The 60,948-nt window shown below is 48.2% G+C and overlaps 2 protein-coding genes across 2 annotated transcripts; one reads left to right on the top strand and one right to left on the bottom strand.

The window, feature by feature from the left end:
- Positions 1-17,320: 17,320 nt before the first annotated feature.
- LOC8028249 lies at positions 17,321-25,133 on the top strand. Its single transcript, XM_002410708.4, has 3 exons — positions 17,321-17,466; positions 20,538-20,757; positions 24,171-25,133. The coding sequence occupies exons 1-3, from the start codon at positions 17,409-17,411 to the stop codon at positions 24,337-24,339; spliced, it is 447 nt and encodes a 148-aa protein (XP_002410753.3). The 5' UTR covers positions 17,321-17,408; the 3' UTR covers positions 24,340-25,133.
- Positions 25,134-39,069: 13,936 nt separating this feature from the next.
- Positions 39,070-45,481, bottom strand: LOC121046886. The gene is made up of 3 exons (XM_040501584.1): positions 45,427-45,481; positions 43,105-43,394; positions 39,070-39,186 (listed from the first exon to the last, which is right to left on the bottom strand). Exons 1-3 carry the CDS (start codon positions 45,479-45,481, stop codon positions 39,070-39,072), a joined length of 462 nt encoding a protein of 153 aa, XP_040357518.1.
- Between the last annotated feature and the right edge of the window lie 15,467 nt (positions 45,482-60,948).

Raw genomic sequence — 60,948 nt, 5'->3', positions numbered from 1 at the left:
CATGCAGATTGGAGTTGGCGGCAGATCACGGCCTCTTCCCGCGTTTGGCACCGATGTGGAGGGGTGTGTCACGATCTTTCTCGAACGTGGACGAAGGGGGCCGAAGCACCCGCCGAGAAGAGACGACACGCAGCCTGGTTGTGAGGGTGGACGATGTCTGACCGGAGCGCGTGCGCTCAACGGTGTTTATTGATGGGGTGATCAATGTTGCCCGCCGAGCCAGGCGGCCGCAGACGGGCGTACTGGAGGGGGGCGCTACCAACTTGTCACACTCCTCCCCCCCAGTTTGTTTGTTATTAAACAAAACTAAACACAATGCGCACGGCCGACACCATCTCGGCGTCTGGTCGTGCAAAGTCCCGACCTGTCGATGGAGAAGATCACCCCGGCGAGTACCGGTCAGGTGGCCTTCGCTGCCGCGTACTCCGCCTGGGCCCTGGAGTCGACGGGCCAGGTGTGGCAACGCCGGGCGCTGCCTGTACAGGTTGCGCTCCACCCAGTGGAGCCGCAGGGACTGGATTTGGGTGTGGCATCGGTCCAACTGGTGCCACAGGACTGGCGACACTTGTCGCCTCCGGGGTGGGTGGCGCTCCGCTGGCCACGACTGGTGCTGTTGGGCCCCCTGCAGGCTGGTCCTCCGAAGCGACGGCCGAGGGTGGAAGCCAGGTCCCGAGGCGAGGCCTGACATGGTCGGCGTGCCGGTGCCAGGTGGTCCCGTCGGGCATGCGGACGAGCAGCGACGAGGCGCTCGCTGGTGAAACCACATGTCCGGCAGACCAGGGTGGGCCAGGACGGAAGTTCCTGGCGTACACCGACGCTCCCGGCTCCGGCAAAGGCCCGGGACGGCACCTTCGGTCAGCAGCCAGCTTCTGCTTCAGCTGCTTCAGGAGCGCCGTGGACCGGAGGTCTGGATGCAAGACGTCCAAGGGTGTCTTGACCATCCGGCCCAGCAGAAGCTCGCAGGGGGCACGGCCAGTGACCTCATGGGGTGTGGTCCGGTACTGAAACAGTACCCGGGCCACCTGCGTCCGGAAATCCCCGGGCTGGCTCCTCTTGAGCTTGTCCTTGAGTGTCTGTACCACCCGCTCTGCTGCACCATTGGAAGCGGGGTGGTACGGCGGAACCAGCATCCGGCGGATTCCATTCCTCTGCAGCCAGTCCAGGTACTCGGCGCTGGCGAAAGCGGGACCATTATCAGACACGATAATGTCCGGCAATCCCTGCGCCGCAAAGACCTGCCGCAGAGCCGCAATGGTCGCGCTTGCCGAGGGACTGGTGACTGGCAGTGCCTCCACCCACTTGGAGAAGGCGTCCACTACCACCAGGAAGTAGTGGCCCTTGAAGGGTCCCGCATAGTCCACGTGCAAGCGGGACCACGGCCTCTGTGGGAACGGCCAGGGGGTGATTTCCACGTGGCGCGAGGCTCGCTGGTTCTCCTGGCAGACCTGGCAGCTTTGCACCTGGTGCACGATGTCCTGGTCCAGGCCAGGCCACCAAACGTGCGACCGTGCCACCATCTTGGTCTTTTCGATGCCAGGATGCCCCGCGTGCAGCAGCTGCAGCACCTTGGCCCGCAGACTTTGTGGAATCACCACCCTGGAACCCCACAGGAGGCAGCCTTGCTCCAAGCTCAGCTCGGCGGTCTTGTGGCTGTACGCCTGGTGACGCAGCTCCTTCCCTCGGGAAACCGCCTTGACCACCTGGGACAGCACCGGGTCCCGGCTGGTCGCCTGCGCCACCGCAGTCCTGGTAAGCACCCCCGGGTAGGCCCGCTCCAGCAGGAACACGTCAGCTGGCTCTGGAACGGCAGCAGGCACCTCCGGCAGGGGCAGGCGGCTCAGGGCGTCTGCAGGTCCCAGGTCCTTCCCAGGGCGGTAGACCAGCTTGTACCTGTAGGCTGCCAGCGTCAAGGCCCAGCGTACCACACGAGGCGATGCTTGCACTGGGACCGCCTTGTCAGGTCCCAGCAGCCCCAGCAGCGGCTTGTGGTCCGTGACTGCCTCAAACTGCCGGCCCCACAGGTACTGATGGAAGCGCTGGACCCCGAAGAGGAGGGCCAAGCCTTCCTTGTCGAGCTGGCTGTAGCGTTGCTCCGCCGCATGTAGTCGACGAGAAGCAAACGCCACAGGGCGTTCCTGACCATCCTGACCCCGGTGCGACAGGACGGCTCCTACCCCGTACGGCGACGCATCCACGGTGAGGACTACAGGCTTGGCCGGATCGAAGTGCGCCAGCACTGGAGCCTTAACAACGAGCTCCTTGCTGCGCTGGAAGGCCAAGTCCTGCTCCTTCTTCCAGGCCCACTGCTGCCCGTCACGAAGCAGGCGATGCAGCGGCTCCAGATGCGTCGACAGGTTGGGCAGGAACCTCCTGTAGAAGTTGATGAGGCCGAGGTAGCTCTGAAGCTCCTTCTTGCTCTTGGGCTTCGGCGCCTTGAGCACGGCCTCAATCTTGCGAGGTGCCGGGGCCAGGCCAGCCTGGGAGATGATGTGTCCCAGGTACTCCACGCTGGGGGTCAGGAACACGCACTTGTCCAGCCTCAGCTTGAGACCGGCGTCCTGTAGTAGTGCCAGGACTTTGCGCAGGTTCTGCAGGTGGTCCCCGTCGTCGGTACCGGTAACCAGGATGTCGTCCAAGTACACCGCCACGTGCCTCATGCCCCTGAAGAGGTTGTCCATCTCTCTCTGGAAGATGGCTGGGGCTGAGGTCACGCCGAACGGTAGGCGCGTGTACTGGAAGAGTCCCATGGTTGTCGAAATGGTGACATACTTCCGGGCGGCATCCTGGAGCACCAGCTGCTGGTAGGCATCTCGAAGGTCGAGCTTGGAGAACTTCTGTCCCCCGGACAGAGCCGACCAGAGATCTTCTACCCGAGGCAGCGGGTACTTTTCGACGGTAGCGACGGGGTTGATGGTGACCTTGAAGTCCCCGCAGATCCTGACGCGGCCGTCTCGCTTGAGGACTGGGACAATTGGTGCAGCCCACTCGGAAGTCTTGACGGGCACCAGGATACCCTCTCGCTGCAGCCGTTGCAGCTCCTGGGTGGCCCCGTCCTTCAGGGCAAACGGCAGCGGACGCGGCTTGAAGAATCGAGGCCGGGTTCCCTCGGGTATGTGGATGCCGACCGTCGTGCCGGCGAAGGTGCCCACCCCCGGCTGGAACAGGGACTGGAAGTCGGTCAGGAGGCTCGGGACGTCTTGCACCACGTGCAGCGCAGCTTCTTGGTACTCCGGCAGCCGAACACCCAGCGAGTGAATCCAGTTTCGGCCCAGCAGCGTCGGCGACGACCCCTTGGTTAAGTAAAGGGGAAGGATTGCCTCCCTGTCGCCAAGGCGAACGCTGACTTGGGCCCGACCCTGGACCTGGGAAAGCTGCCCGGAGTAGCTGCGCAGCATGACGTCTGACGCCTCGATGGACACGCCGGGGAAGGTCCGCTTGAACAGCTTCCCGGGCATGACCGACACGCTGGCCCCTGTGTCCAGCTCCATGGTGATGGGGTGGCCGCAGATTTCGACGGACACCAAGTAAGGTGGCACGGACGATGGAGGCTTACTCGTCTGCCACACGTCGAAATTCTGCGGGTCCTCGGCCACGACGTGGACCCTGGCTGAAGACGGACCCGGGCCTGGTGCCGCTCGTCCCCGCCGCGTTCTCTTGCGACGGCCACCCTGGCCGCGGGCTTGACTGGAACCCGGGCTTGAACCAGGCTGCTGCTGCTGCTGCTGGCCGCCGCTCGTCCTCCCCCCTCGGCAGACACGTGCGAGGTGCCCAGTTCTCCCGCACGTGAAACATTGTGCGTGGACGAACTGGCACTGTGAGGGGGAGTGGGCAGCACCGCAGCGGCTGCAGGCACCGCTCCTTGTCGCCATCTTGTTCACCGCCGCTTCCGTCGACGGTGAGCCGGCCGCACGCGCTATCTCGCTGGCGTCTTTCGCTGCTGCTTCCATCGCCAGCGCTGCCTTCACCGCGTCGTCCAGCGAGGGGTCGGGGAGCTCCAGGAGTCGCGTCTGCATGGCAGGGTTGTTGATGCCGCAGACGAACCGGTCCCGGAGTAGCGAGTCCAACTGGTCGCCGAAGGCGCAGGTGCTCGCTAACCCTCGTAGCGCAGCGACGAACTGCCCGAGGGTCTCCCGTCCTGGCGGCTCCGGTTGTTGAAGCGGAACAGCTCCATAAGCGTGGACGGCGCCGGGCTGAAGTGCGAGCGCAGCGTGGCGAGCAGCTCACCCAGCGATTTGACGTGCGGCGTGGCCGGCTTGAGGAGGTCGAGCAGGAGGCTGAAGACGCGGGTCCCGCAGCTGGCCAGGAAGATGTCCCGTTGTTTCGCCTCGGGCGTGTCGTTCGCCCGGAAGAACACGTGGACCTGTTCTTCGTAGACCGGCCAGGCGGACCCATCTCCCTCGAACGGCTCGAGCCTCCCGTACAGCGGCATGGCGACAGGAGCGGGGGGCGGTGTTGCGACTCTCTCGGCGGCGTGGGCCGAACCGTGCACGTTGGTGGCCTCCAGTGCCACGGTTCCTCGTCGCCAGTGTCACGATCTTTCTCGAACGTGGACGAAGGGGGCCGAAGCACCCGCCGAGAAGAGACGACACGCAGCCTGGTTGTGAGGGTGGACGATGTCTGACCGGAGCGCGTGCGCTCAACGGTGTTTATTGATGTGGTGATCAATGTTGCCCGCCGAGCCAGGCGGCCGCAGACGGGCGGACTGGAGGGGGGCGCTACCAACTTGTCACACGTTGGTGAGTGAGGATTTCAGAGTATTGGTTGGGTACGGGAATAGATTTGAGAACTCCTTTGATATTTTCTGTGTGTGGCACCCGGTGTGTACAGGCTCTGGCTACGACATGGGCTTGGCGACTTCGATCTGCAAATTCGCCGTCAGGAGTCCAGATGAGCTTCGTTTCTGGAAGCGGGGTCTTCTCGCTTGTCGGGAGGGCACCTCCACAAGAGGTACGTCTCCTGTGGACACAACACGCGTTTCCCCTGTAGAGGAACACATACAGGAGCTGTCCCTCCCGTGGAGGAGAGGCACTTATTCCTCCTCCGCAAGTTTTATTCAACCATGTACCCTGCTCGTTGCTCACATTGCACGGAGTACCCTTCCCAATAACACGTCACGTGAGCATGCAAATTTCACCCATCCCTTTCCCACCCTCCCCTCTGCTTCCCCAGAGACCTGGGAAGCTGCGTTGCACAGCTCGCCCCCGGACGACCAACGTCATCTTGTTGAGCAGGCCTAGGCAGCAGCCGCCAGCGCTGGAGCCCTGTATTAGAGGCCCCACCCATCTTCGAATATTTTAATATTAAAATAAAAGTTTACACCATCCACGAGACGACAGCCGGTGCAAAAATGGCTAGAGCTAGCAGACAACTTCGGGGTCTCCATATGTCCTTTTCTGGGTTACTTCAGTGACGACGAGGATTAATTGTCTGAATGCGGGCGCGCTGAAGGACGAGGGAGTCGAGATGGGTTCCCGACTGCCTGAGTTCAAAGAAACGACGAGCAGCTGGAGCAGGTATCGTGTCCGCCTGGAAGCCTTCTTTGGGGGACATGGCGTCACGGACCCTGTGAAACGTCGGGTGCTCCTGGTGCGCTCACTGAGCGACAATGTCGTGCGAATCCTGCAAGGGCACTGTCAGCCGGAGGCCATCAACAGCCTAACTTACGAGGTTGTCGTGAGTCACCTCGAGGTGTGCTGCAACCCCCAAGCCAACAAGATTTCAGCAAACTACTCGTTTTTTACACGTACTCAAGAGGAAAAGCAGAAAATTCGGGACTTTTTTCAGAACTGCGGCGTCTTGCCAAGGATGGCAATTTCGGTGAGCCCTTTAACCGGATGTTGCGAGACCGAATCGAATGTGGCCTCCGGGGTGGTGACGCACGGTGGTTCTTGCTTACGCGTAAGACGTTGAGCCTGGAAGAGGCGGAAGAATTTGAAATTTCGTTCGGGACTGCCGGCGAAAGCGTCCAGGCGATGCGGAAAACAGCTTCGCAAGACGGGGCGGGTGGCACGTGCACATCTCGTCCGAACTCGTGGGAGGAATCAGGGGCCTACCAAACCAGGCAACAGCGCAGCAGGTACACGTGCCTCTTGCTGGAGTTGTGACGCCCATCACTCAGCGAACGAATGTCGGCACCGCAGAACCGTGTGCCTTAAATGGGGAAAGAAGGGCCACCTGGCGAGAACGTGCAAGTCCGGTCGCACCAACCAGCAGGGAGCATACACGCTGGATGATTCTGACGAGGAAGCGAGCGGGGAAGAAATGCTTTCAGCCCTGGTTGCAAAAGGTTCAATCAACAGAGACGTGGTTCAACCGATGGAAGAGGGTTTGCTTTTAAGAATGTCGCAAGCTACGAATGCTTATGAATACTGATTCACCAGTGAGCGTGATACCCATGAGCGTCTTTAAAAAGCACGCAAATGGTAGCCCGCACTGGAGAAGACTCTACTTCGCCTTTCGTGCTTCTTCGGGCCATTACCGGTTGTTGGCAGAATTGCCATGAAGGTACATCACGGTCAAGCACTGGTGAATATCGCGCTGGACATCGTGGACTGTCAAGCACCTCTACTGTGGAGCCGGGGCCCAATTCCGGCATTTCACAGTGCTGGTGTGTCTCTTCCATAGATGTGGGATTAGGGCTCAATGTTAACATTGTCCACGCCGAAGCTTCAGTTCCAAGACTTATGGAAGACTTTGCAGACATCTTCGAGGAAAATAGGGGCTGCTGCAAAGGACCACCTGTTAATTTGTACAAAAAAGAAGACGCAATGCCCCGCTTCTGTAAGGCTCGACTGGTGTCATACGCACTTCGAAAGAAAGTGTCGGTGGAAATTAATCACCTGATAAAGGAGGGAGTGATCTCTCCGAATCTCACTGCGAAGTAGGCCACACCGGCCGTGCCGGTGAAGGGTAAAAACGATGACATAAGCCAGTGTGGCTATATGACACACTTGGAGCGCTATCCGGTGACACACGTTAAGCGCTATCCTTTGCCGAAGATTGACGATATCTTTGCGTTGCTCCACGGAGGAGAGGTCTTCAGCGCATTGGATTTACGCAACGCGTGCAATCAGCTTCCTTTCGACGAGGAGGCTTGGAAAAAGGCAGTGCTGAACACACATCAGGGCCTTTACTACTACAATCAACTGGCCTTCGGCATCCCGTCCACCCCAGCGCTGTTTCAACGACGCATCGAATCGCTCCAGCAAAGAATGCCTCGTGTCAACGTTTACTTGGACAATATCATTGCTGCCGAAAAGGAGGATGACACCTCGATGCTCCGACAGGTGTTTCAGCGACTCTGGGACAATGGACTCAAGCTCAACCAAGGCAAGTGTCGGTTCCGAGAGAAACGAGTGTCATTTCTGGGACATAAAATTGACGCGAAGGGCCTTCATCCTCAGCGGGGCAATTTCGAGGTGGTGACAGGAGCGCCAAGGCCAAAATCTGTGTCAGCTAAGATCCTTTCTGGGGCAAGTGACCTGTTACGCGAAGTTTCTTTTGTAACCTTTCAACTACGTTGGTTCAAATTGTATCGACTGCTGATCAAGGGAACGCAATGGCAGTGGCGGGTGGAACAGGAAAGAGCCTTCCTGGAGACGAAACGTGCCATGACAGAGGCCAAATTCCTGGTTCGTTACGACCATCGGAAACCGTTGCGACTAGAGTGTGACGCGTCATCCGAAGGTCTGGGTGCCGTCTTGCCGAATCGCTGCTACGGAAAGGACTACCCGATAGAGTTCCGTTTAAGGATACTGTCACCGGCTGAACGCAACTACTCCCAACTAGAAAAAGAGGGACTGGCGTTGGTGTCTGGAGCGACGAAGTTTCGAGATTATTCTTTCGGTAATCGCTTCACATTGGTGACAGACCACAAACTTTTGACGGCGCTGTTTCATCCGGGGAAAGCTATCCCTCAAATGGCGGCAGCCCAAGTCCAGGGGTGGGCGCTGCTCCTTGCGGCATACCAGTACCACATCGAGTATTGAAAAAAGACAGCACAACTGTGAAGGCCGACGCTCTAAGTCGCTTGCCGTTGCCGGGGTCCACAGTGCCGGGTCTGATGTTGACAACACTAGAGAGAACATTGAGTATGTGTTGTATACACGCGGTTTGGATGACAGGTCTTTGTCGGCACAGCAGATGGTAATCCTAACTAAGGACGACAAAAAACTTCAGCAAGTGACGACAATGATTCAGGGTAAGTGGCCGCCAAGGTTACGTACGGAGCAGCTACTAGTGCAGTATTTTTTACGCCGGGGTGAACTTTCGGTGAGCCATAATCTGATTTACTGAGGCCATCGCCTTGTTTTGCCAGGAGCTGCGCTGTCTCGGCAATGTCAAGTTTTGCTCGAACAGTCTTTTGGTACCCAGGATCAGACATGGGCACTAAGAAATTGGTGCAAAACTGCCCGCACTGCGTGCAGTGTATGCTTAAGCCTGGGCGCAGGTTTCTTCGAAATGGCGCGAGACCAACAAACGCTGGTGCCGTCTGCACATGAATTTCGCCGGTCCACTGGAAGGGCGCATGGTTTTAGAGCGCAGCTCTTATGGTGAATCCCACTCGTAGATCCGGAGTGCTTTCCGAAATCCGCGAGGGAGGCGAAATTCCGCTCCGTGGGACGCGCTCCGAATCGACGAGGGGGGGAGATAAACTTGCATTTTTGGAGGGACCTCCCCCACACCCCTCCCCACCGCCGTTCAAAATGGCTGCTGCTCGAACTTGACAAGCCCACCAACGCCTCAGCCGACTGATCTTTCCGACGACCAGTGACGACTGTGAATGCTTAGCCGCAGAAATAACACGCGACACAGGCCGGGCGAAATTATACGCACCACGACGCCCATGTCACAAATCACGAATACGTCCGCGTTCGGCACCGTCACATACCTTTCGGCCGCATTGAAGCGGCGGGGCACGGACAGCGATTGCCCCCTCGGTGTTCTGCTTTCTGGTGCGACTTTAATAAACACAGAGGTAACAAACCATCAGTTGCGCGGTCGTTGCCTAATCACCTCTTACTTTATTCCACGGGGAAAACGCAGGCGGATTGCCGTGTAAAAAGGTAATCAATCATTGACTGCAGAATGTACAGGCCTAACCTTGCGTCTGCCTCCGGCTCTTCTGTCGTTCTTCCTCTCACGATCACAGATGTCAGCGCTTGCGATTTACCACGCTCCACAGTCCCGGCTTTGTATCCCTGATCTACGCGAGGTAGAAGCGTTCGAGCCGTCACAATCCCGCGTAAACAACCGACGCACCCACACAGATCCAACTCGACGGCCCGACCGGCCCGCCGACCTCTCCAACCTCGCCGCGCATGCGCACTGCCGATTTAGGCGGAAATCACGTGGGCCGCTCTGTCAACTTCCGGAGAGATCTGTGAAATCCCGCATAGCAAGTTCGCCGGGTTTGATGGCGCTGGCAGAGATCTACGAGCGGAAGATGACCAGCTCGAGCCAGATCTGCGAGCGGAATATGCGCGCTCCAAATGGAGCGCTTTTGGAGCGCTCGAGATCTGCGAGCTGAATTCACGATTAGGCACGCGTTTCGAGGTTGAGCGGCGTTGGCGTCGGCGTAACTGCGTGCGTTGCATTATAAGACGTTTCCCCGCTAAAGTTAGCGGGGAAATTTTTCGTTAAATTTAACGGTAAAATTTTCCGCTAAGGTTAACGAAGAAATTTTTTCGCCAAATTTAGCGGTAAAATTTCCCACTGAATTTAGCGGAAAAATGTCACCATTCACTCTAGCGGGAAATTTTTCCTCTAAGCGGAACAATTTCCCGCTTTAGTTACGAGAAAATTTTTCCGCTAAGTATAGCAGAAAAAATTGTCGGCTAAATTTAGTGAGGAAATTGACGTCACGTGACCTCAACACCACTTCAGTTTCACCGCTAAATTTACGGGGAAAATGACGTCACGACTTTGTTTCACGTCACCCAAGAACAAATGCAGCGACAGGAGGAGAGGAGGAGAAAAGGAGAAGAAAAGAAGGAGGAGGAGGAGGGGAGGGTACGGAGGAAGTGGAGGGACATACCCTCCTCTCCTCCTCCTCAAGAGCTGTGCTCTAGCTTCGCATTAGAGATTTGTAAACGTCTTTCATTTTTCGTATTGAGGCCGTACCCATGAAGACAGCAACAGGTGACACAACAATACACCCTTTTGAAAAGTCCATCAAGCAACATTAGTGGTGGCCATTGCTTGGACACGTAGCGCGTGAGTGGATCCGAGTCCTCGCCGAACGCTGACGCAGCTCTCGTGTCCAATAGACGCTCAGAGTAGGTGAGCAAGCAATGGCGGACAGGCAATGGCGCGGACTTTTGAAAAGAGTCTATTGATATACTCAGGAGAATTTTCGCGCGCTTTGGTTGGCCTCAAACACTGGTATCGAATAACGGTGCTCAATTTTTCAGCGGAGCGATATCACGATTCCTACAGGACAACCATGTGCGCCATCTGACAAAAGCCCCATATCACCCACAGTCGAATGTGCTAGCCGCTAGCGGAACGTGCTGTGCGCAACTTGAAAGGTGGGTTGAAGAAAAACAAGGAAGTCACTCTGCAGAATGGTGTTTCGAAGTTTTAATTTCGATACACTATTGAAGCCCACCAAAGAAGACAAGTGACCGGCAGAGAGGTTGATGGGCTTTCAACCCAGATCGAGGTTGAGTGGTTACTTTCCAGGTGAGTAGGAAGAACAAGAGCACGATAAGATTATCGAACAGACCTCCAGCACCATGGTTGTCGCTTACTCCAGGAATGCGCGTCTGGTCGCGACAGTTTCAGCATAGGGCAAAGGTGGCTACCAGGGACGGTGATATCGACCCAAGGGAAGCGCATGGTCATCCTGGATACACCAGGTGGACAACAGCGGCGTCACTTGGACCAACCGCGTCGACGGGGCGCTACACACGCCCCACGAGAGGCCGAAGGCAAGGTCTGGTCTCCGGGTGAGCAGGAAGAGCAGTCTACATCGGGAGATGGGGCCACTTCCGGTAAGGTGGCTGACTTAGAGTACGGCGACTTGGAGCCAGCTGAGTCGGCTACACACCTAGCTTTGCCCAGGCGTTGGACGCGCAAGCGGAAACCACCGGACCGATTGAGATACTTGATTGTACTTATAGACCTTTCCGAAAAGAGCCTGTGGCCCGTGCCATTTTGAGTGATCATGTGTATGGCGCGTGCTGTGCTCACTTTCCGAAGCTACGGACATGCACGTGCTGGGCCGTGAAGACTGCACGCTGACCTGTGATTTTGTGAACATTGGAAAAGTTTATAAGAGAGAAGAAATGCTGTGTCATCGTAACCGCCGTGTGCACTTGCGCCGGTCCTTGTGACAGGCAGAAAAGGGATACTGTTCATATCACAGCAACACCGCCTAGCGCGCGTCTGCTCGCACGAGTTCACGAGACGATAGCCGGGGCAAAAAGGGCTAGAGCTAGCAGATTCAGCGTTCCAAATTAGCGGCAACTACGGGGCCTCCAGACGACTATTTCTTGCTTACTTTAGTGCTGTCCTTGTTCCTTCTGTTCCTGGTCTCAAGGTTTGTCATTATGAAGCTATCGAAGGATTCCATCTTGACTTACACACAACTTCCGATCGTTTCGCTTGGCTTACTCGTATTTTTTCATAAGTTTCGCCCTACGTCCTTTTGCGTGATGGCAAAAACAAATTAAACTTAGTGAAGAGTTTCTGCTGCAAAACGCTAAACCAAAGCAAAGCATTGCCGTGAAAGTAGTTGGCCTCGTCAGGTGATGCTTGTCGCTACGTTGCCATTGAGCGATCGCAGCGCTCCAATCGATTTTGGTCGCGGGGCTACGATATTTTATTTTCCAGTAGTTAATTTTGTTGCATACGTATCCTATCCACCACCTTCATTATTGGCTTTCTTTTTTTTTTCTTTGGGAGAAGGGGAAAATTGGGCTGGTAAAACAGAGCCACTTTCTTGCTCCTGCCTCCTCCATCACATTTACTAGTACTACACACCTGACTTCCGCCAATGTCTCTTTTGACCCAGTCATCGCGTTCTATACTTCCTCCAAGCCGCGTATGTTGGCCGTGAACCTGCCGCTCCCTGAAGTCGTGTATTGACGCACGAGCAGCTGATCAAGCAATCAGCGCGCCCGTGGCCTCATGGTTATCGTTCTTGCCTCCCACACGAAAAGCCGAGGTTCGATGCCTGGCCGCGGATACACCTCTTTGTTGTTTCTGTAAATGTCGCTTTCTGGTAAATTCGAGAACCCTGTTGGCTTCTTCGAGATCAGACTCTTCTACGCTCCCAACCTTCTGTTCCAGAAGCCCACGCAGGTACATAAGGGGCTCCGCGTGACGGGCCTTAGCCAGTCTCGCCTCGGCGTTCGATCCTGCTGTTTTGCCGCCATCCACTCCCGCGGCGCTAGCCTTTGTCTATTTTGTTTTGGGCACAAGTTCGCCCCATTAAACGTTTAGTTTGCCTCAGTTTTCATCGCCTCATCAGTTGTCATTCGTGACAATAAGCTACAACATGTTTTTTTTAGATAAGTTTTCAATCCCGACTACTGGCTTAGAAAAGATCGTTCGACTGAACTGGCATTGTTAAAACGAAAAAAGCTAATCTGAGGTAATATCAAAATAAATTGTTAACACTTGGTGTATTTATAAATTTCTCAAACGCTTTTGACTCTCTAAACCGTAATACACTACTTCAAAAGTTATATATTTGAAGTATACGCAGTGTTGTACTAAATATGAAAGAATTATCTCCAAGATCGTTATCGATGTGTAGAAATAAATAAATGTTTGCTTGGTCTCAGGCCACTAACAGCAGGTGTACCGCAAGGTAGTGTACAAGGCCCACTTTTTAATTTCTATATAAATGACGTTGTAAGTATTGACGATAAAGCTAAATATGTTCTGTGCAGATGATCCCAGTGTAATCTTTCAGGGAATGATGCCGAACAAATTATGCGCAATGCAAATCAATACTTAATTAGGCTAAACGATTGGACGACATCAAATTCTTTAGAAATTAATGTCAACAAAACAAAAGCCGTTTTGTTTAGGTCAAGAAATACACAGTGTTCACACTACTGTCATCTAGCTTGGTGCTAATAATGGGGGTATAGTGGTACAGTGTGTAAAAGTACAGAGAATAATATTCAATCAATTCGCGAGCTGGGACGACTCCGTTCAACATATATATACGTAATAACCTCTGGTATGACACATAAATATATTGAAGTATATTTCCCACCTAGGTAACGCTTTTAATCTAAAATTATCTTTTCTACACACAATATAACTACTGCTTATTAGTCTGTAGAAGTACAACTTCCACAAATCTCGAGGAAATTCATATCCTGCATATAACGGTTATTCGTATTATGTGCCGTACTACGTGTAATAGTCATACAAAACTACTCTTTATAATATCCTGACCTTCCAAACAATATTATTTGAGACACCTGCTCTATCGAAGTAGTCAGCACGTTTAAAACTTTGGGAGTTGAATTTTCAAAGCAATTGTCATGGATGAACACCTAAACAATGTTATTTCTAGGGTTCCGCATTTTCGGTTTTTATTTTTTCAAAATTCGGCGTAATTTTTTCGGTGTATATTTCAAAATTGAATTTTCATTTCTTTCGGTGTATATTTATGTCCACAAAAGTTTACCGTCGTTTTTCGGTGAATATGAAATAAACACCAATGGACACCGAATCAGATGATTCTTGCAGCTCTGATATTTGTGATCACTTAAAGAATAACAGCACAGATACATTGAGGAAGAAATGGACACGTTTGGCAAATGTGCGCAACTGTAAAAGAAACAAGAAAAAAAAAACAGAAATACAGACAAGTCTGGTATGAAGCCTATGCCCCCAAAACATGGAACTTCACATTCTGTACAACAGGGCCCGTTTGCTTAAAGCGCTAACCGCGGCTAAAGTTAGCCGCAGTGCCTAGGAGAGGGATTTTGAAACCACGTGACTGGGCTCGGTAGGGATGCGGGGAAACATGGCGGCGCCCCGGTGAGTGAGCGCCGCTCGCTTTGGAACTAATATGTCGGTATAGCTGCAATATCGGGCGCGTTTGTCAGCAACGAAGGGTGCAGGAGGCTTTCGCTTTGCCTTACCTCGTTTAAATCGCAAAGCATGAGCAATGAGCTCGCCGCATTTTTTAGATAGTCTTTCAAGTCTGGTCATTCCTAAGCCTAAATGAACGCGATAATTGTCGGCATGGCAACGTCTTTAGAAAGTGCACATTGCCTTGACTCAATCGGCTGGGTATTGATAGCACACAAAAGCAGAGAGCGCCCCAATAGACCTTTTTCTAAATTACCCAAGCATCGAGGTGCATGCTACGAGTGTGGTTATACGCGTTCCACATGCTGGCGTCGTCAGTAGTAACTGTTCTAAAGCAAAAAGTCTAAAACAAACTTTACCTTGCACGCGCCTTTGTCAAAGCCTCATTATGATTATTTACTTCGAATCTTTTATGAGAGAAAGGCCAGCGCGCGCGGATCGTAGAATCATACTTCCAGCGTTCCTCTCGATGCTTGGGTAATTTAGCAAAAGGTCTTTTAAGACGCTGTCTGCTTTTGTGTGCTTTCAATACCCGGCCGATTGAGTCAAGGCAATCAACTTTCCAAAGATGTTGCCATGCCGACAACTATCACTTTCATTTAGGCTTAGGAATGACCAGAATCGAAAGACTATCTAAAAAATGCGGCGAGCTCATTGCTCATGCTTTGCGATTTAAGTGAGGTAAGGCAAAGCGAAAGCTTCCTGCACCATTCGTTGCTGACTAACGCGCCCGATATCGCAGCTACAACGACATATTAATTCCAAAGCGAGCGGCGCTCACTCAAAGGGGCACCGCCACGTTATCCCGTATCCCTACCGAGCCAGTCACGTGATTTCAAAATCCCTCTTCTATAGACCTTTTCTGCAAGTGCGCCGCCATCTTGAATTGTCGTCACTTCCAGTATGGGTGAAAACATTGTTTTGCCTTTGCCACGCAAATAAAAGGCATTTAGGATATATCATATAAGCGTAACCGTTACACTGTCTCGTTTTGCCTCCCCTTTATTTTTTACTATTTGCAGGTTGAAACGTTTTCGTATTTTTTCGTCGCCCATACCGGATATGCCTATTAGGTGGCTGGGGACGAGAGTACACAGAAGAGGTCTGTAGGTACTGCGGCTAACTTTAGCCACGGTTAGCGCTTCGAGCAAACGGACCCAGGATTACGTGATCTTATTATAGCAAACACACATGTACTTTCCCAGGATCTCGTTGATCCGCCCTCTTTCTTTCCTGTCAATATGACCCTGAGCTTTGAGAATAACACTGTACTTTGGCAGTCTGAGGAGGTGGAGCGCTGCCTGAGCCAAAATTGACCAATCAACCATATCTGACCGCGAAAAGAGACACGGTACGACTTTTTGAAGCACGACATATTTCGTGTACTCACTAACTGACTGCAGAGCTTGCATCATGTCAGTCTCCCTTACGACGAGTTTGAAACACGCCCGTACATGGCGAAGTCATGGGGCATCTCGGACTTCACGTCCCGATCGATGATGTGCACATTAAACCAAAACGTCGTGATGGCATTCGTGTATCCCATACATTCGGACACGTTTCAATAGATACTATCGTTTCACTTTTTCGACACGACTCTGCGGTACGACTGGAAGGTCAAAGTGGCCTTTTTGGGTTAAAGCCAAATTCTAGAAAATTGATTCGACGCACTTTCATCAGTTCTTATCGGTTTAAACCAAAACCGCCGAACCTACAAACTGACCATTTTGGTGAAAACTGAATTTCTGAAAATGAATTCGGTGTACTTTTATCGGTTTTTATCGGTTTAAATCGAAAACTCGGAACCCTACACTCTAAAAAAAAGGGTATCACCATACACCCTTTTGTCCCATATAATACACCCCAAAACTTTATTTCGACGTACAGTGCCCTAAAATCGAACAGGCGGCCCCAAAGTTTACGAGGGGCTTGATAACGGTGCGGTATACCTTATTAAATTGCTAAAGTACGTATCAAAGAGCAAAGAAAGAAAACACGGAGCGTTTTCAGTAGGGCCAAGAAAACTCCGATAATCTTTTTCATGTTCAGTAAAACGTACATTAGCTATCTTAATAAGTTGTACCACACGGCTATTAAGCCCCTCGTAAAATTTGGGGCCGCCTGTTCTATTATGGGGCGCTGTACGTCGAATTGAAGTTTTGGGGTGTATTATATGGGACAAGGGGTGTAATAAGACACTCTTTTATTCTGAGAGTGTAGTTATTTTCAAACTCGCTTCGACGACTGGTGTCAAATTGCTCGCATATAACTCATCCTTTTTATCTAATTTGAATTATATCTACTCAGTCTGGGGAACAACTACAAAAACTAGTCTACAAAGAATATTTTTATTACAGAAACGAGTGCTAAGGATTGCGTGTAACTAGTCCTATGATTTTCCTACTGATCAACATTTTTGAATAACGAGAAGTATGAAAATATATTGTCATTAAGGTTATAGACTCAGTATAAAATGTAAACAGGAGCAACACTAGACGCATAGCTCTTTGTTATCATTGGCATCAATCAGAGTAAAAGTTTCAACATAATCCACCTATCACCCAGACTCCTGGGCAGTAGAAACTTCCCTCTCAGAGCATGGCCTTTATGTAGCACTCGTGAACTTCTGAATTATTTTGTTTCGAAATAAACAGTCATAACGTTGTTTTCTGCTCTGTACGTGTATCACTGTATTACTTGATTATTGTTACGTAACTTGCATTACCGCTTTTGAAAGTTTGCATGTATGTTGCGTTAATCTAAGTATTATATAACTTCTTGTATACGTAGTCTTTGCAACTGCTGTGCGAATGTAAGGGGGTTGAGGACCCGCCAAACTGCTTAAACAGATTTTTCCCTCAGCTAATACCATATTTAAATGGCAAATAAAGCTTATTATGACTATTATAAGAAATTAAATATTGTGCCAATTCCAAACCTTCGAGGTGGCCTTAACGCGATCCGCTTTAAAACCTTGCCAAACGACTATCGCCGTAAAATGCAGTATCAGCGTGCATTCTCCGCCATTAATCCGATCAGCGCGTGGTGACAGACGCTATCATCAGCGTGACGCTGTAGCTTCGTACGCGTTTCTTTTTATGCAAGTGCAAAGAGATGTTTGTTTTTTCTATCGCTACGGTAGCTTAGCCTTCGACGCAATAATCAGATATCCATTGATGGTAGACACTTCCGATAAAGCAAACCGACGCACGCGCGTCCGTGTTGGCGTTTCGTGTGCATGTAATGACGCATGCGCAGAACGGCTCCCGCTTCCATCGCTGGTGAGGCCGGTATGCGAGCCACCCGCCACTTACTGTCAGGTTTCGAGCGAAGCCACAACTGCGACGATGTTGTCAGTGCTCCTAGGGTTAGCGGCGATGGCACCGTGCATCATCTGCGGCAGCAGTAAGTATTACCCATTATCAAACTCCCAAGAGCTATGAGTATACAGTAAGCCCACCGGTGCCTATAGTATATACAACATCATGCTACATGATGCGGATAATGGGATAAATACACATTGAGAAAAAAAAATTTTTTTTCCCAAGTTTTGATGGAAATTTTGACTTCAAAACGGTTCGTATTCTGAACGTACCCACCGAACTCGTGTCGTAGGCGTTGAACTGTATCGTCGTTTGATAATGCCAGGATGATAGACGAAGACATCGAGACGTCGTCGTTTGCCAGTGCTCTTAAAATTGTTTTAACGCGAGGGAGACGGAGCTTCAAGGACACACTTTGTGCAGTGCTACGGAGGTCACAGGCGCAACAACGTAGTTCACGAAACGCCGTTTTTGCTTCTGGTAGATTTTGGAACATTCGCCTCTGAGCAGAACGTCGTAAAAGAGACTGATTTAAGCGGAACTGCAAACATCGTTACATGCCCTAGAAAAATTACGGCAATAACACAAATCGATAGATTTGAACTTCCTGAACATCCTATTTGTATACCTATATCCCGTATATTTTGCTTCAATTGAATCATATGAACAACTTCCGTAAAAGTAGCATGAATTTCTGAATATCATTTTATTATGCGATGAATTGGCACTGCTTGCGCAATGTGTTTTTGTTACTTTGCTGCACCATTGTACAGTGGTAATCACACTTGTTTATAACGCGCGAGCGTGCGGCTTTCTCCGGGGAGCGCTAGACTGGTGGCATTCTCGGAAACTAAGCTAGTCACGTGGCGCAACATGGAACGGCCCGCTCGAGGGGTGTCTTGCCCACTATCAGCTGGCGGCGAACGCGGAAGGCTGCTCGCACGCTTTTTACAAGCATCATTGCTCGAACAATAAACAAACTAAAGCTTGAAGGCGTATCAACGATGACGTCACCAAAAAAACAAAATATATCATAAAGCACTTTACTTTTATCGCTTATCAAGCTGATAGAATGGGCTGGACTAGTGCCACTAAATAAGCTACGCTTCAGAGTAACGACACTTGGCCATATTGTGGCTTAAAATCATGGTGGCCAGTTATCTGAAGCTTTATCTGAAATCACAGGAAATGCTTTTCCGCCCTCCACAAATGTTTAAACCGTTCGCGACAGAGCAAAGCAATATTACATTACCTTCCTAACACCAAATCTAATGCTGAGGAAGTCGCACTTTTGAATCATGAAGATCGGCTGTTGCGTCTGTTCGGCATACGAGCCAAAATGGCGGCGCCCACAACAATGTCGGGGAACGGAGTGCCGATACTCTAAGCGCAGCTTATTTAGTGGCTCTAGGCTGGACACCCCTCGAACGGGCCGTCCGATGTTGCGCCACGTGGCTAGCTTAGTTTCTGTGAATGTCCCCAGTCTAGCGCTCCCCGGAGAAAGCCGCATGCTCGCGCGTTATAGACAAGTGTGATTACCACTGTACGTATGTAAACATAATGTGACTATCTTACGCGGCTGTATCCACCCTCTCCCCCGCATAATGCCCATGGCGTTGAGGGGTACCCTACAACTATAAATTGATAAAAAAAACGCAATATATTTGAAGATTGTTTTAGCGTCGAACAAATAGCACGCATATAAAATAAAATGTATAGTTCAAAAGAAAGAGGTGTTTTATTTTTCCCGGAACCTTGCACATGGCTTTCGCTCAAGGAAATGGATTTTCCACAAAGCGTTCCCAGAATCGCATTGAGCGCGCTGCCATTTTCGTCTGCTGGGCTGTGGAGCGCGTTCTGAGCCTAGGCAGTAGCTCTCGTCTGCGGAATGTCACACGCAGCGCATGCGTAGACAGAGCTGAGTGACCCGGTAGTTTCACCCGGGTCGTAACGAGACAACACCTGGAAGATAAGGCCTGCGTCTTCTCCCACCAGATGTCGTCAGCAGTGGATCCACGCAGGGCCGGCTATGCTCGGTGCCACGTGAAATTCCGCCCCCTTTCCAGTTTAGCGGAGTGAACGCTGGAAAGGACGCTATCGCCTCCCCAGTGTTCACTCCGCTAAAGTGGAAAGAGGGGGAAAAGCTTCCACTTCACTTTTCGCCCGTCACCAACGTTACAAGAACAACTCAGTTGGGAAACTGCCATAGAGCCTGCTCTAAAAAGTGGCACAGATCCGTACTCGAGAACCGAGCTAATAGGGAGTTTTAGTAGACCGTGTTTCCCCCTCCGCTAAGCCCCTCCGCTACCCGGAACTCTACAGCCAAGACCATCGGCAGGCAGGCGCAGTGGCGGTTTCTTCGTTGCGGAGGGTTTGCGGAGGAGGAAAGGTCTACTAAAACGCCCTAATGGCGATCGGAGCGCCGCCATTTTTCCCGCGGCGGCCACTCGAGGAACTGCATGTGACTTCTATTCTGGCTTTAATCGGCCATTTTGGCGCCGAAACATATACAGAGGAAGGGGTTTCAAGGGTGCCACCCCAGTCTCCCAAGCGGACGCGCCCCCGAAGTGAGGATACGCCCCAGGTTGAGACGCGCTACCTGAAATCACCGCTGAGACGTGGTTGTATAAAAACCATATTGTGTCGCAAAACCTTGCAAACTAAAGATTTTAGAAAACATAACGCGCCCTTCATTTCGTACTAAACTCCAGTAAAAGTTAACAGTTTTTTCGTTTGTTTTTACTCGAAAACCTGCTTTCTAAAAGCTCAAGGTGACCGCAGTAAAGACAAGATTAAGAGCGGCGCTGTTATCGTCTTTAGCACGGTTTCCGTGGACGCCACCAGCCCAAGTTTTAACCGAGTTTTCCAACTGAGTGTTCTAGTAACGTTGCTCGTCACCGGCTATAGTTTTGTGAGCATCGCTTGCCAGCGCGTCTTGCATCCGTCTGGGAGCGAGCACGACGCTCGCACGTGGCGACGCCGACACAGACGCGTCAAAGCTGCGACACTCTTCGAGTTTTGACGTGTTTGCCACTTGGGGCGGGTTGGCGATCCACTAGCGATGACGTGATGCGCAGGCCTCGTCGTCTAGGGGGTCATAAGCGCTGGAAAAGTGTATTGCCTCAACCCAGTACCTTGCTCGATGTCTCGCAGCCAATCGCTCTGCAGCAGCGAGCCAGGACGTCTCCGCAGGCCGGCCTCGCACCCTGTACGGCAGCTACGAAGAGAAGCTGGTCCAGATGCATGCGTACCACAAGCTCAAGGGCGCCATCAAGGCCGAGGCCCGAGAGTGCCACAGGCGTTCTTTGTGCCAGGTGGCCAGGGTGTTCGGATCGCACAAATCCAGCCACTCTGGTTTACGCCACTTCCTGGAGTAAGTTGACTGTTGATGATGACGAAAACTTGGGACCAGTCGCCGACACGTTATTGACAACAAGCTCGCGTCTTCCCGCACCAGATGTGGACATTGCGAGTGCGCGGAAACCAGAATCGCGTAAAGTGGATGCGGAGTGCATTCACCGCCTTGGCATGACGTCAGGAACTTGGGTTGTTTTGTTTCGCCGGAATTGGGCAGGGAGCGAAAGCAACTACCATTTCGAGCCAATCAGAACGACGGAGGCGAATCACGTCACAGCCCTTATTAAAAGGACAGTCGGTCACAAAAGTCTACGGACCACACGAGCCGTGGCCGAGCTGCAGGGAGCGGAATATGCGCTACCCTGCAGCACGGCGTCTGTTGTCGAGACCCGTAAGGCGCGCTTGCGCCCCCTTTGGTACTTGCCAGCGTGTCAACCCTCCCGCTTCCGGCGACGCCGCCTTGTCCTCACGAATGCGGCACTGGGCGCCGCTTCGGTAGCCGCCGTTGGCCGACGTGCCGCAAGCGCATCTCGATGGCGCGATGAGTGACACATGCCGAGCTCAGCGGCCAAGACAGCTATTCTGCAGTGTTTTTCTTTTGTTCTTGTTTGTATATGTTTAAAGTTTTTTTTTGTAAAAGTAAAAAGGTGGGCAATATGCAATGAAATGACGCTTGATAAATTGATTGCTGTCAATGAGTGATTGATGGAGCAGCCAATGCAGACAAAATTAAAAAGCCTCTTCAACAAGCAAAAAAAAAAAAAAAAAAACGCTGAATATTTTTTTTTTTTTTTTTCTGCTGAGCTGGCACAAACGATATTATGCCGGACGGCGGGAGATAGAGTTGATATTTCGTCTTCTGGCGCTTATTGCTCCTCCGCGCCACCGAGATACAGCTGCGTCACAACGACTAATGGCGGCTATCCAAGCGGTGCCCGAGACAGTTTTCGTGAGAATAGGAGGGCGTCGCCCGGAAACGGGAGACTTGACATGCGTGCGAGTACCGAAGAACGCGCATTGGGGGGGGGGGGGGGGGGGGGGGGGGGGGGGGAGGGGGGGGGGCATTACGGGTCTCGACCACAGACGCGTTGCCGCTTGGTTGCGCGGCAACGCAGCCGTGGTCCATAAACTTTTGTAGCCGACTGTACAGAGGCGAGGGTGTGACCCAAGACAGAGAGGGGAAGGAGGAACTCCCTTTTTACCCGGATCCTCTTTTGTCTCCCAAACGTTGCTTTTGTCCCCCCAGCATATTAGCTCGTCACTCAAAATTCGCACAGAGAGGGCTTTCCTCTCTGTGCGAGGAAAGCCATCAGGAAGGTAGGGCGAGGGAAAGGAAGTCCGGGGAGTAGGAAGCAGACAGAACGCTGGAGGGAGGTGGTCTCCCCTTCTCCTCTCCAGAGTTCCGTTTGCTACTTCCTCCCGAGTTCCTCTTTTTCTCGCCCTCCCTTGAGATGTAACGGGGCTTTCTCCGGCGCACTGATTTGCTCACTGGAAGCGTAGCCTTCACCGTTTGTCAAGTTACGGTGATGTACCAGAACGCAATTCGGAAACAAGCCCACCCGCACCAGGTGAGGGTACGGCTCGTGCGCAGAAACCAGATTGGTGCGAGATGAAGCATCCGCGCTTGCGCAATGCCGACAGCAGCGCCACAGCAGTGGCTCAACCTCAGTGGGTTGGCATTAGCAACCTCGTGCAAATTTTTGACGACGCTCTGCTCAGACAACACCACCTGGAAGAATCAAGGCTGGTGCACTAGAATTTTGACGACGTAATCTCAGTCAGATTGAGCCACGACACCAATTGAACACGAGTTCTACGTCATCGTTCGGCTGGACCTTGTGTCCGATCAAAGCATTGGGTTCGGGTCCATACACTAAGTTGGCGCTATCGGCCTGCGATGATGTTCAATGGAAGATGATGAGGTCGTTCGAAGGTCTAATCTAGGTGGGGTTGGCTCTGCTGTGCCGCTGATTATCGGAGAGTGGGAGCCGGTGATCTCGCAATCGGCCGAAGCTCTGTGCAAGTAGTTCCTCTCACCACCGACATGACGCGCTCGCGTTGTCCAAGGCGCCCTTGCCTTTTCGACGGCTTTGTGCACCACTGTATACGTGGCTTCGAAACTGCACCATGTGGAGCGAGATTGGCTAAACTTCTCCCGGCTTCGATGTTGATGGGCGTCAATTTAACGTTCAACACTGTGGTGTTGAACGTTAAATTCCTTCGATTAACAGCCGTTGTCAGTTTCCCCTCTCTCTCCTGCAGACACACCAGCCGCCATTTAAATGTGCAAGTTTTTTCCGCTCGTAGTAGAGCGAAAATTGATTTAGGATATATAGAGGTGCATGTGTTTGGCTAAGTAATGCAGGATGCGTGAACGTTGTGTACCGATTGACACAAGCCGGGCATTGAACACCTAGATGGACTCTTCGGCAATTTTCCGGCGGATTATAAAACTCAAAATATCTCAATATATCCTTATATTTGTAATCTCTGTGCATAAATAAGGACAAAACCGCTTTCCCAAAAGCCTATCTCGTTGATCCCCAAAATTTCTCGCACAAAGGCTACGTTTACATGGGCTACGTTTACATGGATACGACAGGAGCGGATCGGATCCAGTTAGCCAATCGGATCCACTTCAACCACTACGTTTACATGGATTCGGATCCACCCTAGCGGCACCTCTTGTCGAAGGATCAGAATGCAAACCTTGTGACCTTCAGTTTGTTTCCGAGGTGTCCGGTTTGCCTAGCGGCATGCAAAGCAAAGCTCCCGTAATCCCTCGCTCGAGCACTCGATCCCATCCGCTAGCGTATATATACATGGAAAGTTTCGATTCGGATTGACCATCTCAAACCACCCCGTCCCAGCGGATCGGATCGGATCCGATCAGATCCGAGTTGTTTACATGGACCGATTCGATTGGTTAACTGGATCCGATGCGCTGTAGTCGCATCCATGTAAACGTAGCCATAGATGCGACCGCAGCGCACCGGATCCAGTTAACGAATCGAATCGGTCCATGTAAAAAACTCGGATCGGATCCAATCCGATCCGCTGGAACGGGGTATAGCTTGAGATGGTCAATCCGAGTCGACTCTCCATGTATACGCTAGCGGATCGGATCGAGTGCTCGAGCGAGGGATTACGAGAGCTTTGCTTTGCATGCCGCTAGGCAAACCGGACACCTCGGAAAGAATCTGAAGGTTACGAGGTTTGCGTTGTGATCCTTCGACAAGAGGTGCCGCTATGGCCGATCCGAATCCATGTAAACGTAGTGGTTGAAGTGGATCCGATTCGCTTACTGGATCCGATGCGCTGCTGTCGCATCCATGTAAACGTAGCCAAAGTTCCATATCGACGATTCCGTGGTTAAGGTGTAATGGGCTCTTATTGTACACACGTCCTAATCGCATCTGACATTTGCAGGGCGGTGGCTCAACTGCCGGGTTCTCTGCCAGCCGCGTTTGCCAAGGGCTGGCTCGGACAGGATTGCCAGGTCGCTTACCGGAGTTGCGACGTCGCCAAAGCGTACACCAAGCGCATCATCGCTGCCATGCTCAGCATCGAGCCCCCTCCGCCGGATGCAACGACATAAATCCGCGACGTAACGATCGCTCATTTTACGCTTCACAACTGCCCTTTGGGTTCCTAGTCATAGTGCTTCGGAAAAACTTCAGCCGCTATGTTCGCAGTATCGGGGCACACCTCCTGGGAATGAGGCCGGAACACCGTTGTTTCTACGTCACCTCCCGGAGGCCAGCGTGGACATAGACTGAGTCCTAGCGATAATGCTGACGCAGCAATACGTGTTTAATTTGTGCCCCGTGTGCTGGCCCCCGGTCTGTGACGTAGAAACTTCGGCCCTACGCGGCCTTGCTACTTAGGATGTGTGCACTATATTTTGACGACAGCTCTCGGTATATTCGTATTTATCTACTCGCGTTGCTTGACGGTATTCAGTATACGAAAAAGATGTGCATTCCATCGTCATGACGGAGCCGTTTCAACGCTTACATTCAGTCAACTCTGCTTTTGCGGATCACGGAAACAAATTGACGAGCAGGGGTATTTTTTAGCGTTGAACAAACAAATTGGAACGTTTCCGGTTAGTGGTAAAACTTCCACGCGAACATGTGTTTCAACGAAGTGCGCCATCGAGCAGATTTCATGAAACATTCGTCTATCCTTCGACACGTATAGCGAAGTCCGAATATATCGCGAATGGTGAATCCTAAATAACTTCGACGCACCCTTGTTATTTACCCGTCTTCATCTCTCAGATCACATCAGCAGATCATTAAAACCAGCGATGCCGAGGTTCATACGCATCTGCTCAGTTTTATGTATAGTGTTTTACTCTGACACGAGCAAATAAACGAGTGTCACTTTCGTGTTGTCTCCCTTTGCTGTCACGGTCTAAATACTTGAGAGGCGGTGATGTCTAGCTTGAACTAGAATCTTTGTCACTGTTTACGCTATTCCAGGTTATGGCGCCTCGGGAATTCATTTGGGCCCGTCACCGAAGAAAGGGTTCAAAAAACAAAAACAATAGTCTCTTGACCTCTCTTTACTCCTACACTCGTCCACCCCTAACCTGGCAAAACGATGGAAAATCCGTGCTTCTTGGACCATTCATTCGTCTCTTTCGACACGTGTTCATGATGTCGCCGTTACCCAAAAGCAGAGAGCAAGGTCAGGTGGTAAAAGAGGGGCGCTTGATTGGTAGTGAGTATTCGAAACTCGATTCGTTTCAAACGATAACCGCCTGATTGTTGTGATTATCAGCATTATCAGCGTGCGTTGATGCTATTACTTGTAGTAATGCGGACGAGACGGCGTTTTAGGAGATTTTCGGCGCAACGCGTGAGGGACGTTTAGTAGATCGTACGCTAGAGCTTGGCTTTGCTAGCGGGAGTTCATGCCGTCACTTCTAAAGCATGGATTGAGCAGGCGCCCGCTGGGCACGCTTTCTGCAGCGTGCGGTCTAGTAAAGGCCGGTTCGATGCTCACGTGTCGTCATCTACTTATCGTCTGCCATGAGCAGCAGTGTTGACGATGCGACACAAAGCTGGTGAACGCTCCCGTCAGCAGGCATTTAGCGCGAGGTCAGCGCTTAAAACCCCCTTTATCCTGGGAAAGGAGGCTTCATTCATTGTTGTGGAAATTCTCGAGACGCGTGCCGCGCGCCACTGCTGGGATGAGCATGGCGTCTGAAGTCTAGCTCAGTCAAGGAGGTTGTAAGGGGCAGGAGGTGACGTCCATATTCTCCATACATGGAGGCAAGAGTAACGAAAGTAGGCGTGGCCACGAAATGTCTTATTGTCTCTGCTATCGAGATGATTCATTTCCTGCGTCTTTTTTCTTTTACAAAGTTTTCCATCTTTTACCACAGCCTCGGGTAATTTTCGTTAGGATTAGAACACTGGTAACGAGCGCCGCCATGAAGATATGGGGAAAACATCCGCGTTGCCATGGCATTGCCATGACAACGCGGTTGTTTGCTTATGCATAGTTTCATGGCGGCGTCCATTGAATGGGTGCAGAACAGGTGAGATATGGAGCCCATCACCTTCCTGACCAGTAGGAAGCCGGCGTCTAGTGGACGCCGGACGCTCTCGACACCGCGCCGGGAGCGTCGCCTAGAGCGTGTCGCGATAGCTTGGTGTTGGAAAGCGAGCGTGTCAGTCGTCGTACGCACGAACGCTGGGGATTGCACCGCGGGTTGAGGAAGCCGTACAAGCCCTGCTGCGAGAAGGTGTTGGTTTCCCTCTGCCGTGATAAAAATGCGGGTTCGCATCGAAGCTTCTTTTGGTGCGCCGATTGTATCGAAAGCCAGCCGCGACAGCGAGCAGACGAAGCTGACCGCAGGCAGGGAGCAGACGTAGCCTAAGCCTAAGGAAATGGACCGATCGGCGAGCAGACGATTGGAGCTTGGTTGGATTTACGTTGGATGAGAGCGCGTCGTTGCGCAAGGCAGTTTGGGATTAGGTTCTTTTTCCGGCATCGCTGGGCATGACGTCCATGCCGGGTCCTGCCCTGTTTAAAGGGACTATGAGATGATCTTACTTTTGCCAGATAACTTTTACACTAAACCTTCAATGTTCACTGAATGCCGAACGGGCATCCGTTTTCGTTTCGGTTTATTAACTTCACGAAAAATGATTGAAATATCGACTTTTTCTTTCTCTCCAACTGACCGCACAACAAGCTGCGGCGTAATTTTGAAGGTCGTGATCGCTGATCTTTACGTCTATTTGCTGGATCGCGTTTGACCAGCTCCGCTTATGGACGGGAATGCGGCCACGGTCGGCCATTTTTTTCGGTAGAGTTATATCATCTCTAGCCATCATAGTAATATGGCCGACAGCGCAATGGCGGCAGGCTGCCATAAATAGCTGTGGATCTAGTAGGCTGTATCGTGGGTGATATTTCGTGCTTGATTGAAGATGTTCGACGAAGCAGATTCTTGAAACCTGGTGTGAACGGTAGCCTTATCTTCGAGGACCCGGCGAAAGTTCTATGAAAGCGCAGCACAGGGGGAAACCAGCGCAGCTCGCATCGAAAGCAGACTCTGTGCCGGCGTCTGCTTTCGATGCTTCTTTCGATGCTTCTTTCGATGCTTCTTTCGATGCTTCTTTCGATGCTTCTTTCGATGCTTCTTTCGATGCTTCTTTCGATGCTTCTTTCGATGCTTCTTTCGATGCTTCTTTCGATGCTTCTTTCGGTGCTTCTTTCGATGCTTCTTTCGATGCTTCTTTCGATGCTTCTTTCGATGCTTCTTTCGATGCTTCTTTCGATGCTTCTTTCGATGCTTCTTTCGATGCTTCTTTCGATGCTTCTTTCGATGCTTCTTTCGATGCTTCTTTCGATGCTTCTTTCGATGCTTCTTTCGATGCTTCTTTCGATGCTTCTTTCGATGCTTTTTTCGATGCTTTTTTCGATGCTTTTTTCGATGCTTTTTTCGATGCTTTTTTCGATGCTTTTTTCGATGCGTCTTTCGATGCGTCTTTCGATGCTTCTTTCGATGCTTCTTTCGATGCTTCTTTCGATGCTTCTTTCGATGCTTCTTTCGATGCTTCTTTCGATGCGTGCTGTGCTGCTTTTCCCATCGAGCTTGAGTTTTACCTTAGAGCGGTAAACCGAAACCCACTGCCTGCAGTGGAAATGGCACCCCCCCCCCTCCCGGCTGCCGCCATCTTGCCTGTTTGCCACATTAGTGATCACGTGACGTTACGATGGCTGCGCCCATAGGTGGGCCAGATCAGATTGGCCAGATCATGGTCATGAGACGGGCACTCTGGGGCTGCGTTCCATTCGTACTCGCATGGATCCGAGTTTTTCCGGCGGATGAAGTCACGTGACGAGACAGATGCAGCAATGCTGGACGCGGGTACGTTTTCGAATGCAACGGGTACGAGACCTTCACCCAGGAGTGAGATAAAGTTGCGTTCGATTTACTTGCACCTCCTTCACGAGTGCAGAAAAGTGTAGGGCATGCGACCGGAAGTACACCGCCCTACACTTTTCTACACCGGTGCAGGAGGTGCAGGCAAATCGAACGCAGCTTCTATCTGACTTTTGGGTGAAGGTCTCGTACCCGTTGCGTTCGAAAACCTACCCGCGTCCAGCATTGCTGTATCTGTCTCGTCACGTGACTTGACCCGCCGGAACAGCGGACCCATTCGAGTAAGATTGGAATGCAGCCCCAGAGTGCCCATCTGCTGACCGTGATCTGGCCCACCTCTGGGCGCAGCCATCTTAACGTCACGTGATCACTAATGTGGCAAACAGGCAAGATGACGGCAACCGGGGGGGGGGGGGGGGGGGTGCCATTTTTGGCCGCTGGTTTACCGCTCTAAGTTTACTCGAGCTCGTTGGGATTTCCTCGGTGCTGCGGTTTCGTGAAGCATTGACCGGGTCCCCGAAGATCAGGCTACTGTTCACGCCGGGTTTAAAAAATCAAGCATGAAATATCACCCCCGCTATTTCGATGGCAGCCTGCCACCACCAACGTTACTGGAGCAAGCTCAGTTTCACAGCTCCACCTGCAACGTGGGCTCAGTGGCGGTCACGAGAACTAACAACGCTGCAGTCGAGTCTTGCTTCCGGATTGTCTAGCCCGCCAAGTTTGAATAGCAATACTTGAGCTTGGGCCAGTTGTTGATTCATACTAACGCTTCACAGCGCAAGGAAACAGACGCACACAAAAATAAATTTCGAACACTCAAAAAAAAAGAACTTGCAATGCGCTGACTCTGATCTCTATAGTGTATTACATTTCATCTTCGTAATCTTTTTTTTTTATTATACACATAAAAGTAAAAGAAAAAAAAAGAAGAAAAGAAAAGAAAAGAAAAGAAAAGGAAGCTCTCAACGCGGTGGTAGTAGACGACGCGCGAGACAGGGAATCAATATCCGACTGCAGCGCTGCTAGTTCTCGTGACCGCCACCTGGGACACTCGCCTCTGCAGGCATAGGGAGCTGCGAAACTGAACTTGCTCCAGTAACGTTGGCCACCACAACTGCCAGAACGCTGTCTGCCATGGATGGATGATAGTGACTGCAGCTGCTGTACCTTGGCTAGAGGTAATATAACTCTGCCGAAAAGATTGCCGCAAGTGGCCACATTCGCGGAGTGGGCAAACGCCATCCAGCAATTGTCATAGAGATCAGTGGTCGTGACGTACTCTGGCACAGGAACCGGAAGTTCTCTCGGCAGTAGGAGAATGGGAGCGTCAGCGGCGGCGAGTTGGGGGTGTGCCGGTAGGTTTTACTGCGTTGATGGCGCTGATGTCACCGACGAATTTTCTGAATCGGCGCCTCTCATCGCCGCGATAGCCATGGATACATCGCAGCTGAGCGAAATTCAATTAGGTATGTTGCGGGTGTGGGTGACGCAGGCCCGTTGCGACGTTGGTCAAAATGGGGAAGTCTGTGTGTGCTTGGATGCTGCGTACGACGTTCCTCCGCACCACACTTATCCACGAGCACACACACTTGGTGGCCTGCACACAGCCGCTCTGAACTCTTCCCGCGTTCCGCCACACCCGGTGTCGCTCCAAACTTTCGCGTCGCGTCCACCCACCCGTCCAGTCTCGGCATGCACTGACGCAGCGCCCCCTCTAGAGGAGGCGCTGACTGATTTGACTCTGCTCGAAACCAAGCCTCGGTCCTCACTTTCCCATTTCTTCCCTTGTAGTTCAGTCCGCAAAGCAAAGGTCATGGTTTCCCAAAAGGAAAGTTAACGTCGCACATTACGGGCGCTTTAGCAATGGACGCGGAGCATCCGTCCTTTCAAGCCAGCCATCCGTCCTTGGAAGCCCCAAAGCAGGCAAATAAAATACAAGAATAGAGAAGCACGACACTATTTTTAGAAGAAACAGCTTTACAAGAGACATACCACTCCCGTCTAGCCTACCTTTCGTACTTTGATTGACTTCTTTCGGTGGAAGCGGGCCCTGCAGAACCCCTTCGTCGAGAATAAGCTTTGTGGTTTTTGTGAAGAATTCCCGAAATCCGAACGCGTCTCCCTCTTTTGGGTGCGTGCCGTAGCCGCTTGACCTTCAGCAGCGGCACGGCGCTCATGTTGCTCGCGGATTACACCGCCCCGCGGCGGCACTATGTGCAGGACTGCTTAAAGGGGCCCTGCAATGACTTTTTGACTGGTTTTATTTTGCACCGAACCTGAGCGCACTGAACGTAGTAACTTAATCAAACTTTTCTTTTATCAAATTTCGCATTATTTTAAAAGTTATAGGCGAATTAGAGTTACAAAAACAAGCAAAAAATAACCTCCTTCATGACGTAGTAGGTCCTGGCTTGAGTGGCCATGAACTAGAGGAGGGGTAGTGAGCTCATTGAGCGTTCACGGTTGCCGCACTCCGGGTCAACGGCTCGAGAGGGCGCCACTAAAGCATATGTTGGATAGGCTCTATGAAGCGGGCGGCCGGGGCGGCTCGGCATTGCATTTGCTGCGCGATTAAAGACTATTTCGGCATAACACTTCATTGGCCACAAACGACAGCAAACACGGGGTAAAGATCAGTTCAGAACGGGAGCCACTTCGCGCTGCTATGCCGCCAAATGGCCAAATCGCCAGCAGGGCCCGCGCCGAAGGCCTTCGGAACGCTCGGAACCGGTCGGATCGTTGAGCCGGTATACGACCGCAGCGCTGCCGCGTACATCCGGGGCTTTTCTACGCTGGCCGTTCGTCGTAGCCTCATCCCACTAGTTATTTCTAGTATGCGCCGTTTTTCCCGCCGCTTGGTGGCGGGTATGTCAACGGGTCTTTTCTTGGTTCCGTACTTTATAAACTGCATTTGTTTCTTTTCTGATCTAAAATACTGAACAAAAACTTCTTTTGTAAATAATTGAAACGGGTCGCGCCAGTTATATTTTGAACTTTTATTTAGTTACTCTCTCCGTGCCCGCTGGCTTGCCCGGACCCCAAGAGACGTGGAAACCGCAAAAAAGGTAGACGCTTAAATATGATTGCAGGGCCCCTTTAAAGGGATTGTCCGGTCAAATTTTGTATTCGAGAAAACAATTGAATATCGCTGTTATTGCCTCGAGACGCATCGTACGTGCAATATCTGAATTTTATATGCACCCCTGCGTGAGTAATTGAATTTATACTGCTCCAATCGCATTCTAGCGTAAACGCTGCTTCCGTTGGCAACATTGAAGCTCTGATGTCACAAAACACAAAGCGAGCATTTTTGTCTCGTTGTTTGCCTACGAGTGAACGCCTCAGCGTGCTTCGTTTTTGTTGTGCTCGACTTGTTTTGTGGTTGGGTGAGATTTTTGTTGCGCGGTTGGGTGCCACAACCACCGGGCAGCACATGCGAGCCAAGATATGACGTTCCACACTTTTCCGCGAAACGTGCAGTGATCAGCAAAGTGGATCGTCGTCGTGCGTAGGGACTGGGTTCCCGTCAAGATCGAGATCCCGCTTATGCAGCAATCATCTCACAGAAGAAAGCTACGGGTGTGATGCTGTGCCAACGATATTAAACTACGTCCACCCACTCCTCGCCCAAATCGGATCAGTCAATTTAGGTCTGTCCGATTCGCCTGAAGTGGCTGAACTAGTTCCAGGAACTGGTGCATTCGATTCAACAGGAAGTTGCACGACCGCTGCACTGGCGCGTTCGATTTATCCCAGTTCTGAACGAGTTCAGACCCATTTCCTCAAAAATCTTGCACCGGCTCCGGACTCAGTTCAGCGTCCGTGCAGAAGCAGACGACAAGAGCAGACGGCAATAGCAGACGACACTCCTCGTCCGTCTCTGCTCGCGGTGCCATTTTTCGCAGCTCTTGCTCAAATGTCTGCGATGTTTAACAATAACGCCGATACGGAGGTTGTTTCCTCTCATTTATGATAATAACGTACCCGCGGTGGACGCGGAATTGAGATCATAACCGAAGGTAGGAATTTGCTTGATTATGATATTCTGAAAGCGTTTTAGGCACCTGCTCGCGGAGGTTTGGCTCCCTGTGGTGAATGTTGAAATATTGGCTCACGTGAATTGTTTCTTTTTGATGCTATGTGGGGATCCACAGTGTTGATATTCTTACTTACAGACACGGGGAAGGTATTGCCCTCTTTATAGTCCCCGCCTTCAGTTGCTCTTGGATGCATATTGACGACTCCGATACCTTGCAGAGGTCTGGGATTTAGTCCCCATAGCGGAGCATAATACTGCATGCTTTGTCCGCTGGTATCTGTGGACGACCACTAACGGGCCTGGGAAAAACGCCGAGAATCGGCATTTTTGCCGATTCTCGCTTCAACTTGACGCCAAAGTTACGGTCGATAACTGTCTTGGCCAAGACGCTATCGTCAGGCCTTCGTCTTCGAGGTGACCGGTATACCAAACGCGCGCTGCCGCCAGTGACTCCCGACGCAAAATCATCCTGATGCCGCAAACCTATCGTCGAAAAGCAAAGATTCCCTTTGAGGGGCATTCGCCGCTACCTTCTTGACTTGTACTTCCTGGCCGAATCGAACAGACCTTGATTATGCAGCGAGGCCGAAACCAACAGCTAGGCCATCTCGAAATGATACCCGAAGTTGTATTTAGCACGCTAACAGCCCGATATCTGTTTGACCCGCGTGTGAAAATGGAGCGTGACTACGATTCACCAAGCTCGTCAAGGTCAAGTGACGACATGCATTTGAACGGTTCGCCGTTTGCCTTCGACCCGCGGACATCGCCTCTGAAAGAATGACCCGCAGCTTCATCACCGATCCAGTGGATCCGCCGAAATGTGTACCCAGATGCCGCTTCGTGTACCTAGGTGCCGCTTCAGAGGCGAAATCCGCATTCTTTGCTTTGCAAGCGCCCCTAGTTCGATCGGCGTCCGTCGCAGCTGTGTTTGCGCGAAACGGCATACGTTTGCTCGAAGCTTATGGCTGTCTGCGAGTAATATCCTGCTAAAAGACGGGACTTTTTTTGCACGTGCTTGGGAACTGCATTAAAAGAACCGTATTCCAGTTGGGTACTGCCTAGGACTATATAATTTGAAACAAAATGCAAGAAACCCATCGACCAACGCTTGTTATCCTGACCATCCGACAAACCTTTGCGTTTTGTGACGTCACGCAGCACCTACTGATGTCAGCCATTGACACTGGGGAAATTCGGGGTGCAGTTTCGTACTTACGCTCATGAAAGGTTTAATTAATAACGGGAGATCATATATCAAAATAAAAATAACGTTTGCCTATATGAAGGCTCCCTCAACGTAACGAGCGCAAGAACTTAAGTACTTCCGGTTTCGACCGGACAATCCCTTTAAACGGGAAAAGCCGAAAGCAAGGTGGAAAGAGGTTGAGAGGGACCTCGCTTGGTAGACGATGGCGGTTCGGCTGTTCGCCTGGAAGGATTTTACTAATGCCTTGGCTTCCACACTCAATAGCGCGGCTGCGAGATCCAGGAGTTCAACCTTGTAGGTATCACGCCACCGTCCAGCGTAATTTCCTTCCTTCAATTGGATTGTCTTGGTGTAAGTGGGCCCTCGATTGTTCCGCTCACTTCCTGGGGAATGTAATCTGTTCTAGGAAACATGAAAGTTCTTCCTCTTTTGGGTGTGTGCCATTGCCGCGCGACCTATCGGAGGCGACACGGCGGCCATAGTGCTCGCGGAACGCACCGCTTGCCCGTAGGAAGCAACGCCGGTTTGTCTATTTGTCTGTTGGGATTCCCCAGTAGAATCTTTGGAAAGTATTCAGAAGGATACAAAGACAGTCCCAGGGCCATAAACTATCGCCTGGACCAAACTGGCCCTGCCGGTCTCAACGTAACAAGCCATTTTCAAGGGCCATTCTTGCTCTGCTACGTTTTCAGCCTCGGTGCCAAATGTTACCAGGATAACGGACACGAAAAAAGTGCCCCAACAATTCTGCTGCTGAACCGAACATGTGCAGCTGAGCCCGATTTCAAGACTCCAAAGGAGACACAAAATCGCAAAAAAAATCAACCGCAGATTTGTCTTTTTTTTTTTTTTTGTCTTCCAACAAGCGCGTCAAGAAGCAGGACGGCGACCCTTCCGAACCGCTTTCTTCAGGTTCAGAAAACCTGGAGATCGAGCAGCAGCGGAAGGATCATCCCCAGCCGTACAGTCTTCCTGATGGCCTTCCCAGCGCTTCTAGCGACGTCCGTCATCCTCCGTCGGAACAAGGAACAGTAAAAGCGACGAGCTTTCTTCTTCGTGCGTGAAACGAGACGAACTTGCACCGCATCGGAGGGAAACGACGATCTTTCAGGTCAGTTGGACATTTCCAAGTATAAGACAGAGTCGCCGCGGCAGCCGATAGTGAACTCTTTCCCACCGAAAAAGTAAGGAAAAAAGACTGTACGCTTTCAGTCGGACTGGTATAGGTTATTTCCTTGGCTAGAATACAGCACCCAAGTTGATTCCGTCTTTTTGATATCCCTGTAGAATGTTCTCTACCAAAGCGAATGAGAAATCCACGTTTGGCAGCTGTGGCTGCAGTTGCTGGAAAAAAGCTCTGGACAAAGAATCTGGCTTTAGAAAGCACGAAACCTCAGTCACGCATAAGTCACGTCAAGATTCGTGGGTTTCCTACATAGAAATGAAGTCGAGAGGACCAGGCGAGTGAATCGAACAAGTTTGAGTTTTGAAAACGCAGTGCGATCCTCCTCGTGGTTTTTCCGCTGACGAACTTGCGCACGTCCGAGATAACATTCTTTTTTTTAAAGGACACATTCGTTTAGAGTTTGCAATATTCCTTAAATAATCTGGATATTCACTGCGACAAACAAAACGCCATAAAAATAATGAGGTTCCTATTATACTCAATGGGATTAATTACAGAAGAAACAAAAGAGGGGCATTTTAAGTACACAAGAGAGAGAATATGGATTAAATGATACCCAATGAAAACGTTCGATCTAAATTTCTATTGGATGATGCCTATATTCAGCGCTAAGCCCTCCACAATTGCGTAAGTATACTTTAGGTGAGATTTCTGCTCGTCAGCAGAAAGATTTATGAAGGTAAACATAAACAACGACAACAGGACCCCCCGAATTCAGTATATTCATGCAGCGCCCCCCGAGAAAAAAATTCTGGCGCCGCCCCTGGCCGTGCGGTCGTGTATCACTACTGCGTGATGCACGTTAAAGACCCCAGGCTAGCGGCTGTACCGCACTGGCTAAATTTCTCACCTACAGCTGGGAGACTCGTCGCCCCTCTGAGGCAGACCAAGTTCTAGGCTGTTTAAACACACACTCAACCCAATTTTTGTATAATGGGGAGTTTTCGTAGACCGCGCTGCCCCCTCCGCTAAGCGTCCCGCAACGAAGAAGTTGCTACGGCGCCTGCGCGCCGATGGCCTTGACTGTGGAGTTCCCGCTATCATAACGGGTTGCGGAGGGCCTTGCGGGACGGCGAAAACGATCTACGACAGCTCACTATTATTATCCACGTTCTCGCGCTATGAGCCTTACGCAGTGTTGTAGGCGGTACCGAAAAAAAAAAAAAAGTGACGAAATATGTTACTCGTTACTTGCAGAGAATAACGTGCTACCGACCTACGTTACCTCAAAATAAAAGGAACGCGTTATCGATACCGTTACCGATAAAAAGTAACCCACGATATTTTATGTTACCTCTTATTTATTTAACGGTAACATCGTTTTTTTTTTTTTTTTGACGCCAGCGATTTTAATTTGGGGACAAAGGGCGTGGGCGTTAGTTTTTCTGAAGTGGGACGTTTTGCGCGGGGAAAAGTCAAGACATTATTTAAGTATGTGGAGTGAGTGCAATAAGGAATGACTTGGCTTCTATACGCAGCCGGTGCTAATGGGACCGATCAAGCAGGTTCAAAAGTGCAAGTCACTGGACTTTTTCGGTTTGATTGGTTCAGCGACGATAGAACACGTACAGAAACGTGACGAACACCGTGATGTTGCCTGTTTGACGCTCTACGATTGGTCTCATCAACCCGTAGCGTAGGCCGCGTGTAAGCTGAAAGTAAAACGAAGTTTAAAAAAAAGAAAGTTAAGTGTTCTTTTTTTTAGGTTTTGGATAGATGTAACGACTAACGTAACTGCGTTAACCGTTACTTAAAAGAAGTAACGGATGGGCGTTACCCGTTGCTATTTTGGAAAAGTATAACGAGGACCTTACTACGTTACTAAAAAGTTACGCGTTACCGGTAACACCATTACTTGTAAGGCGTTATCTCCCACTCTGGCCTTGCACCTGCTGCATGAGTGGCAACATTAATGCAGTTTCGCGCTTCCTACGCGCTCAGTATTTCTCAAATGTACTGATCTAGTAGGCTATGATTTCCAGCCAGCTTCTGATTGAAACCGTATGTTGATTTGTTTCTTTATTTAAGAGGTAATCGACAAGTTTGAGGTAATTATTTCACTTATCGTTACAATTAGCGCCCTATAAAATGTCCCCTTGGTCGTATAAGTCACCTGCGCAGACCGTATTAGTGTACCTCTTACGACATTTGTTTTTCTTTTAGATATGTTCTAATGAAAGTCATACACTTTTTGTTCCCCGTGAGACGTTTGCTTACATTGCCACGTATAAGAGCAATAGCTTGTTGTCATAAACTAATGCAATTACTTCTTTTTTTTTTATATAAAGTTATGTATTTCCGTCATTGCACGAACATTTTGTTTTGCGGAAAATTGAACAGTTGGTGGTGTTCTGTAAGGAAAAATAAACTAAATCAGCCACTTGCTGATGCATGGTCATGGTACTCAGAGTTGTTATCTGTGTTAAAAATATAAGCTACATTTTGTTTATAAAATGGTTTGTATTTGCTAGCTTGGTATCTCTTGAATTACTTCCGTTTTACGGTTTGGCAATTTTCTGTTGCATCATCAGGCAACACCTTGTTTCCGTCCACAAATAATTAGATCTTTGGTTATTTAGACAAGTTGCACACTGCACAACACACCTGGTAATGGTGTAATGTTTTTATTCTATTTTTTATGAAATGTTTCATTGCGAAAAATCATAAAAGCCAACAATGTAAAAGTAAGCAGCAACATTTTTTTTCTTTTTCCTGGTTTGCAATTTTTGCTTTCTATGCGCTGCCTTGGAAGAATGGGCTCAGTCACCATGAATTAGATAAAGGTTTCGTGTTTCCCTAAATATTGAGAAACCTCGTAAAGCAGCCCAATTTATAAAATCGGGCAAAACCGAAAAAAAAAGATGAACGACGTTTACATTTCCGTGTTATGCCGAATTAGAGCGCAGCTCTTGAGGAGGAGAGGAAGGTACTGAGAGGAGGATGTGCCCCTCCTCCTCCTGCCCCCTCCCTGTCCTTCTCCTCTAGTTTTTCTCCCCTTCTTCTCCCTTTTCTCTCTCCCCCTCCCTCCTTCCTCCTTCGTGATGTCACTGGTGACCCTAGTGACGTCACATGTGGCGTCGTTATGGGAAACATCCCATGATGCACCGCGAGGTCACGCCGACGGCGACGGCGACGCCGCTGAAGTCGGAAACGGGCGCCTAAGAGCTGCGCTCTAAAACCAAATAGGAGCTCTCCTTGAACAAAAAGGGCCCAAGTTTCACGGAAACAAATCTTTATATACAGCTTTATTTTGTAGTTACCCGGGGCCGGTACTGCCTGCTGTTTTCACCAAATGAAGCACTTATAAACACAATTTTCTCTTCCGACAGCAAATATTGGCACCGGAAAACACCGAATCTAAAAAAAAATAATAAAATAAATAAACCCCGAAAAATCATTTCCCGATTTGTAATTAAAAAAAAAAATGCAACTCCGAAAACATTGAACTCTTAATATAATATCAGCGAAAACAACGAGGGTACTAGCTGGCTGGTGCAGGTTAAACACGATGAATTTACTCGGGGCTGGGGCGTTTTGAAGGACAACACGAACACAAAGCTCGAATATAGCTGTTTGAGACTTCTCTTTCCTTGTGCTGACTTTTTAGGAAACACTGGTTTAGGGTAAATTCGCCATGATTTATATGGGAAAATTACCAAAACGAACCCATGAACAGTTTTATTAAGAATTTGTTCGCTAATTGACCTTTGTCAAAAGTTGGCGCCTTCTAGTAACCGCTGCACTAATTATGAATCTACCATTGTTTGGACACGTACTGTGAGCATGTAGTGGACACGAGTTCTGCGTTAGCGTTCGTGTAGGACTCAAATCTAATCACACGCTTGTGCCCAAGGAATGGCGACCGCCAATGTTGCTTGATTGACTTTTGAAAAGGGTATATTCCAGTGGTGTATATACCACTGGAATCGTGCTCATATAGGAACAAAATATAAAGGTCAGAATAACTAACATGGGGGACGATGACAAACAGGAACAACGAAATAACAGTGAGAGCGCAGGCGAATTGGTGTAGTTTTACCATTTCATTAAATTACCCGAGACTGGGGCGAGAAAGCTATGAAGTATCAAAACGTATTCCTAGCACTTCGTCTTTCGTTTCCACGTTATGATGCTTTATAGTTTCCTCGCCCCAGTCTCGGGTAATTTAAAGAAACAGCAAGAACACTCATAATGGAATTGAAGGTGGGTTCTCACTGTCCTCAAAGTGCTGTGATACCAAATGAGTTGCGAGTGACATAACAGAGGATTCTGGGCCGGCTTGCTAGAGCAGCATCTCAGCTGAGACTGGGTCAAAGAAAGCACTGCAAAGGCTGGGGCCTACGGGCATCCTGAGACGCAGTTTGAGTTTCGCTCAGCTCGAGTGTTGGCTTTGGCAGTGCTTTCTTTCCCCCATTCTCAGCTAAGGCGCTGTCCTAGCAAGGCGGTCCTGGAATCGGGGCTGATGGCGACCGGACGATCCGTCTATTTAACGGCGATCATGGTGGGATGGTAGGCTTCGTGGTTGACGGCCATCGAGTCTGGCTCGTCTGCGGTGTCCTTGGTCTCGGGGTGCTGGGACTGGATGCCGTTCCGCACACCCTGGAACAAAAAGAGCAGGTTGTATTGTTTTGGAAAGAAGCCCTGACAGCACACGTGGTTCTGCAGATGGCTTCTAGATAGGCTGATACCCCATTCACACGGTCAGCATAAATGTACCTATAACATAGGTCCCTTTGCTATCGACGAATCAGCCAGTGCTCGTGGGTTGCGAGCACTCGCCACGCGCGGAAGATCGTTAATTGATTGGGCGCAGAGAATAAAGGTCCCTTAGCTAAAAGGACCTTTATAATCGTGTGAATTGGGTATAACGTTGCATGGGCGTCCTATGGACCTCCGCTGGAAATCTGTGTTCTTTGGGAAACCACTGATTTATCTTCATCGAAGGAAACATGCACACGACGTTACATTCATTGGTAAAAAAGGATGTTCTGGTCCAACGTCACATATGTTGCCCAGAAGACGTACTCACGCTACGATACCTATGTTGACCAGAAGCATGCACCAAAACAACGTCGCCTGTGTTGGCAGTAGTATCTTAAGATTTGCCCTTTTTAAGACTAATGGACGATGTTGGAGGTGTTTGGGAGTTTTAGAATAGCGCACGCTAAAGCTTTGCGTACGCACAGAATAGCGTCGCCGCCACTGCGCATGCTCCGAACGCAAACCAGGCTTTGCGCTCTGCGTGCGCAATTTTAGCGTGCGCTATTTCTCGGAAATAGCGTGCGTACGCAACGAGTCTTTGCGCTTTTCCAATGAGTATTCGTGATGAGAAGTTGGCTAAAGCCAAGAGGAGCAGAGTTAAAAAAAATGGCGGCTTCCAGGATTATGTCGGCAGCTGTTTTGGCGGCGTCGTAAGTGCGACGTTGGGGGCATCCTCGCGACTGTGATTTTCAATACGGGACGACATTGTACTCGGTTTGGCAACGATCATCGGCAACATGATACTTGCGATGCGCGAACACTTCTCGGCGAAGGTACGATGTGCGGAGGTTGGTACAGGAGACCTCTCTCGCCGAGGCGACGCAAGTGGACACGACCGGTCAACCGCTCGCGTCGCATTCTCATGTTTAAACAAATCTAAAGTGGTACTCCGAACCAAAAATCTTGTTTTTTTCTAAAGTTACAGCATTTCGTGCGTGAAATAAAAATTGTGACTGTATCTTGGTGGCGTCGCAAGCGCGAGCTGCTTGGACGTTTGCGTCGCGGCGGAGAAACGCTATTCTAAAACTCTCTTGCGTCGCGTGCGCTAATACAAACGCTAAATTTAGCGCTAGCGTGCGCTGAAGATTGCGTACTTTATTTTAAAACTCCCTATTAACGCGATAGAGTTCAGGAGCTCGTGTCGCAAAAAAGCCGGCCTCAGTGTCGTGTCAGAAAGCCGGCGTCGATGGCGTTATGCGAAAATCCTGATTGGTCGATAGGTTATGACGTCATAGCCACCAAACCTCACTCGGTAATTTCGGACGACCCACAACGCTCACGTGAAACGCTACGTTACGCGTGGAATGAAAGTGATGCAAAAACATATACTGTAACGCGAATTATAGGTCGTTGCGTGTCTAAAATGATTTCACTTTATAAAGTAATTCATTTGCCTTAAAGAAAAAAAATGAAGAAGTTTAAGTGGGATCCCATTGGTTACGAGCAAGACACACTAATGACTAGGCCATGTCCTCCGCAGTTCCTGCTCACTAGCAGAAGGAGCATAAGACGCGAATGAGGAGGCCAAGCGAGTCGGGCCCGCTAACACTATCGCGTTCCACTCGAAGCTTAAGTGTCCTCTAAGTTTTGCAAGGTTCTAGCCTGGGCTGGTCATGGACGACCATTGTATCGGCGAGCGGTCGTGCAAACACTGCTAGGTGATGTACGTTAAGTATTTCAGTCATTATTTGCTAGATATATTACTCTTGTGCATTGAACTAGCATAGTCAAATGTCGAATCTCAAGGGCAGATTGGCCTCTTGCACAAACATTCACAACATTTAATTTTTTTTTTTTGTGACCAAGTTGTTCAGATGTCGGAAATGAACGAATGACTTCTGTGAATATTCGAATTTGTGAACTCTCCTCACGGTCACAAATTTAAAGTAAGAGACACAAACATGGCACTTGGTTTATAAATATCCAATGAATGATTTTTTTTTTTGGATGATAAGCGAGCAGACCAATTTTGATGTATTGCCGGTTTTACAAAATATGTTCTTTTGTCCTTTATCAACGTGAACTTTGACGACTGTTCACCCCAAGGCGTGAACAGTCGTGGACAAACCCAACAAAGCCGCAGGAGCATGAAGACCTGCCTTACAAGTGCGAGTCATGCCAGTGACGTGAGGAACTATCCACTTCCACCAATTACCGGTAGGTTGTGATATTAGCGGCTATCAACATCGGACTATTCGCCTTTAAATGAAATTGAGCAGGGAGGCAAGCTGGAATATATTTCCATAGCTAAACCTATTAAAAAAAAAAAAAAAAAGGAAAGGCAGAAAACGAAACGCAAGAAGGACACACAGACACAAGGTTCCTCTCAGAGAAGGTTTACGCGTGTGTTGGTCTCCTTTTTACGTATTTTTCTTAGGTCTCAGGTATAGTTATGTTAGCCATTTGACTGCAGTAGTTGGCAGCGCTATGCTCAGGTATGCTGCTGATAGCCGGATGCTGATGCCGTGTAATCTCGCAACTGGCCGACGCTCGGTGGATGTGGTTCCTCTCGTCGCCGTCGAACACATGCACGGAGCCCACGGTCGCACGCTCATTCGTTGGTTTCGTGTACGATAGAGCCTTGAGGGACGTTTACTAAAGCCTAACAGCTCGTCCCATCGGATATAACCGCTATGCAGCCCTCAGGTTTGGCCAGCGCCTCTGGCGAGCAACATAGACTATTCCTAGGTCGTGTTTCTGTTGCGCGTCATTAGGATTTTCCATGTTGCTCGCAGACGCTAAGAGGGCAAAATTTTGTTAAAATTTAAAAATTGAAGAAAAAGCCACAAAAGACGTATTATTTTGATAGAACAGCGCGAGCTGCTTTTTTATTTTGTTTATTAAAGCTTGTTTTGTTCGTTCCGAAGTTATGTTATCGTGGGAAAACAGATGTTGTAGCACGTTTGTAAACGACCTTGACTCGTGCCAAATATAACGCTGCAGTCGCGCCAGCGCCGATTTATGCTCAATGCAAGCATTACCTTGTCGCGTCTTACGAGCCCGCTCGTTCCCCCGGCCGAGAAAAACACGCCGTTATTGAAGCAGCCCTTATTCCATACCAGTACATGGCTTGCATTGACGTCACGTCAGCTGCCTCTCGTGGTGGCCTTGCTGCTCAGCGCGTACTTTTAGCAGCATACATTACGCACCACCAATTTTGTTTTGTTTTTTGTCGGACAAGAACCAGCAAAGGACGGCTCCCACGCTGGCGAGTGCTTACGACCGAGTGCATTACGACCTCTCGTGATATCTTATAACAAGACACTGGCGCTAACACAGGCGCGTTGGCACCATTTGTGAAGTGGCCATGGAGCCTCATTTAAATAAAGCGAATATTTTGCAGTGTTTGTGATATCAAATGCACACACTATTTATGAATTTTCTTGAGCCAATATTGAAATACTGACGTGCGAAAAAACAGAAAATATCCGAAAATCGCGAGCTTTTCACGCTTACCCGATAGATGGCGCCAGTGTGTCATCTCCTCGTAAGTTGTCACAACAGGTCATAGCGCACCGCGTCGTAAACAGTGCGGGATCGAGCCTTAAGAATGAGCACCAAGAAGCCGCAATGAGATTACACGCCAGTCAAGGACGCAAAAATCCCGGTGCATAAAAAATTCCAGAAAAACTGCAAATGGTCCATGAGCATGCGTATGGGGTTTTTCTCGCTTTCGGACGTCACCAACACTCGCCTGTTGGGCTGTGTTGATTGCACAGGGCTGTGGCTTTGCAAGCACGGTAAAGGTGTGGCTACCTGAATGTTCTTCCTGACGTTGTCAACGATGGCGGCCGTGCCCTTGCGCACGCCCGTGGCGACTCCCTGGATGCCTCCCCGGATTCCCGTGCCCACGGTCACGGTGGCGTTCTGCAGGTTCTCGCCGATGCCTACCATGACCCCGAGCAGGCTGGTGTTGCTCAGCACGCGGTTGCACATCCGCTGGCAGCGACGGAAGTTGGCCAACAGCTCCGAGTCCGTGGCGCCCCCTGCGGTGTAGGCCTTTATCCTCTCGCAACCGGAGCCTAGCTTAGAGTCTTTTCTAGTTGCTGACAGCGTGAGAACGTCAGGGCGTGTCTTTCGAGCACCGAGCCTCCGGTGCGCGCTTCGTGCCTTCCGCCGTGCTTCGGCTGCGCGCTCGAGGTGCCCGACACGCCGAAGCGTCGTCGAAGGTAGGAAGCTCGCGCAGGAGGTGGCACAACCGAAGCCCCTCTCATCTCGGCTCGTTGTCTGCTTCGTGAACTGGGCAGACATCCGGATGGCGTGCACACATGGGCGAAAATCGCCCCATCTCGGCGGTATTAGGCACAAATGTGCAAATTTAAATGTGTAAGTTTAATTAAAATGTTGTACCAGATAAAGAGACTAACCGGGCACAATGTTCCTGTCACCTGCGGCGCAAATAAAAATGAAAAGAGAATACAAACCTGTAAGCTAGGAATTGGCGACACTCAGACTGCGAGGCAGTTTCGATAGTATTCGACCTGAGACTTACGACGCAGCTCACTGTGAATACGACGGTTTAAAATTTGAGTAAACACTTCATTTTATGAATGCTTTACGACGCAATTGTTGATGTAAGCACGAAAGCAGCAGGCCACTGCAAAATTGAGTGATCGTATCGTCTCTGTGTAATCGTTTAATCTCCTGTCTTTGTGTCATCGTTTAATGCCAAGCTGTTTCCCCACCATCATCGCAGCTTTCTGTGTGTGTATTGTCCTCTCTCTGTGTAAGCGTTTAATGTTCAAGCTGTTTCACCACTATCATTGACCATGTACCAACTAGCTCAGCTCAAACCGATAACTGCTTCGTAGCTTGGGCGCAAATATGAATGTGTGCGCACTGCCGCTCCGTGTATGCGCGGCGTGGGTTTCTCTGCTTGCTAGGAGGGAGCTCTTTATTTCCAGTGGAGCGCTCTATCAACTAAGCTAACCAGGAGTTAGACGTCAGTGGAGCAGACCGATCTTAAAGCGGCCACCAGTCTGAAGCCTGGTTCAGGCAGTTGCGTTTGACTGCGTCTGACTGCGTTGCGCTGCGAGAAGCCAGGGCATCCCTGTTGCTTATATCGCGGGCGAAGATGATGCCTTGAATTGAATTCTACGCTTCATACGAAGCACAGATGTGCCGGTGACTCGCTTTCGTTTCTCGACGCAACGCAGTCAGACGCACTCAAACGCAAGTGTCTGAACCGGCCTTAACAACAACAAGCTCCTGTCCGCTCCGGCTCGCTGCACCTTTGTATTAATTGCATTAACATCGTGAACGTGTACTCGTGATGATGACATAAACTGCATTAGGCTCATGTTCCATCAGCTGCCATTGGGATGGCCTTGCTGCTGAACGGGTGCCCTTGACAACATACTTAAAGCACCACCGACTTGTTTCCCTTGGAAAAAAAAAAAAGTAAGAGTGATTATCAGCGTGGTGGCGATGAAATAATGTGCAAGCTGTGTATGCATACCCCATTTAAGCCCCCGCTTATTGCTTTGAGAAGTAGCTTCCTAGCGCAAGCGCTCGCACCGCAGAAGCACGTTTTAATGCCGCGATCTTATGCTATAGACTTCCCTGCCCTGTAAGCTCATATGGGAGTCAATCTGATCCTAAGTCACAATAGCATTAAATGGGGAAACAAAATTGCGAACAAAATACTGTTTTACTGTTTCATCGGTCATAACTTTATAACAAAAGAACGAAAGAAAAAAGTACGACGTTGCTCGGCTATAATTATTGTTAGATACACGTTAGATGCAAAGAAGTGTCTACGCTGGAAATATATGAACTAAAGAAGTGATGCAACCATTTGCAAGGGTAAAGTTTGCTAAACAAAAATAAACGGTATTTGCTTGATTTTACAGCATAATGTTGCAGTTTCTCTCCTCTATAAATTTCTGTGGTTCCAGCCTAGATTTGGTTAATGAATGGCATGGCGCTATTTTATTAGTGAAAACCGAAAACGCTCTGTCAGCAGACAATCTTGTTTCACTTCGGTTCTTGAGGTGACGGAGCACAGCTCCCAATAAAAGCGAGAGCGATTTCGAGGTTTTTTATGTCCGTATAGTGACAAATAAAGAGAATACGCACGGCAGTGTTGCGCCACGAGCAGGAAGACGACAGCGCAGGTCTCCCAGAGCACCATGACGTGTCCACCGGACGGTCCTCGCAGCAATTGTCCCAGGAGAGCAGGACACTCCGTGGCTTTATGGCCCTCACCGCCGCTGACTGATCGAATGACGGAACTGTATCGTCCGCTGTCCAGCCCCACTCTGGACACAGCCCGGAACCGGAAGAGAGGTCCTACACTAGGGTCGACGACCTGCTGACAGCGGCGCGGAGGACGTTTCCGCCCGTAACCCCAAACGAACAGAAAGAACAAGTTGCAGCTGGGACAACATGGAACGAATGAGGTACGCATGTATCGTAGTTAATCATTCGTCAGATCTGGACCACCACCATGGTGGAGACGATCGCTGTCGCAATGTTTGCTCCGGGCGAGCGATGCTGGCTCGAAGGAAGGTATTGTTGAGGTTGAGGCGATAGACACTCATTGGAGTATCTTTTTTGACGAATCAGGCCTGATTTGGTTTATATTCTAATTACAGTTGTTGTAGCCATTGATATCGACCAGACTTTCTTGTTTGAACTGAAGTATCTTGAGTGTTCCGGGTGGTATTGAATTTGCACAGGTTGTTCCGGACGATCGTTAGATAAACCAGACGTGTTTGAACAAGTTGAACGACGTGAAATTGCAGTGTTGCATGATATTAACTTTGGCGCGGATCTTTTTTTATCACCTAAGCGTAGAAAAAGCTTTTTTTATAAATTTTATGTTGATGTCTGAAGCCTGAATTTTGTAGGGACGAAAACAGAAATAGAAATATTGAAACCTATCGATACGTCGATGCCGAGAGATGTTCGTATTTAGCAGATCGAATTGAACACTTGCAGAACATTTAGTAATAGTAGTAGTCACATATAATTTTGATAAATAATGTTGTGACTTCATCACTTCTTATCGAATAAACATATGCGCTATTTAAATACTCTCTCATAATAAACAACTAGCAGAAGCAACTAGACTAGTTACTTCTGGGGGGTCTCCTCAATCACTTTTTTCCCGTCACAAGGATTAAAGCGCGAAGACTACGGCCCTCTTAAGAAGCACGACAGCTAGTTGTCCCTAAGAGTGTTTCAATCGGGAAGTGGCAAGTCAACAATAGTGTTTATTCAGGAATGTGCCATATGGCGCGACGCGGCTGATCAAAGGCACATTTCTCACGTAATCTGTTAAAAACACGACATGACAAGTTCCATGCAACCTGCGCGTAAGTTTCATGAAACACGTTCTTTTGTTCTGTAAATTAAAATTAACAGTTTAAACGATAGATGCGATGCACTCGATAAACGCTCTGGTAGTTGGGTGTGCCGTGTGGATGGCCATTAAAGCTGGTATCTGGAAGCACGGCTTTGACGATCCCATGGACGAGTGCGGTGTCGCTCGCAGTGTCGCGGAGGAATCTTCGCTGTTCGAGTCACCACCTCTTTCGGTAGTCTCTCGCGGAAATAATTTACCTGTTGCAAGTAGCCAGTTGCATCGGAAGAGTTAGTTGTCTTCGGTAACAACCCTATGCGATCTTGGCGCGACTGATCTCAGGGCACGAGCTTTGCTAGTCCGTGCTATGTTTTTGTCTCTGCCCCACGACTTCCCTGTTCATGGGCTCAGGTAGCCTCCTCCCTTAAAGCTCAGCCACAGCGCTCCTGAATCTTTCAAAAGACATGACTGCAGAGACGATGACAGAAGTATCTGCGGACAGGCCTGACGAATGTTCGAAGCATGTTTTCTTCATACGTATGTAACATCTCAGCAGACAGTGTTTGTGTTAGGATCGTCATACAAGTAATAAACACGCTTCAGACGGCGTCTGCGTACTTTCTTGTGCTTTATGTATGAGCTGTGCGACCGTGGCTTTAAGTATCGATCTGCTCGCGTTCAGAAAAATGCTGTGCTGATGGCTGAATCTTATTAAGATTGAGGATTGGACGAGTTCGTGATTTGTTACAGAAAGCAAGAACGGAAAACAAGAATAGACATAAAAGGACAGAAAGAGACAAATCGGGAGAATTGTCAGGGACGCGGGCTGCATGACAGCAGCTGAGGGTATGCGAAACATGGACGGCAGGAAATGTGAGATTCTCGGCGCTCAATCCCTAGGCAACAGCGGTACGGCTTTAGTCACCTCTAAAGGCAACAATCTGCCTTATCGAAAAGGGCTACTATCGTTTACGTGGGTGGGCGTGCATCCCTTCAGAGCTAGGATCTTAGTGCGTGACACTCGTCACATGCTGGGATACCGCGTGGACGAGTGTCCCTGTTATACGGCCCCGCTGTACCCCTCTTGCGGATCTCGACCGCGCTATCGAACGATGCTCCCTGCCTCAGCAGCACGCCAATGTGTGTGAAACTCCGGCTGACACCCTCTCACCAGAGCTAAAACCTCAAAAGAGTGCAACTGCATCGGCAGTTAACACATAAGACGTTGTTCAAAGAAACGACTGCACCGCCCCCATTCCGGCGACCCACACGACACCAAACAAAACCTCACTGCCTTTCCGCGCCTGACTGCGTCAGCAACCTAATGCCATTGCAATCCACCGCAGCTTTCACACCGGCTCCAGGACACCTCCAGGCGTCACCGTTGATCACCGCAGTAGCAAACGCAGCTTCGCTAACGACGTGGCGGAGATAACCGTGCAGACATCGCACCTATCGACTGTCACAAATCGATCACAGGTGACTCAGACTTCAGCTCTCCAACCCACGCACCAGGCTCCGCAGCAGCACCGCGGCATACACCGTCTGCCGTGCTTGAAACGACGCAGCGACGCCCTACGTCAAGCAAATTCAGCGCGTCGTGCAGCTGGAGCTCAGCATCCTGGAAAAAGTTCAGCAAGCCATAGAAAGTCCCATGCGCGTCACGACCGTGACGGAAAAACTTCTTCCACCACAGACCGCGGTGCATAATCCTGCTGCCTCCACCCCCCTCCTGCGCTTAGGGCACCCTCCCCCTCGCGGGGCATCCTCCATTTCCTTCCTTTAAAATCACCTACCCACTGTCGGAAACTAATCCATGGGCGCACGACCTACACTACGTGATCCAGTGGAACTGCCGTACGCCGCACAAGAAGGACGACGTCGTAGCACGGCTTCAACTAGAACACGTTCACGACGAACCCACCATACTCGCCCTACAAGAGTTTAAAGGACCGCTACTGTGATTACAGGGGTACGACGGTTATTCGTCACATGCGGATCCAGCAGAACCCGTCAAGATGGCTCTATACGTAAAAAAAGAAACCACCACGCACGTTCGAATCGACGCTAAACCTTGGGGTACAACCATTACTAGCGTCGCAGGGTGCAATGTTTAGCTCACGCCACAGCAAGACATCCTCGCCTTCTCAGTCTACATCGTGTCAGAAAATACCCGAAAATAAACGCATGACTGACATCGATCTACATGAGCTTCGTTCATTATTTTCGGTAGCAGTTCCCACAAGATCTAGTCATATTATGCGGTAACATAACTCCAAGCACGTGTCATGCAACTGCAGCAGGTGCAGTGCTCAGAGAAAACGGACAATGGAGGACTTTAACAATGGTGACCTTACCCTGCTCAACAAGCTCCATATCTATACACGCTTGGGCCAAACATGGCGCCAGGTTTACACAACACCCGATTTCAATTGGGCAACCCTATTCAAACTGTACACGTGGCCTGTGCTGAAGGATTGTTTGGAAAGCGACCACTTTCCCACTTGCATGCGCGTTCGACATGGCTCTAAACCACCGCGGCACAACGATCCGAGAATCCGATTCAGCCACGTTACACACTGGGATAAATATCGGCTCATGCTCGGTCAGCATCCTCCGGAAACGAGCATCGGACAGCTAATTCCTCAACTACTCGAGGTCAAGACAGCGATCTCGAAGCGACCTCCTGAAGCTGTGGAACCGCAAGCTTCGCCTCCCAGCTGCATACAGGAGGCAACGCAGACCTCGGCGCCTCAAGAAGCGCTTACGCAAGATTCGAAACGCAATTGAGCATTACACGTTTGTTTTGGCCACCGAGCAATAAATACAAAGAACAGTGAACAAAAATACAAAAACAACAACGAACACATCTACTTGTTGATCATGCAATTAATGCAAAAGAGCAAGTGAGCTGCACGGTCTGTCGCGCACTAGTCACCTAGCTGTGTCTCAAGATATGTGTTTGTCACCGTTCTTCCTCTACTGCAGGGATCAATATCGTCATCCTCGTCCAGCTCGCCAACTCCTTTGCATTAATCGCATGATCATCATAACCTTATTATATAGGCCTTCACCCTTGTTGGTGTCAGACTGGTGGCAACTGATAAAACCTGTTTACTCTACTGACACCTAACTCCTGGTTAGCTAAATTGGTAGCAATAGAGAAGTCCGTGGTTCGATACCAGGATCAAGCGGATTTCTTTTTTGGTCGCGCACCAGTCACTTAGTTGTGTTTGGCCATTTGTGTTTGACCTTTTCCCCCCTTCTTCCCCTTCTTCAGGGATTAATACCGTGAAAACATCTCTCCCAGATGTTGGGCATTCTATGTTTACTTCTGGGTCAACGTAAGTCGACCGATGGAGCCGCTCAGTAGATCTTAGGGAAGGCGTTAGTGCGGCCCAACTTGCCGGGAAGGCAGCCGATGTCTTCTTCCCTTAAACCTCAACACCCACCCTGTGCACGGACGCCAGGGTCGACGCAGGGAACGACAACGTAGCAATCAACAGCCTACACATCCCTTGTAAGGCCGCTACTAGGGTACGGTGATGTTGTCTGGGACCCCCACACAAAACCCGATACCGAATGCATCGAACGCGTACAGAGGAAGGCGCTTCGATTCATTTATCACGCCTATGGTAGGAACGTCTCGGTGACTGAGCTTCTGAATCGTTCTACATTAAAATCCCGCCGCAAGCTTCATTGACTAAAGCTCCTTTTTAACATAGTCAATAACCAGACGGGACTGAATTTTCCCGACAGCATGCACTTTAACACAGCGCGACCCGCGCGCAATAAACACATAAAACATCAATACCGAGGCCTTAATGCAAGACAAACGCATATCGGTTTTCTCTTTTTTCCGAGAACGATAATCGAATGGAACGATCTTCCGCCTGACGTGGTCCGCATATCCCAGGCTGTGTGTGTATGTTCTATTGGTGCAATCTCGTGAGTGAGGTGTGTTTATTTTGCTTGTATTTTCTATTATCTCTTCTAGAAGGAAGTTCACTGCAACACCCAGATATTTTTGTCATAGATTACCGGCGACTGTGGCGCCTTATGTGTACGCACCCTGCTAACAACTTTGTTTCGTCTTATGGTTGTTACCTTGACTCCTGAGTGTAGCAATTTTAATGTTTACCCATACTATCAACTGTGTATACTACAGTCCTTATTGGTTTCTCTTTCTGATGCTTTTGTTCATATTAAGAGATTTCAGATGTATTAGAAAAAAACTATGTAACCGCTCCTGCCCTGGCTGCCAAAAGGCAGCTGGCAGTGTTGAATAAATCAAATAAAGAGCCCTTTCAGCATGGTCGAGCTTAACACCACTCTCCTAAACGCCAACGCGCGGAGCACACCATGCGCAAATCACATCTGCATCGCGCACCTCCGCAACTCACCGGACTCTTACACAAGCACTCTTCATACTAAGATTAACCGGATCTGGAACGAAAACAAATTACCCGATGCATGGAAATTTTCTGTTCTTAAACCCATCCCCGATCCCGGAACCCCCCGCATTCTCTCGCCAACCTCAGACCCATACCACTATCATTATGCGTCTGCAAATTACTAGAAAGCATTGTGAACGCTCCCCAAATCTGGCACATCGAAGACCAACAGCTTTTCTCGCCTAGCTACCCAATATGGCTTCTGCCTAGTGTTGCGCAAAATACTCTACAAAAGTATCAGGCACGTAGAAAGGATTTTGATTCGGGGGGGGGGGGGGGGGAGGAGGACGGGCCCCATGGGCACCCCCCTCCCCTCTGGATACGTGCCTTAAAAGTTTATAAGATATTAAATGCCAATTTCAAAATGTATTTAGAGCAGTATTAAAGTTACTTTTAAAGCAAAGTATCTTGAGTAGAGTACAAATACTTTTAAAAAAGTAATTCAATAACTTTCGAAGATACTTGGCAACATTTGAAAGCCATTAATATAAGAATAAAGAGGTCAGAAAGGGTTGCTTTATTTTTGATGACTTTTCTAAAAATCACAATTTGCTGTAGCCTTTATGATCTTCAAGAAGCACCGTAGCTGCTGCCATTGAAGTTTACTCTAAAATAATTCGGAATGTACAACATAATGCTTGCCGAAATCGTTTAGGAACAAACGGTACTCATGTATTGAGGACATGGTACCTGCCGTGCTTTAGTTTGACGGCAGGCTCGGCTCATGACGCATTCCGCAATAAGTTCGTAATAGGACCCGCCGCGATTCGAGGGTCTTGACATGTAGTCCAGCATTGCATATCCAAAACAGGCGAACTAGAAGTTGATTAGGTAGCTAGATGTGTTGATAAATACTCGAGTGAAAGACTGACGTGCAAGCTCAGGAGAAACATCGACTTGAGGACAGCAGCCTCTGTCGCTGATTAACAACCAAGAGCATCACCCCTGTGAAAAGCGAGAAAGAGCACCTGTACCTTCAAACTTTCATTAAAAAATAGGAGTGTCAAGAAGGAAACGCGGGAAGATAAGGAGAGTGTCCACAAAACCGCGTTTTAACGCCCTTCCCTTGCCCTCTTCTGCGCCGGCTCAAACCATCCTTGAAACATTGAGGTCGAGATGTTCACTATTCCAAAATCAGGATCCACCTGGCGGGAAACTGGTTGGGAGGATTCTGAGGGTGAAACAATGCGCGCATTCGGAACGAGATGAAAAGAAACCCTTTTGAACGAGTTTCGGAGCAAAAGCTAAGCCACAGTGGCGCACAAGGAAAATTGGGGAAGGCCAGTATGGGTCACTGCAGCTCAATAAAGCCAGCAGTATCTAGCTTCTATGGCCGAGGGAGTGCCTGTGCTGTCACCGAGCTGTGTTTGGAGATTTTCGTCATTCTTGTCCAGCTCGCATGCACTTTTGCAATAATTGCATTATAATCATTACCTTAAAATGCAGGCCGTTCACCATTGTTAATGTTAGACTGGTGGCAGCTGATAAAACCCGTTTTCTCTAGGGACGTGTAACATCTGGTTAGCTCAGTTGGTAAAGCTAATGGTAACGTTCTTTCGGCTAATTAACTGAAACATGTTAATTAACGTTTTAATTATTGAAAATAAACAGGTTCTAATTAGAAACTTGCAGAGTGTCATCAAAAACCACGAAATCACTGAATATTAAAAAGACTTGGAGCGTTTCAGAAGCACGACGGAACGCTAAATGTTGCATTCGTGCAGGTTTATCGCACCGCGCTACCGCGCGGCTCGATAAAGCGCTCGCGCGTTTTTTCTTTTTCTTTTTATAGCCTCAGCTTTTTGCCTGTTGTACGAATGGTCACTACGCACTACTACGCTTCCCACGCACTCAAAGCCTTTCCAAAAATTACTGACTCAGTGATCCGGGAAGATGCTGAGCAAGTTTCTAATTGAAACTATATGCCTATTTTAACTTATTAAAATAATTAGCAAATCTGAGTTAATGTTTTGACTTATTGTGACGGACAGCCCACAATATTATGTCCCCTTGGCCGTTTAACTAACCTGCACAAGCCGCATTAATTTAGCTTTCACGGCTTTTTTTAAACGAATCCATTAACCCTAAAGAGACGTATGAAAAAAAAATCTTTTTTTCTTAAATCGTACATGTAATCCAAAGCACATAGATAAGATATACCTATCAGTTATTATAACGGACAGGAAGCCACAGGACAGCATTAACGAATGCGTTTTATGATTATTTCGTTAGCTTATCTAAAGAAAGTATCGCGTTAGGTGATTGCGACTTTATAAATTTTAGAAATTGCACGTCAATGTTCCTTAGAGGGGTTATTGATACAGAGGTGATATCTGTTTTTAACGCTTTAAACTAGTAAAAGTTGCGACTCTGATCATATACATATGCAGGCTGTGACTCCGCCTTTCCCCTCATTTTTCTTGTTTGACGTACAACATTAATCTCTGCTTTTTAAATGGCGCGTTTCCCAAGCCAATGCAACGGCAAAAGTAAGGGTAACTGTAAACATGTTTCAAGCTTGCAAATTTTCATCAAGGACCTTGCAAGAAATTATACTTTTTCGAATGACAGCACTGGCAGATAAATAGCTTATAAGCTATTTATCTGCCAGTTATTTACGGAAACCAAATTGGGATGTACTTATTATAATAAGTACATACCAATTTGGTTTCCGTAAATAACGGTCCACTAAACTCTTCGTCTCGAGCAAAACCGACAGGTATTCTAAAAAAATGTCGAAAGTATGAAACGAACTCTCAGTTTATTAATAATTTTTATGAAAGCGTTCGACTATGTTTGTCATATTTTACCAATTTAACATAAGAAATGTATAAATTTTGTTGGGAATTGTTACGACTCATTATGTAATATTTGTTTTTCGTTAGGCAATCTGTTAATATAAATGGTCATTTATCGGCCATAAAAGCAGTGCGTTCCCCAAGGAAAGGTTTTGGGTAATTTCTTATTCAACCTTTATAAGAACGACATTTTTAAACTTGAGCAAACTAGGAAAGCCCAATATTTACACCAATGATACAAGTCCACTGTTTACTGATTATAACACCACTAAACTCATAACGCCGAATGATATCTTAAAAAATTAAATATAAAGGTACTTATATTTCTTTCATGTAAATATGAGCAAGACTAAAGTAATTTAATTTAGATCGACGAATTCATATATAATACGTATAAAAATCTGTATTTTTGGTTAATCTATAATAGAATTAGTCCCTGCTTAAGTTTTGGGTGTACTTTTCTCGAAGTCATCTCACGAAACAATCATATTAATTGACAAACATGAAAACTGTCCAGCCCCTTCGGCCTAATATATCACCAAACATATTCTGTGTTCTAGAACAAAGTTGTTAGTACATAATTTATTTCTTTATTCCAACGTACATTATTTCGCCCTACGGAATGTGGTACAACTAGTCACAGTAATTGTGATAAATATGTCTATTGCAAAAATACACAAGGAAGCACACAGTCTTCCTGCCGAAAAAATAACTTTTGGCTATCTCGATCATGAAACTGGAAATATATCAGGCTTCTATTTGAATCTCAGGTTTTCAAAAATTATTTCTTTTTTGTAATCTGGACTTCAGGTCTCTAGAGACAATTCCAGTTAGATTTCCAGTCTTATAGTTTGATAACGAAAAGCTATGTGGGTGGTTTCATCTCAACTCAGGCACGGATTTGTGGTAGAATTTTTAATTTTGACGAATAAAATATATGTTTGCGGAAAAACCCTTCTGTGGCAGGGAGTGACATTTTTTCTCGCCTGTCGGAGGTGTCATGTTTCACTCCTTTCCACTTTTTGAATTGTTTTGGTAGTGCAATGTAGCTTTTTTTGGGCAGCTCTCATAATAACGATTGTTTATGGGCAGTAATTGTATTTTGATTATTTATCTTCACGTTTTTTTTTTAAATATTGTCAAATTGCGTCCCTTTGACATTATTTGTCAAAGTTTTACGAGCTCTTCCGAGTGACCTATTTAAAGTATCGTAACATATTTAGTGTTTTCAAAAAGCTAACAAATTTAACGTTGTGTTAAGAGAGAAAAGGCAGTGTATTCTCGTAAACAAGGACTATTTCAATATATTGGCAAATTGGAGGTGGATTTTCTAAAAAAAACCACCTTTTATTTGGCTGCCTTATTTTCTCTAGCTAGCTACTGCAGTGATTTATGAAGTAATATAAATAGAAAATGTTATATTTCGTTTGTATGGCAGCTATAAGAGCTCGAAATCTGATTTTGTTTGACTGTTTTGTCAGTAAATCAACTTTCTCGCAAAAATACACTAATTCAAAATTGGCGCGTCTTATTTTTTAATAGATACCTGTGAACACACGTATTATCTGATAAATAATTTTAAAACGATTATGTATATGAAATAAATATATTTCAGAAAATTTGTCAATATGACGTTTGTGGGCGATATTTGTAAAAGTTTACCAGCTCTTCCGTGTGACCTATATGAGGTGTCTTAACATATGGAGTGTTTTTAGAAAGCTTAAAGTATACTCCTTCAAATTATAACAAATTTCATGTTGTGTGGAAAAGAAAAAGAACAGTATTTTTTTTCGTAAAGCGTGGACTACTTCAAAACGTTTGCGAATTAAAGGTCGATTTTTTTAAAAAGCTTCCCTTTCCTTTTGGCTAATTGTGTTTCTCTAACTACCTATTGCAGTGCTTTATAAAGTAAAATAAACAGAAAATGTAATATTTTGTTTGTAAGGTGGCTATAAAAGCTTAAATTTTGTTTCTTGTTCAATTGTCGCCCAGTAATACAAGCGACTAATCAAAACACACTAACTCATAATTAACGCCTCTGAAATTTTTAGTAACTCGCTGTAAATTCCTTTAATAAAAGAAGATGCAAACGACGAGTTATGCTAATAAAGCATCTAGGTCATAGTATGTTTAATGTTTTTTTTTAAGTGTCAAACAGCCTCTCTGCAACAATATTTGACGAAGTTCAACAAGCTAGCTGTGCTGTGTGACCTAATCAATATATTTGTATGATCTTTACATCACCGTATATATCTAATTAAGCTATTTCTTTTGAGTATGATTTGAAAATCTTGCGTTAAACATATAACGCGGAACGTTTGCCCGAAAAATAAATATTTAGAAAGACTTGCAAGTTTCAAGTAATTTTTTTCTAAATAAACCCACCTTCATTTGTTTCATTTTTTTGTTTATAGTTAGGTAATATAGATATCTGTTCGGAACTGCCAACAAAAATTGTAAAGTATTGCTTGTATGGCCGCTATTAGGACTCGAATGTCGTGCTATGAGAGTTTTGATTGGGACTTTGCATAGACGCTCAGCTGAGCAGCATTTTGACCTATGTAAGGTTTTCTATTTAATGTAAGTACTTACCTCAATATCTAAGCCAGTGAAGCAACACTATTTATCCGAACAATATTTATTTACTTGGCACTGGCGTGATTTGTAAGGTGTGAGCTTAGCCCTATGTATTGAGGGAAAAGATACGTAATATTTAGACTCTCGGACAAATTTAAGCCAAGAAAAAAAAGTCTATGTAACCGGGTATGAATCACTGAAAACAGAAATGAAACATAAACACCTGACTAACACATTTGAAGCCTTACACGCTACGAAATGCTCGTTATTTTACGAAAGAGTTTGTACGCCAACAAAATAAACCGTACTTTCTAGGCGTCAGATACTAAATCGCACATATGTATATGTAATGCGTATCTGTTTGACATAAGAAAATATGACAATTACATATCAAGTTCGGTATTTCAAACTCAAAGCCGAAAGCAAAAGGCCCCAGAGGAATTCTCTTACGATCTGCATTCCCCTATTGGAAGGAACTAAGCGCCGTGCCCGCACTTGTGGATACGGACTTCTAATTAACTTTTTTTTTAATACACTACTCCAAATTTGATTAATGTTTATGGTTGGATATTGAGGTAACTGCTAACGATAAATAGAAGACCTTATATAGGCCAAAATTCTGCTCAGTAGAGCGCCTGTGCGAAGTCCCGTTCAAAACGCTCATAGCACGAGATTCGAGTCTTAATAGCGGCCATACAAACAATATATTACAATTTCTCTAGGTAGTTCCTAATAGGCTACTATATTACCCAACTGTCAATAAACATAATAGAACTAAAGGTGGCATTTTTTAGAAAATCGACTCCAAACTTACTAGTTCTTCGAAATATTCGTTTTTCAGGCACATGTAGCATAATATATATTTATTGCAAAATATTCAAAACATACTCAGAAAAAAGAACTTAATTGGAGCTTTGCGGTGATGTAAAGATCATAAACATATGTTGATTAGGTCTCAGAGCACAGCTTGCTGAAGTTCGTCAAATATCGTGGTAGAGAGGCGGTTTGAGAAATAAATAATAGAAAAAAGCATTAAAAATGTTATGACCTAGACGCTTAATCAGCATAAAAAAGCATATCGCGAGAGTGCTCCCAAAAAGTTATATTGATGTAGCGTAAAAAAAGTAGGGAAAAAGGATGGAGTGAAAGGGGGGGGGGGGGGCACCCCCGATAAACGGGAAAACGTCAGTTTCCACCTTGGCCGCTTCAACGGACCCTAACTTGAGAACAAAAAGCAGACGAACCTCCCGTTTGCGTCTCCTTTTATTATAGGAATTGTCCCCAAAAAATGTATTTTCTTTCAAAAATAATATTGACCCGAAATTTGTGCCTGAGTTGTAATAAAATCACCCATATTGTTTTTTTTGTTCAGTAGGGATGTAGGCGCCAAATATTGTGATGTTCGGCTCCAACTGATATTCTTTTCAGTGAATTTCGCATAATGATTTTTAATATTTGTATTGCATAGTTTTCAAGAACAGAGCTAAAAGAATATGCGAACATACGATCTTTAAAATAAAACTAATTTAACAAAAAGTAAATGCATATAATCAATACGGGTTACGGGACCCTGGGAAGTGTCATATTTCAGAGCAAATTATGGACACCATACTAAGGCGTATTAGCTCGCAACCATTATAATAGGACATAATATATAGAGCTTAACAGCCTCTCGGTATGCTTTTAAGGGAATTGTTCATTTCTAACCAAATCAGCCTAATTTCAGCGGCTACATTTGCTTATTGCTGATTACTTTCTTATTGATATATTGACGTTAGTGCTTTTTCGTATAGTGCCTTTTCTTGCTTTTCTATGTGAAAACGTTTAATTGAGAACTTTGTGAGTGTCTTTCGTAAAAAAAAGTGTATTTGTTTATTACGGCAATCGTGCACTCTTTTCGTTTTCGCTTATTTCTTGCTGTTAGATAAGTTTGTTCAAATCCGCAATTTCATCTTGGGGATTTAAGGCTTGTAAGGCTGTTTCAAATGTTTGTTTCCGCATGTCCTCTCCAACATTCCATTTATTTTTTGAAAATAAAGGATATTATTATCATAGTTGAGGGCATTTCATGCGCCCCTTATGCATTGTTTGATGGGTGCGACATTTATTCCAGTCACCTGTTTAATGCAAAGCTTGCTCCTTCTTGAATTGTGACTAACCGCTGAATTCAGAAAGCTAACCGCCAATCGCGACGACGGACAGTCGGCCTTTTCACCTTCCTTGAGGAAGTGGAGGGGCGCCTCCATTGGAGTGAGGTTCGTGAATTCGGCGTTAAGGTCCTACGTGTGCGGTGTCTACTTTAAGCGAAATTTGAGGGTATATTTTGTATACACTTTTACTTGAAATTTGGAGATTCTTCAGATGTTTTGCTTATCGTACACAAAATTCTGAGTTTCGTGTAGTGGTAATTTCAGTGTCGTAAGCCTAGGTGGAAAGTAGCAGTAAGAAATTTTGTGGAACAGTGTTTTGAAAGATAACGCATAAATACTCGATCCTTCCAGATTAATAATGAACTTTATCGGCACTACGCGCAACTGCAAGGTGCTCAATCGTTTCTAGACGAGGTCTCTTCTGTTCGGTGTACCGATCGTGTGCACAGCAATGCAAAGGGCGTATTTTCCATTGGCAGTTCCCAAAGCGCGTGTGGTGTATCAGTGAAACAAAGAGTAAACCCAAACTATACGAAAGGCCTGCTTTAGTAAGCGTGCTCGAAATGCACTCGAAGTCTGCCCTATTTATTTCCCAAAAGTCAATCTAGCGACAGACAGGACGGAAACGGCAGGATGTTTATTTTTCACAAGTCTCGAGCACGTGCTCTTTGCTTTCTGCCGTGCTTCGGATACGCGTGCACGCTCGAGGCAGCCAAGATGCCGAAGCGTTATCGTACTTAGGAAGCTGGCGCTGGAACAACGGAAGGACCTCCGCGTCGTCCTAGAGCAGTCGATGACACGCCTTGCAGTAACGTCAGATCAGCAGCCATTGTGGCGGTCTTGCCGTCTTTTTTTTTTTTTTGGCGCGAGAAGGCAGGAATGACAATCAGCACGGTGCCATGATGTCAAGTGCAAGCCGTGTATTCGCGGTGAAAAGCTGCCGAGGGACGCTTCTGTTTTCCTTCCTCTGTGTAGTGCACGTGCTACCCACGTGGGTATGTTTGAATTTTCGTAGTGCGTAGAACCTTGGCACTGCACGTGCGTGCACCAGTAGAGGACGTTGAAATATCGTCACTCTGGGATGCGAAAAAAAATTACACCAGGCGGCGATACGCAGCGTGAATGGACCCGAATAGTACATTCATTTTGTCCACCGGCAAAATTAAGTCCCCCAGAGATCAAGGTGAACAGTTAAAACTTTCTGCTTCCTGCGCTGATGCATCGCACAATGGCCGTCGTCTAATAATAAACAAAAGCGGCAAAAGATAATGACCAATTACTGAGCGGGGGAGGATGATGCGGGGCGGAGCGGACGGGTTGCGAAGGACGAACGAGGGAAACGAAGAACGCAGTTGCTGAGGCTTTGCGCCACGCAGGAAACCTGCGAGGCAACGTCTTGGCTGCGAGGGGCGTCGGACGACCGCTGTGAGTCAGACCTACCTGCCCGGGGCTGTTTCGATTCTGCGACGGACCTCTGCGAGAGCTCTTACTCTAAGGGTGCCCAAACACCGTGAGTGGGTGCGTTTCAAGTCGTTATTTTGAGCTCCGGTCTCACCGCAAGCGCTCACTTTGACAAGACGGCAGTAATGGAGAGAAGACGGGACGGCGCACGTTTTGACGGTAGCGCTTCTCTGCGCATTCTAAAGCCGTGGTTACAGTGCTAGTAATACATCGTACAATAGACAGTCCGCAATGTACTGTCCGTGACATATTTCTACCTTATATGACGACTCTGTCATATGCGTCATTTTTGTTTGGTTTGATGTTTTCGGGTTCAGCGAAGAGATGGGCCACAAAAACTGCTTCAAAGATCGGCGAGGCGTGGCCGCTGATAATTCTCTCGCGGTGTCTGCACTGAACGCAGTGTTTTCAGTATGATGTATGCAGCAGTATGAGTAGTGTAACCGCAGCTTAAAAAGTCTGGAGAGTCTACTTTCAAGCAAAACAGTTGTAAGGGCCAATCGATGCAATACAGAATTGTGACAATGACGATGCTGAAAATAAGTTTAGATCTCAAAAAACTCTATGCGCTATTGCACTGAACACGTGAGACGTCGTGCTCAGTGTCACAGTGTGGGCAATTTTATTAAGTCCCCGTGATTTGCCGAGCTCTTTACGTGGATCGCAGCAATCTGTTCTCCTCAGGGGTTTGCGGGAAAGTAAACTCCCCAGATTCCTCAAAGTGTACTTTACGGGGACTTTTAACAAGATATGACTGCGAGTTACCACGGCAACCATGCGACTAAGTGTTTGATTGCCACCATAACTGACTGTTACCACGGCAACCATGCGACTAAGTGTTTGATCGCCACCAT

Source organism: Ixodes scapularis, unplaced genomic scaffold (genome assembly GCF_016920785.2).
Source record: "Ixodes scapularis isolate PalLabHiFi unplaced genomic scaffold, ASM1692078v2 PGA_scaffold7__128_contigs__length_106722199, whole genome shotgun sequence".
Classification (NCBI taxonomy): domain Eukaryota; kingdom Metazoa; phylum Arthropoda; class Arachnida; order Ixodida; family Ixodidae; genus Ixodes; species Ixodes scapularis.
Note: the sequence above shows the minus strand (reverse complement) of the source record. Positions and strands in the feature narration are given on the sequence as shown.

What these genes read in the sequence shown, in the direction of transcription:
- LOC8028249 (XM_002410708.4), top strand. Translation starts at nt 17,409, where the DNA reads ATGTTGTCAGTGCTCCTAGGGTTAGCGGCGATGGCACCGTGCATCATC. An exon ending in GTGCATCATCTGCGGCAGCA is followed by an intron (nt 17,467 to 20,537) that starts GTAAGTATTACC and finishes GATGTCTCGCAG; the next exon opens with CCAATCGCTCTGCAGCAGCG. An exon ending in GGTTTACGCCACTTCCTGGA is followed by an intron (nt 20,758 to 24,170) that starts GTAAGTTGACTG and finishes TGACATTTGCAG; the next exon opens with GGCGGTGGCTCAACTGCCGG.
- LOC121046886 (XM_040501584.1), bottom strand. Translation starts at nt 45,481, where the DNA reads ATGGTGCTCTGGGAGACCTGCGCTGTCGTCTTCCTGCTCGTGGCGCAA. An exon ending in GCTCGTGGCGCAACACTGCC is followed by an intron (nt 43,395 to 45,426) that starts GTGCGTATTCTC and finishes TCACGCTGTCAG; the next exon opens with CAACTAGAAAAGACTCTAAG. An exon ending in ACGTCAGGAAGAACATTCAG is followed by an intron (nt 39,187 to 43,104) that starts GTAGCCACACCT and finishes TTTTTGTTCCAG; the next exon opens with GGTGTGCGGAACGGCATCCA.